The 72,089-nt window shown below is 40.1% G+C and overlaps 2 protein-coding genes across 7 annotated transcripts in view; one reads left to right on the forward strand and one right to left on the reverse strand.

The window, feature by feature from the left end:
- Positions 1-4,599: 4,599 nt before the first annotated feature.
- SH3BGRL2 (SH3 domain binding glutamate rich protein like 2) lies at positions 4,600-41,789 on the reverse strand. 2 transcript variants are annotated; one of them, XM_033055137.1, is made up of 4 exons: positions 41,766-41,789; positions 20,106-20,291; positions 9,966-10,046; positions 4,600-8,868 (listed from the first exon to the last, which is right to left on the reverse strand). In XM_033055137.1, the coding sequence occupies exons 1-4, from the start codon at positions 41,772-41,774 to the stop codon at positions 8,854-8,856; spliced, it is 291 nt and encodes a 96-aa protein (XP_032911028.1). In that variant the 5' UTR covers positions 41,775-41,789; the 3' UTR covers positions 4,600-8,853. The 2 variants fall into 2 exon arrangements, with proteins under 2 accessions (XP_032911028.1, XP_032911027.1); XM_033055136.1 differs by lacking the exon at positions 41,766-41,789 and adding an exon at positions 40,748-40,920.
- Positions 41,790-63,431: 21,642 nt separating this feature from the next.
- LCA5 (lebercilin LCA5) overlaps positions 63,432-72,089 on the forward strand; it is a 17,887-nt gene continuing 9,229 nt past the window's right edge. The window contains exons 1-5 of one of the 5 annotated variants that reach the window (XM_033056219.1): positions 63,432-63,522; positions 63,826-63,900; positions 64,001-64,122; positions 68,242-68,628; positions 70,933-71,462. In XM_033056219.1, the coding sequence (XP_032912110.1) occupies positions 68,430-68,628; positions 70,933-71,462 (729 nt within the window). In that variant the 5' untranslated portion in view covers positions 63,432-63,522; positions 63,826-63,900; positions 64,001-64,122; positions 68,242-68,429. Of the gene's footprint in view, positions 63,523-63,664; positions 63,745-63,825; positions 63,901-64,000; positions 64,123-68,241; positions 68,629-70,932; positions 71,463-72,089 lie in introns of those variants that run through there. The other 4 variants (XM_033056220.1, XM_033056221.1, XM_033056222.1 and 1 more) reach the window with 4 other exon arrangements.

A 72,089-nucleotide genomic window follows, 5' to 3' on the forward strand; every position in this document is an offset into this window, starting at 1 on the left:
GAGGACACAAGGCAGGGAGGCTGATGTGAAGCTGAGGGTGGTGGCAAAGAGAAGACACAATGGCACAGAGACTGCCTGTGAAGGTACAAAAAGGTGTAAAGCAAGAAAACTGGAAATTTCTCTGATAAAAGCGTTGGAAGTCTAGGTAGGATAGTACAACAATGGGTGGGGGATTCAGTTGTAGGACCCTGCTGAGAGATGCAGGAACAAGTTGGAGCAAACACAGGAGTGATTTTGTTGCGACAAACGCAGTGGATTAGGAAATCCAGGCAGCAGCACTGTGCTGGGGGTGTTTGAGAAGGAGCAGCAAGAACTGCCAGAGAAGGGGAAAGGGGGAGAGCCTGAGCCCTGTGCAGAAAGAGCAGGCAGCATTCAGCTGCTGAAAGGAAGGATTGTGTACGTGCTTGGGGAAAAGTGGCCATTGCCCTTGTCTTGCTCCCCACAGCCCACAAACAGAGCCATGACCACAACAGATCTCAGACCCCTCTCATACAGGATCTTCTGCTGAAATTGCTGCTGCCAAGGATAGTCATGTTCCTTGTTCAAACTAGTGAAGAATTAGAATCTGCCTTTATTTATATATATATATATATATGTATGTCTATCTATTAAAATGAAATAAAATTTTAAAAGTTTTAAAAGACAGCTGGCTACCCATGGTCTTTTCCAGATCTGTATTTCACTCCTGTAGCTGCTGTAAGTTCAAGGAGCACATCCCCAGCTATCGATTTTTCTGACACCTTTGAATTAACTGAAGGTTAAAGTCTGTCAAGAGAATGTTTAATTCATGTATTTAGCAAGCACAGTTCTTTCATCTGCCCACACAATATGCCAGGAAATATGCTAAACTGGAGCAATAGCTCAATCAGGGCTAAAATGAGAAACTGTTAAACAGCAACATTTCTGCCAAGACACTGAGAGCAAGTATCAGGATCATCTCTAATTACGAATTCTGCTAGCTGAAGTAATTAAAGAGCTCATTCTGGACTTGCTTCATGAAGCTACTCCATGCTATTGACTAGTGGGAATGTCCTCATCCTGGGGATCTCAATTGGCCCTGGATGTCAGAGGTGCCATCAGGAGAACTGGACTCTGCACTGGCTCATTCTACCTGACACTTCTATCTGACAAAAGTACAGCTAAGGCACAAGAAACCAAATCATATGACAGGTAATTCCTACAAGGAAGACTTATTCAAAGGAAAGAACAACCAGGATGATGAAGACAAGCTGGCCACAAATAAAGTTCAGCTGGAATTTGGAAGAAAGTTTCTTTTTTGCTGCAAGAGAAGCAGAATTTTGAGACAACCTTCCAACTGGCAGAGCAAAGTCAAAAAAGCACAGGAAAAAAATATCAACCCAGAATCAATGTTGTGCTTTTAGCTGGAGTTGTGGAGTTTTATGAAATAGACTCTGTGGCAACAAAAACAGCAGAGGACTTTGTAACCCAAAAATCTCCTCCAGGCTGATTATTTAATGCAGACCATGAAATTTGTTGTGTTGAAATGCTATCCCCTCTGCAGGTTTCAGTAGGTATAAGTGGATTTGATGGATACTCACACTTTGCTCAGAGCAAGAATGTTCCAAAGGACATGAAATGGCCATTTAGGGCTTAAGTATTATAGTCCAGCTGGAGCAGCACTGATGCTACAGCAATTTACCTTAATGACTCAAGAGCATATTTCACAGCAATGCTGTATAGCTCTTCTGACCTAAGAGCCCTTTCACAGCTTAAACTCAAATTTATGCCACTCATGGAATACATCTAAAAGAAAAAAGAAAAAAGGGGGGGAAAAAAAAGCATATCCACCAAAACCAGGAAGAAAAACAGAGGATTTGAAGCAATGAAAACCCAGAGATTAAAATGAAGGAAAATTAAACCAAGAGTGCCAATGATTCTAGAAGTCTCATAGTAGGAAGAGCATTACCTTGGGGGTCAGCAGTGAAAGCCATTAAGCAGACATTAGCCAGGTGCAGTGCGGTAGAGCAGCAGCAGGATGACCAAGCTCTGCAGTACCAGTCAGAGGCAGTGCCTGTGGGACCACAACCATCCCAGCAAGCAGCATTCCTCTCTTTTGGAGATGGCATGTGGGTTGTCACTGCTCCAGGCAGGTGGTATCACCAAAGGACTCTTAAAGGGCTATTCCCAGCAGACAGCCACTAGGCAGTAGCTTAAAGAGGACAATATGGATGTGTGGGCAAGAGAAGCTGAAGCAGAAAAGCTGGAGCCCCGTCCAGATACAGCTTTAATTAGAAAATCCACAATTAAGTGATGAATGATATGTATCTGAACACATTAGTGTGCTGCTCCTATCATGCTCAAGAGTGATTCAGCTTTCTTAATTCTCACACCTGAAAGGCTGACCTCTTCACATCTACATTCTTCCTGACTCCCTCCATTAAGCATACAAAACTGTGAAATCCAGAGAATCCAAAGAAAAAAGAAGGGAAGAGCTGTTAGCCTTAACATCAGGCTCCATGGGATGAATTTTGCAAATGAAGGATGGAATGGTGCTTATGTGCTGCAGATTGGAGCCCCAGAGCAGCATCACCCATGCCATATCCAGCACTGTGTGTGCTCTCCTTACAGCTTTGACCTGTCAAAGAGAACTTGACACACAAACTGGCAGGAAAGAAGGAAAATTGGCTGAGGCTATCTTGGAAATGCATGCAGAAACCATCAAATCTGATAATTACCCTTTTCCTATTTGTAAGGTGTGAACTGGAAGTATTTAATGAAGAGGAGTAATGGGGTAGCAGCAGCTGGAGAAGCAGAATGGGACAAACCTAAGCTGTTATCTGAGCAAACCTCACCCACTATGGCTCCATATTATTTGCCTGGTCTTGCCCCCGGGCTCCTGATCACTTCTACAGGTTTATCTCCATGCCAGCACTGATCTGCTCCTCACTCCTTCAGTCACACATCTGTGAAACAAATCCCTCATACCTAGGTGCAGTGGTGGTCTGGTCCCTTTGGGAGTCAAAAAAGCAGTCACGGCTTTTGCTTGGCATCTGGGGCTAGAAGTCCTCTACACCCTCAACTCTGGCACTTCACAGTGATGTGTTTGCAAACTCTTGCTGATACCAGAAGTGCTTCACCCAAAGAAACAAGGCAAAAAAAGAAGAGCTACTAATTTATCTATTTTTTTGGGTTCCCAGCAGAGTAACTCAATATGCCACGTTTATTTGTGGAAGGTGCTGTAACACAGAGAGATGTTGGCTCAGCTCTTATTTTTCACACCTTGATATTCATTGATTGCAGTGGAATTGATCTTGATCTCCAAAGAGGTACAAAGGAAAGATAAGCACAGGTTGCTGGGTGGTGTGGTTGAAGGGGATAAAAACCCTGGATCTGGAAGTGTGTGCTTTCCCTGGAGGATGAGGTTCCTCTCCGGAACCAGATGTATGTACTGTGGACAGCTAAACTGGATGGGGCAACCAAGTAGCTAGAGACTGGCACACATTTCTCAAGGTCTCTGCTTCTCAACTCCCTGCTTCCAAATCAGAATGTAACAATTTCTTTCTTGTCTTCTGAACACAATTTTTCAAAGCTCCAACTGACCTTTTCTTTAGAGTGGTAATTCCTTAAATCTGTAATTTTCTGTTTCCCAAATTTGCCAGGGCATTGAATCATAAGCAGTGGTCACCTTTGAGGAAATCATATGTCTGCTTGTGCTGCACCATGCAGCCTAAGAAGGTTACTTCAGATGAGACCATCAAGGCACCTTCAGTGACAGCTTGGTTGAAGCCTAGGGAGTGAACTAGGCAGGTCCTTCTGGCACCTAAAAAGCAGATCAAGCAAATGAGAGCTCAGTAGGGCCTTGTCACAGCCCAGACTGGCTGCCCTGGGGCAGGAATGAGATGCAGACAGACTGGCACACACACACTTGCATGTGTACAAACAGTGATGACTTTCAAACATCCTGCCTAAAGCACACAGCACAGAACCTTGCTCCAGGGTGCAGCAAAAGTCACAAATGGAGTTTTCATGGCGGCAACCACAATAGACAGTGGGCAAGTTTTAGACAGGAACGATAAGGTATTAAAAACTATTTACTAGACTGAGAATCAAGGACAGACTGTAATTATGCAACCTGTATCTTTGGTTAGTCACTTAACTGGTAAAATGTATTTAATTACCTTCTATGGATTGGCAAAGTGAATAGGCAAACCAGGAACTCACATTCTTTTCAGATGTAAAAAGCAGTGAAGGTTTTAGCCCTAGGAACAAAACTTCATCTCATGAAAACTTCCTGTCCTGTGTCTAAGCCACCCTAAAGGTAAAAAAGTAAAGTATTCCAAGTAAAAAACATGGAAGACAATACATAATCTTTTTTTTTTCTTTACTACTTTTTACCCAGGAAGATCCCAAACCAGCAAGTATTCTGGACACATTGCAAATCCCAGGCAGCCACCAGGGTTCAAAGCCAATTTACATCTTACAGAATCAGGCTCACCCATCCCAGGTGAAAAGTTCTGCAGTGCTTCTACCTGCAGAGGCTGCCCAAACCAAAGCACAAGGCTGCCACCAGAGCAAGCCACAACAAGAATAAACTCGTATTTTTCATTGTTTCTTTTAGCACTTATAACACAGCACAAATTTCTTTTTTTAATTACAGTTTTTTATTAGATGAACACAGTTTAATACACAACGCGTACATGACCTAGGATGCAACATGCTCCCTCCCCCACTGAGTTACAGAACACTGACACTGTGAAGGGGAACACCAGCTCTGCATTTGTGACCCCACAAGGATGTTACAGATGGCTGGGAGTGGAAGCTTTGCACACAGGTAGGTCTACACAGGACAGGATGACACACATGAGGAAGAAGTAAAGATTAGGAAGAAGGGAGTAAGCTGGATCTGCCCTGGCTGAATGACTGCTCTCAAGAAGATGTTCTGTTTTCCTTCCCGAATTCCTTAGGGAGCAGGAGGGTGGAGCACAGGCCATGATGCAGCTGGAGTCCTGTGGAAAGCAGTGGTGTTAGGTGTCACACATGGCACTGCCAGCCAAGGGTCCCTGCGAGAATCACTGCTCAGGGTGCCAGAGCAAGCTGTGGGTCATTCTGCACTGGGTCTGCACTCGGGCTCTCTGTGATGGGTGAACATATGGGCTCCATCCTCCTCCCACTGTTCACACCAAGGTGTAGTGAAATCAGTGAATAAGTTGCTGAAAACTAATGAGATTTGGCATTTTCCTGGTGATCACTCCACTCTTGCACTCCTATGAAGGGCCACAAGGCAATTTCAGGGTCCTGCTTCTGAGCCATGGTATTGCCTGAATAGCACATTTCCAATACATGGCCTGATGGTGGAAAAGGACAGGGAGGGACAACCGAGAAATCCACTGAGAGCTTGGCAGCTACTCTTCATTTCAGTGATAGCACTTGGGCTGCTCAACATTAGAATCAGACACTATTTTACAGAAAGTGTAAACATGAATTTATGGGCTTTACTCCAGGTTCACTTCCCTTAGAAGGTTTGATTCTAAACAGCCAACAAAAAGGAAAAGAAAATTAAAAATCAAAGTCACCTAGGAAAAATCAAGAATTCAGAAGACTTGTCAAAAACTGTTTGTCTTACAAAGCATGTGCCTTTTGACTCAGGCCTCAAAATAAATTTACTGTATTATTAAAAAAATAGCAATATAGAAACTAAGCCTTTCTCAGTTCAAAGTTTAAGCACATCTAAGAAGACCCCACAGAAACAGTCCTCTTTCTGGCAAGGCACTATCCAGTAGTGTGTGGCACAAACAAAAACACCTCTATCAAAGCCACTGATACAGTGAATGTGCACGTGCATGTCAGCCCACACAGTAACTTTTAGCTAGGTACAAAGATTCAGTTTTCACTCACACTGGTCTCCATTTTAAAAAGTGGGGTAGTTGTAAGTATTAGCTAGAAATTGGGATCATTTGGTTCTTAAGCATAACTTTACATGCCAAAATCTTAAACAGAATTAAGAATTTCCTATTCTTTCAATAAGTGTCTCTAGTTTCCCCAGACCTCTTCAGTTACCTGATAGCTACATTTCATTACTACAAAACTGATTAAAAAAATTCCAGATCATCTTGTGTAAGAAACTAGAAGTCTACTTGCTTTAATTACAAAAATAAGGCTGTTGTACAGCAGACAAAATTCACATCTAAACATATATACTTTTTTTTCTTTTTTTAGCTAGCTATTTATAATTCAAAAGCACACATTCTAAGGGACTTACACTTCCAATCCATGCAAGCAAGCAGGATATCTATGGAGCTAGTGTTGTCCTCCATACAACTGACTATGCCCACATGCATGCTCTGAAATAAGCCAGGTTTACTTAACAGCTGAAACAAGACTAACTCTCCACTAAATGAGAGCCTTCTATTCTACAATTATCAAAATTCAAAAGGAGCTCTGTAAAACTAATTTCATCCCTGGAGAAATCAGTGTGGTTTTTCCTTTCACATCAGTAAGCCTGGGATTTCACCCAGGATTACTCATATGTCTATGCTTACACACTTAGGTAAATTTTTCAAACCTGGGGCTTTAGGCAGTTCTCAAAGTTTACAACGTATCAAGTACATGATAAATCCAGGATGGCTTCTCTGTAATCAACTGCAAAATTAGTTAAATTTATACCTCTATTCATTTACAAAGTTAAATATTTAACTTATTTTTTGGAATAGTTATATTGAATGTGGTGAAGTTAACAATGTAGAGCTCCACCTCATGTCAGATTCCCTTCCTACAATGAGGTTCAAGTCTCATGAGTGTACAGGACTGGTTACAAGAATACAAATAACATAATTCTTTAAAATGCACGCATATACATCAATGCCCATTCAAGATTCCTCTCGAGAAGGTGCTCTGGCAAAGATTTTGACCAGTAAATACAGCCATGGACCTCAAATCTGTGTGTGTTCTTGCTCCATCTAGCTCTTTAGCTCAGCTGAGCAGCCAGATTTGTTCAGTCTGGTAAGAAGGCTAAGAGGTGAGCAAATGGTAGCCTACAACTATCTTGAGGGCCATTAAAAAAAGAATGGTGCCAATCTCTTCTTTTGAGTGCCGCAAAACCACAGCAAAGGTAGCAGCCTCAAATTAAAGCCTAGGAGTCAAAGCTGGACTTTAAAAGATAAAGTTTTCACTAGGAAAGCACTGCAGCAATGTCACAGTTTACCTAGAGAGTTATGAGATCTTCATCTCTGGATATTCTTAATGCTCTGCCAGACAAATCCATATCTGATCCAAGCTAATGTGGTCCTTCAACCTCATTTTGACAGTGCTGGACCAGAAGACCTTCAGTTGTCCCTTCCAGCTGACACCTCTGGTATGCCATGATTACTGATGTCAACAAAACAGGTGATTTGTTTCACAGTGTAGCTTTTGTTGTGATAGTGTTGCTTTCTGACACTTTTTACAAGTCTGGCTTCCTTCAAACCACATAGGCTGAGTGATGCTGTGATTGCAGAGTAGCTTTTCTACATAGTGGTTATCTTTCATTTACCCAAAGACATAAGGATGTCCATCCTGATGGCACTACCTTGCCAGTATGAAATCACTTGAGTAAAAACTAAATTACAGCATATCTGTTATTTCTATAGCCAGACTTCATTCAAAAAGCATGATGCAATTTTACTTCTGTCTGGAATGCATTTTGTAATGGTTATTGGCAAGTCATGGGCCTAAGCTGTGCTATGTGCAACAGTGCAATCCCACTGGAATGATCTCCACTTCGTCTACTTGGCTCCTGTTCCAGCCTGGACTGAGCAACCTCTCTGGCCTCATTTGGCAAAGCACACACTCAGCTTTCTCACTGTCTTAGAGGCACCTCCACATGACCACATTGGGGATATCACCAGGACAACAGCTAGGCAAGTTAGGAAGCTCTTGGACCATGGTGGAGTGTGTAACCCTCATGGGACTGAAACCTGGCTCTCAAAGTGTCCCCCTGACTCTCATGTGGCTTGTGGCAGAGCTGTGTGTTACTGAAGGTAAATTGAAGTTTTGGCAAAATTTCATTTTAAGACAGTCCAACTATAGAGCTCTGACCTTGGGTGTTAAGACTTTCTCAGTAAAGAGAGTACTTCATCTTATCATTAGCTGTGAGACCCTCCTTTAGCTCTTCTGAACTCTCCAGTAATTCCACCAAGTGCTTTACGGAATATTTCACTTGCATTTGGAAACACGTCAAAATATTTCACTTTGGCACCTCCTTCATGATAGGAACTTGTTTTAAACAGTCAGTTGCAGTGTGCATCATTAGACAAATCAATTCTTCATTAGCAAGATTAGCAGCCCATGTCTCTTAAAATAACCATGATTTAGAATAAACATCACAATAAATAAATGTAGAGCAAAAATATGGCAGTTATTGGCTTAGACTGAGATCTCAAGATTGATGCTTTTTACTTTCTGGATCATAGCCAGCACAAACATCATAATAACCACCAGCACTTTAACTATCATGATGAGCTAATTTGAACTACAGTACTGGGAAGAATTAAAAAAGGTAAGGAGCATGACTACATAAGTATACCCATGAATGATACAAGCCCTACACTTCAAGTCCTTATTCTCAAACACATGTGCCTGTTAGAATATCAGGGCCAGCTGAAAAGCAATCCAAAGACAAAAGTGAAACATCAACAGTGAGCATTTTAACAACAGAAGATGAGTAGCCCAGCCTTAACCCTATTTCCTATGCGTGTTATTAGCTCCACATTATTGGAGAGCACCATCTCATGGCAAGCAGACTACTACTAATGACACATGTTTGCTCTGTCACAGTGATCCATTAGGGAAGCTGTTATGTGCTGAAGAATAGTCACTCATTCAGGAATGTGCTTGTTGATACTTCACATGGGCTTTCTAGGGCTCTGACTCCTATTGAAAAGAGAAAAAATAAAGAGTATTGTTAATTATTACTAACATAATATTAATGTTATAAATATGTTCTCATCTCCCATACCTGTGACCTTTGCATAAAAGGTGACCCTAACCCTGGACACTTAGGAGCTGAGGATGCATCCCTCTGAAGAACCACCAGACTGAAGCAGGAAGTTTATAGAGACACAGTTCAAGGCCTCCAAGACCACATTTTGTGGAATAAAGCTGCATAGAAGCTGCTATTTCAGATTGTGCCAGAACATCATCTTTTTCCTAGGACAAGTTCTTCAAGCTACAAAGTGAGGCAGGCTGCCAAAATAACCTGCTTCTGTGGTTCTCTGCTGAGGTTTCTTCCTACTCCTGTCCCTCAAGGGGTCCAAAAACAAATGAATTCCTGGCAGAGAAAGACTCTATAGATACCAAAGAGCTACCACCCTGGCCTGAAAAAGTACAAGTACCAAATACATCTATATCTACAGTGTCCAAGGAAAGAAAAATCTTCCCCTCTGTGTCTTGTCTACTGCCAAAAGGTGCGCCACACAGTCTGTTTGAACAAGTGTCCAGACTTCCATATGGGCAATCAAATTTCCTCTGTTATACTGCCCTCAACAGAAAGATGTTACCTGGCTTTGTTTTAACCTGTAGATATGTGTTTGCTAAAACTGAGTTCAAAAAGTTAATGTAAGTTCTGACTGTTACAGCATTTCAGCATTAAAAAAAAAAATAAATTAATGCCTAATGAATAAACACTGAACCATTATGCCAGGCTTCAGAAAGCCCAGTGATTAGAATCCTAGTTCTGTCTCCTGTTATAATTAAGCCAGTTGCTTACAATTTAGATTGATAAAATGCAATCTTTAAACTTAATTTATCTGCTGTCCCAAATTATATGTATATGCCATGTATATGCTTGTTTTTATTTAAAATGCTTTATTTTTCCTGACAACCATTTTGATTACTTCATTAGCATTAAGGTGATATGAACAAAGTATGGATGCATCCAAACACACAGGTTTCCATCCCACACAGGGGTCAAAGAAAATTCAATCTCAACATCTCAAGAATTCAATGAAAAGTCTGCAATACACACTGACCTTTGATGCCAAAGTAGGTTTCAGTCCAAGAAAGGAGAATACAGTGTTGCTCTCCTTTGATTCAAAAAAGCCATCATAATCCTAAAGAATAAAAAAAAGAAAAGATGAGTCAACATTTGTATTCATGTTCTCCTGGTTGATATTACCACACCTTGTATTAGACTGAAGAGTGACATGTAATAAGGCTCAGAAAAATATTGATACTTACCCCTATTCTCCTACTCAAACCTAAACCCTAAAACTGCAGTGTTATCACAAACTACAATGGCAAGGAAAAAAACATAAATGCTCTAACTTCAACACCTCTCACTATTTTAACAGGCAAGTATAAGCATGTACTTGCATCAAAAGAAACTCTACTGTGGGTATATTTTAAAGTATTTCAGTGCAGAATTTGTCCTAAAACTCTTATGGTGCACTACATGAAGGTGCTTTACCAGCATTTCAGTAATGATAGACTGCTATGTTAGTGAACTGGGATACTTTGCAGTTGCATCATTATTTAAATAGTCTCAGCCTCCCCAAAAACACAACCATAGCTGCACAACAGCAGTTTCTCAGCCTGACCCCCTATACTAAAAGCACCTGTGAAAGACAAGAGGCCAACAGGAGTGTATAATGGTCCTCAGTCCTCAGATATATTAGCTGACATAAGCAGAAAGAGTAAATCTTCTTAAGATGACTTCGTGTTGTTTTCTTCTACAAACATATGCTAACTTAGGAATTAACAAAAATTTACAATTAATTGCCAGAAAGTAAATCCAAGCAAAACAGGCAAACCAACTAAGCCATGATGTAAGCTAAAAGATTACTGAAAGGATTCCCAGCAGTGCCATGGATTAAAAAGGGACAATGTAATCACTGAATATCTAGAGGAGTAATAAATAATACTGAAGCTCTGCAGAAGGATGTTTGATTAAGCCCTTGACTTCTAAGAATGAGACTTCAAAAGCTGCATGGACACTATTAAACCTTCAAAAGCTCTGTCTAACTCTTCTAAAGCAAATGAAAACCCATGAGGGACAGAGACTATATAAGCAACACATTAGAAGACAGCCTGTCATCTACCTAAGAAATAACCTTCACTTGCTCCACAGTGAGTCACACTCTCTGGAGCTGAAGGTAATGCAGCAGTGGATGAGTACAGCCCACAGTGAGAAGAACCCTTTCTTTAACATCAGGGTCTAAATTGCCTGGAGATGCCCATTACAGCCCTATGAACTACAGGCAGGCAGCTTGTGGCAGACTCCTTTTTGGGTCCCTGCCAGGAATACTCTCTCTCCTAAACACCTCGAGCAGTCTTCACTAACCCCCAGACACTTCTTTGTCTGAACAGTTTGTCCAAGGAAGGTTCCGTGTTTGTTTGGGTGAGTCATCATCTCTCAGCACTGTTTCCAAATTCTGGCATTCTCCTGAAGATTCTTAATCCCAGTACTTCATTAGCTCTAGAAGTATCATTAAGACCATGGATTTTTCACCCTTTGTTAATAAATTGTTAAGAAAAGAAAGCAGGGAAGGACAAAGAGACTAAAAACAATGTCATAAGAAGAAAAGGCTGCACTCCTGGCTCTCACAATGACTGACACTCAGCTAATCCACCAACATCCGTGAACATCTGTTTAACCTAACCCCTGTAAAGTAATTTAATACTTAATAATAAAAAGTTGTTTTCAAGTACTAGTTATCATTTTACTTTCATAATTCTCAAGTCCTGACTTAGTATGTTTTTTCCACGTTTTTACTGATTAACAAACCTGGATTTACCTACTGAAAAAACTGTGAAGGTAAAAGGGTGAACTAAACTAAGTCTATGTTTAAAAGAGCACAAAACCCAGTGGATTGATTCATTTTAAAAGGACCTGAATGCTTAAGAACCACAAGAGATTATCCACCAGAAGCAATCTCTCTGATGTTTTGAAATATCTGCATTGCAAAACATGTTTAAATCCTATTGACACTTACTTTCATGGGCAGTGGGGGAGAAAAAGCACCATACTTTTAGATCAAGTAGATTTTAAATAGGAAAAAATTCCTAGTGATGTCTGCAATTACGATCTATGCTCTCAAAATATTCAAATGTGAAACAAAAAAAATGTTACAAAAATGCATAACAGTCCTGTAAAAATTTTTAAAATCATTTTAGCATGGCAGTTTCTTAAGAGCTTATTGAGAAGTGTGATCTCAATGACTCAATGGCTGTGTCATGAGTGGTAGGAGTTCAAAGCGGGCATCCCTGGCTTGCCCTGTAACACAAGTGAGATAAAAGATTCTCCAAAAACACCCTGCCTTTGATCTTACCATTAGAAGGAGAGGAAGTCTGTGCAGAATTGGGTCACATATAAAGACAATAAATCCATGGATGACGACATGAAAATTCTTATCTCAATAAAGAACATCACACTGCTACCAGCAGTAGATGCTGAAGCAGAGGTCGAAGAAGGAAAACAGCACAAGCTCAGTAAAAATGAGAATTTCATACACAAGTAGGAGTCCAACTCACTGGTGACCCAAAGGGTTCCAAAACTCAAGCTGGCTACAGCATTAGCTGTATCCCAGTTGTGATAGCATTAGCTGTATCCCAGTTGTAATGATCACTAGACCTTAAGTGTGATGTATTCCTGGTGCTGGGAAACCAGATCACTGCAGTGATGTGATTACAGACACTGCCATAATTAATTTGGCTCAGGATTTTGTTAAGCAGGTATACTCAGGATTGTTTAAATAAACACTGTCACTGCCGGGAGAAACTATTTATTGCACACCAAAGTTAAAACAGGCAGTACTGCAGATCAGCATAAATTATTATTTATGGCTGTGGAACTATCTATGGAACTATTTATGGGCTTCAAGGAACATAACAGAAGTGTGAACACATTGGGTCAAAGTAAAACATTAACACAAAACAGATTTACAATTAGCAATTTTACCTTCACTACTGCACTGAGATTAGAACATTACATCTAATGAACTTTCAAAGACAGCAACTGTGCATAAAATTCTTTCCAGTAAGTTTCTTTAAACCAGCAAGGTGGTGGTTGCTTTTAGTTGGCAACAAGACTGAGCTCATTAAACATCTCAACAAATCTTTATTGCTTACCACACCAAGAAGCTGAAAAACGACAAACCCACCCAAATGTAGCTTGCATAGCTTTTCCTAAAGATTTTTAAAGTGCAGTGATTACTGGACAACACTTACAGATTACTCCATTAGTATGCTGTTCAAATTTATTTCTCTTTGTCAGTATATTTAATATAAGATTATGATATCTCTGCTCTTATAAAAGGGGCAACATAATTGCTCCTTCAAGTAATAATGAGGAACTCATAATTTAAACACGTTGAATCAGTACTTTGCTACTGACTGAGTTAATACTGTATGCCATTGAGAATGAGCTGTTAACATCCTCCCTGAAAAGGGCAGCTCAGTTCTCCAGAACAGATGACATTCATTTACTGATCTGATTAGGATTACAATGGAAAACTCTTACACAGCACAGCTTTCCTTGGAGAATGTGTGTGCATGTGTGAGTCTCTTCTAATATTATATAAATACACAAATAAAAGAAGATATTGTCTGTACAACACAGGACAAGCTAAACATGACAGTTTTCATTACCTAACCTTCTGATAAGATCTCTGCACAGGATTTTTAAAGAGCTTATAGAACTGACTCTACAAAGCAACTTGTTACTCCTCTACTAAAGGCCAGATGTTTATTTTGGTAATCTGTTTAGTTGTAGCCTTCCAGAAACAAAGGCTTTAATAAAAGGGAGCAGATGTCAGCCACAGCTCTATTGTTTGGATAGTACAGGACAAACTCAGGCTGATGTGATGCTTGCCATTCATGCAGCGATGGTGCCAGGGTACACAGACATCAGCCATCTAAGAACTGATTCCTCCCACCTCTAAGGCAGGCAGTCCAAGTGCAGCAGGACTTCCCTTAGACAAGCACTGAAGACCTCAAACCTAGTACCTAGTGCCCACCTGGGGAAGGGGAATGTTCAGGGGAGTTAGTGGCAGAATCTGCAAGTACTATGGATTGTGAGAGCTGTCACCTCCACCTTTTGTGCACCTTCCAGCTCACTGTGTCATTTTACAAATTGTTTGGATAAGACTACTATCAAATCAGGTCATGGCAGGAATTTGAGAAAGGTAGAGATGGAAATACCAGTGAGTTAACCATGGTAGTCAGCCTGTTACATGAGGTGATGACTAAAAGACACAAAATTACCATGTTGCACAGAAGCTCTGCATGCACATATTTTAACTTGGACACAAGTGGAACAGCAGTGGACTGAATTATTATTTCATCCTGGCTGTTGCCTGACAACAGCCATGGCCTTTTATTTCCAAGATACTGCAACATCTGTATTCTGTGCAATGCTATATGATTTCAAAGTATTACTTCCACTTATTAAGATTTGCTAGCCTTTCCTCATATATAATTTATCCTCTATTTTAAAACTGGTTTTTAAAATAGCCTTTAGCTAAAGTAGACCAACATCTTCAAAAACAAAACCTTTTTTTTTCAAGAAAGCGTGGCACAACAGGAACGTTCCGTTCCATGGAAAGGAGACTAAGGATCCCAACAAAAAATTTAATAATTATGTCATACTTGCTGATAAGTTTTGCAGAATATCAGTGTAATAAATACAAAAATGAAAAAGGAATGTTCAGTATTTTCTACTATATCCTGTAAAGTAACAATTCTAATTTTACACCAGTTCCTTTTAAATGTTGTTAAATACATGAACACCCTACATGAGTATATATAAGAAATAAAAAGTCTGCAAACAGAGTAAGTTATCTCCAGAAATGTCTTTGACACCTATCATCTTTATGTGAAGGGATAGTTTACAAAACACCTGCTACTTCACTTTGAAACAGCTATTAATAAAGTTTATTTAGTCCGAATAAAAACTGTGGTGCTCAACAGGATTGTACTCTCTCCACTACAGGGTAAACAGCAGCGCTATAATACATTACTGAAATGAGTCCTGACTTCTCTGAGGAAGATAAAATTCTGGATTATTTTATTTTTACTTAGGTGCTGAGCTTCTATTTTTTAAGCCTTGACACTGGGCAAGCTGGCTACTCTACACTTTGCTTCTGGTACTACGTTTCCCTTGATAAAGTACACATTACTCATTTACTCATAAAGCTCTTTTCCTCAGAACACAGAAAAGCAATGGAGAAGTGGATGGCAAAAGCATAAGCACAGTCTGAAAGTTATAACTAGCCCTTGTGAATGATCTGAACTGAAGAAGACTCTTGGGCAGGAGTTGCTTTCCAACAGCTCTGCCTTCTATATTCCTTGCTTGAGACAAAGCCTTAATCAGGAAGATAAACAGTGCATGTCACTGGCCTTAAGTCACATTCAACCAAGGGTTTGCGGATGCCTGTGAGTCAAAAACTGCTCCAATATAACTGCAAAAGGTAATTATGAACAATTTCACACACAGAGCTTAAATTTGCCATACAGGAAACTCTACTTCTGATGGCAAAAATAATTAGTCAAGGAAGTTTTAGCATCATTAACAATTGTTACATGATATCTGAGCAATTCACATTAACTTTTATCTAGTGAAATTATCCCTCTTCTAAAAGCAGCCCTGGACCAAAAAAAATGCTAAGTCAACCAGATAAGATATCTCCAAGGGTGCAGAGAATCAAACCTGGATACCAAATTAGCCTCACAACTCCTCTAGCTCCTAAAGTGAACACACTACAGCAGGCATGCTAAGGCGGATTCTGCCACTTTGTTTGAGGATCTAGAGACAGAGACTGAGCTCTCTGTAGTTGAAGGCACAAGAATAATAAACTCCCCAATGACAGGCCAGGGCAGAAAATCTGACATGGCCTCTAGCCAGTTTTGTTAAATTCTTTTCTTTCTTTTATCAGTGAATAGTTACTTATTTGTAATGTGACACCTATAAAAAAGGAAGAAGAAGAAACATGTATGCCTCTTTTCAAAAGCTTAAAAAAACCCCAGAACAGTATGATACATAACAGTGCAAAGAAATCAGGGCTACAATAATTGCCTGTGCACTGAATAGCTTCCCAACACTGCACCTCTTTCAGCAGCCCATTTTATTTCTTTCTTGTCTATATGCCTTTGCTGTTTTGTTGGAGTTGACACCCATATATTACATTTCAGGGAAGGACAATAAATATCACCTATCTCTGTCTCTACTGGTGTCCCCCAGCCCCTAGGCACTCTATCAGGACTTACCATAACACCCTAAACCATATGAACAGCTTCAAAGAAAAAAAAAAAATAGTCAGCCTGCTATGTAAATATTTTCCCTTTATATTTTCCCTTTGGATCAAATTCCCACCCGGAGACAGATTTCCTTTTAATTTTGGTTGGCCTAAACTTCAGGCAATCTCCCTTCAGTGCAGATTCCTGCATATGAAACTGTCACTGTTCAAAGTGCTAACCTGCAGCTTCACAAGAGTGCAGTTTCACTGGGAAGTGGATATTTCCAGTCTTCTGAAAGATCCAGGAATCACTTCTAGTGTGAGAAGAGTTGTGTACTCAGTTGTGGTCAATTCAAGAAGAGGGAGGTGTAAGGCACAGGCCTAATTTCAGAAACTCAGTTTTCCAGCATTTCTGGTAGAAAGCCAGAAAAAAAATAAATTTAAAAAAATATTTTTAAATAAGTAAATAAATAAATAAAATATTTTAAAACAAACAAACAAATAAATAAATTAAAAATAAATGAATAAATAATTTAAATAAATAAATTTAAAATAAATAAATAAAATTTAAAATAAATACATAGATAAATAAAATAAAATAAAATAAATAAATAAATATAAATATATAAAATAAAGTAAGATAAATAAATAAATAGATAAATAAATAAATAAATGGTGGAGAACCCTGTAAAGGGCCGTCATGTAGACAGATACTCACATACCCGAGAGCAGAGCCATGTCACTGAAGAACATGGAAACAAGGAACACGCAGACCAGGCTGGCAGAACTGAAATGGCTGCAGTGGATCTGGATTGGGAATGTAAGGGTAAGCTGACCATAGCTCAGTGGGGCTGTGACACATCAGGACACCCAGGAGGAGGTGCAAGGTAGAGATAGGCTCGTGATCAAGGGGTGGACCTGACCACTGAAGTCACCGAACAGGTCATCCATGAATGTGAAAAACACACCATGGTCAAGCAAGCCAGATGGGTAAAGCCCCTCTGATGTGGAGAACAGTGACTGGGAAAGACAGTATGGGATTATTTTCTTGGGAGAACATAATCCACAATTTGAGTTGCATCTCATAGCTGTAGGTCAAAGTAGTATAGCAGGAGCCACTAATACTAACTGAAGATGAGCTCTCTAAGGAACTGGGCAAGACAAAACTGATTCCAGTGCCCAACAAAACCCACCAGATCCTATTAAGGCTCTACTCCAATTAATCCCACTTAGCTATTCTTTATGCAAAGTGCATGAGTTTTCTCCAGAAACGTACACTAGACACTAACATCTCACTGTTACACAGCACTAACTAGAGTAAGATAACCAGACTAATTTCAAATCTACACTACTGCAACTTTGAAAAGCAGGATCACATGTCTCATTTGTCTGAAAGGTAGATTCTGTTCTCACATACAATTTTATAGCAATGTCACTAAGATGAAACAATAGACTGTAAAATTATGAAAATATGCAAATTATCATACTGTTGGTGCTGTAACACAGCACTTGATTATCAGTAAAATTATTTTTGTTCTCATGTGCTTGCGGCTCTTATCTTGTTCACAGAAAATAAAAATTGTTCTTGCCAAGTACTTTATTTCAAAATCTCTTAGCATAACTTGTTCCTGAAAAATGGGGAGTGCATCTCGGAAGACTGAAAAAAGGAGAAGATAGATTAATGACTGATTGTATCTGCAATTGCTTCAACTCAGAAAAACCACAAGGCCTTGCTCACACTTCAAAACCTGGGGATTGTCTCTTGGTGCCAGAATGCCTCCTTCTGTGGTACGAGACACACCAGTAAACATTGATCACCTTTTTGTACCTTTCTCCCCTCCTACACGAGCTGCCAGATGTTCAAATGGTTGGCACAAACTCATTCTGGATACTTACTGAAACCATTAAAGACAAACTTCCTCTAGCCTGCAGTTACATCCTGAAAAGTCATTATTTCAAATGGTGATATCCTAGCCAGGAAAATCTAGTTTAGATAAACCCCTTGTGCATATTGTTGAGGCTTTTTACTAAGGAGAAGATAGTGAGAAAAAAATATCCCAAAAATATTAATCCTAATACGAACACAGAAGAACCAGTATAGCTACAAACATAACATTGAGTCATGGAACCATATGCTTGTGAACTTCTATTGAAATAACATGACCAAAATAAAAAGTGTGCCTATTTATTTTGCTTTGCACTGTCTAGGCCTCACACCTTTAGAGGAACAGCAATGGATCTGACCAGTTTGTATCACAAGGAAGTGTGAATTGTCAGCAACAATGTGTAAGCCAGAATAAGTACATGGAAAATCTCCTGATTCTGTAGAATGCAGAAAACCAGAGTTTTTTAACGGAGAAAACTGAATTACAAATTGCCTGGACACAAATCAGAAATAATAAGCTATAAATTTCACTAACTTAACTAACAGAAAACTCAATATTTTTTCAGTTTAAGTTACTTACTAGAGATTATGCTATAATTATTTATGTCAAGATAAACACATGAAAACATTCACTGTAGAAATGACAAAGAGAAACAAGATATGCAAGGTTTGTTGACTTTTATCTAATTGCCATATTTTACCCCCCTTTCCAGCACTGACCTCCTTTGCCTTCTGAGTAATGTTTTGCCTCCACTCTATTACCTAAGAATTTTATCAACTAATGCAGCAGGTCAACTCATGAATGTTGGAGATCCTGCACACACTTTCTGCTTCATCCCAGCAAATATGGTTTCTTTCACAGTATGTTCGCTCTTTAAAGATGTTCATGCAGACAGTGAAGTCTAGTAATAGGATTAAGTCTGCTCAACCAAAATGGCTATCAGATCAGCACACAGATTAATGAGATCATCTCACATGTTGCATGACATCTTCTGCCTTGCTAATTCCAAATAGCAACTTCTAAAACTAGGTTAAAACACTCTATAAAGGCAATCTGAAAGCATAAGAAACAACAACTTAAAATTTTGTATTTCCCATGCAAACTAGATTCACACAGAACAATGTAAGGGTTGTTATTTGTGAGGGGCTGATCCATAAGCAAGGGTAATAATCCCTTCCACGTCCCAGATACATTTCTTTGATTGACTTACCTTACCTGGAAATAAGAAGATAAGAGTTATACTGCTGAGGTAAACAAGTAAGGCCAATACAAAACACATGGGAAGGATGTTAAATACTTTGCTTTAAGAAACCAGTTAGCTGCTGCATCATATCCAATCTCTTTGTTGCAGAGGATCCTAAATCCCTTTTTATATGCTTCCTGCATTAAGCTAACAACTGCATTGCAGTCAACAGGGCTCTCATCAGATCTGAGCAGCACAGCTGAATCTGGCAGGGACTAAGTCAGAACCACTTTGAAGGTACAAATGAAAGGCTACTTCTTCAGCTTGCACTGGTGGATGGAGAAGCTTACACCGAAAAAAAAGCCCACCCATCAAACTGTTGTCAGATTTACAGCAAATAGTGTTCATTTATCCTAAACACCCTGATTGCATAAAGACACTCTGAGCATAAATGAAATGTACACCATGACAGCAGCAGAGAAGGAGCTTAATTACAATAACAATAAAACTCAATCTAGACAGTGTTCTCATTTACTGTGCCAAAGACAGGCTTCCTACTGAATTTTTGTGCTTGGACTAGACCCAAGCAGCAAGAATACAACAAATTCCCAGCTCACAGTGGTTTCACCAGGCACTTTACCATCAACTGGTTGTACACGAAGCTTGTGACATTTCTGATTTTTACATCCCTGGAGGGAATCCCCTAGACAGCCCTAGGATTTACAGAACGACCTGAATTTTCCCTCTATGATCATTACCTGATCCTATTGCCCCATTAATTCAGACTCTACTAGAGAGAGCTCAACACAAGTCCCATGTTTAAATGGCCAGCTGAGAAATTGCCCACCGACAACCATAACAGCCACTTACCCCACAGTACCGATCATCACTGAAAATCTGTGGTGGCAGTGGATTGCCTTGTGCAGGCTGCCTGTCCTCAGGAATATTTTTATACATCCATTGTCTCTTCTCCTCTGACATGGTGATATCCACTTCTTCAAACTCTATGCGATTGGCTTCTAGAAATCTCACTACATCCTGTTGCCTCTTCTTTATCTAGATGGAAGAAAGAAAATTAAAAAACCTAGAGTCAGAGCAACTCCTCCATAACACAGACATGCTTACAGATCTGAGAATATTCCTCCTCTCCTATCCCACTTTCATAGGATGGGAAGTCACAAGTTCAAAAAGACAATGGAGAAAACTTTTTTCAGTTTTAAATTCATAAAAGTTAAGCACTGCTGTCTCTTTACATGTTGGCAAAGGTTATACTTCTTCACCTCACTTGTATAAGGTTGTCTGTTTAATTCAGTTTTGTAATTTGAGCCCTTACCCCCTAAAGATATTTTTAAAAAGCAAACTAAGGATCTCTTCAGAAGTGAAAAGAAGCAGTCAGTTTTGAAAGACATTAGGGGCTACAATTTTAAAGTATACAGATACCTAAAAATGCAAGGTAAATAACCTGGCAAATCCCAAAAGAATCATTCCTAAAACTGTTCAATGAGATGAACATGTCAGTACATCTGAAAAAAACCCACCCCAGCTACACACATTTTTGTTTTTCTAGACACCTACACATTTTTTTAAACAGTTTCCTGAGCAAGGCTTGTTGAATATTTAGGTAAGAGTGTCTGTCAGCATAATATACATGCCCGAAAGTAAGCATGATGTCATCTCTTGAAAATGAATTTTTTGGGAAAAAAAAAAAGAAAGCATGAGGTTTGTATTAAATATATGGGGTTTCTGCCCCTCAAAGAGATTGTCACCTTTATACAAAGAGGCAGAACACTGGCAGTTTTTATCTCACTGCAAAAATTGGTTGGACTCAAAGATCTTAGAGATCTTTTCCAACCTTAACAATTCTATGATACTAAGATGAGCCCTTAAGAGGTAGCTGGGCTTCAAGAAGATAAACTCAGGTAAAGATAACCTCTGCCTCAAACAGGACTTTTTATCAAGACAGTAACCTTTGAAATGAAAGCCTGTGTATTTTTCGCATCAACCTAATGAAATTAATACTTTCAGAAAGGAACTATGAATTATGTGCCATATTTTTTACAGCTATCATCACAGTGTTATTTGAAAAAAAATTCAGCTTTAATAATTTTACAGTCTTCCTGGAGTGTCATATCCATGCAGTTGCTGGCTGGCATAAAGCCCAGGTGGATGCTTGTGGATATCATATGACCTAGATACTATTTGGAAATCAGAGGATTTTCAAAATGCATGTGCTAGTTTCTCCTGTCACACAACCAAGTCTATCTATCTAAATGCATCACAAAAATATATAATTTTGGAAACAATACTGATGGAATTCTTATTTCCTTGAAATAAGGCAGCCATCCCAAGAAACTACAAATACAAAGCTTTGAAACAATTCCTGTCTTTCTTAAGAAGTGGACTACACAGAAAATTTGCCACAGTGTCTTATTCTTTTTCCTTTATTTGTACACACTGGGGCAGTTTTTTAAGCAGATGTGAAAAAAATCACTTTTTCATAGAGAAGGTAACCCCTAAACTTGCATGCAAGCAACACATTACCAACAACAGCAAAATTACTGCATCATCATCACTAGTGGTACCAAAGTCAACATGCCTTTAACTACACCCCTAAAAATTCAAAGTTTAGAAGTGAAAGACAAAAACATTTTCCTCTGTCTTTCAACAAGAAACTGCAAAAGAACACAAAAGAGACAGAGAGATTCTTAACACAAATATTAAATAGAAAAGAGATGTCTAAAAGTATATGTGGGAGAGGTCTTTTCCTTATAGTGAAGCGCTACCGAAACTCACATGAAATCCCTCCTGCACTGGTCAGAGCAATCAGCAAACTCCTGAGTGGCTGGGTCAGCCCTCTGGCCCCCAAGGCCAATTGGCATCCTCTGGCCAAAGCTATTACACCTGCAGCCTCTCAAAGCTGCTGCTTGCAAACTGCACACTGGGAATGATCCCTGGCATGCTGCAACATCTAAATCATGGCCAAGGGCTGCTTTTGAGACTCTAAGTTAGCCCTGGCCAAAGCAGACTCTGCCAACAACCATTCTTCAAACAGTTCAGAGTACCAGAGTGCTCCATTCTCAGGGCCAGAACATGCACCAGTACAGGGGTATCCAGGTGGACCCATTTTCACCTGGTGTTTCCCAGCAGCCTGTAAACTGATCAACTTAGATTTAGTCAAATCCCTACTATTTCACAGTTCATGCCATTAGAATTCACAAGCACAAATTTCTTAATGCCTCATTTTATTTTTATAAAACTAATTAAGATGTTGAATTGAATTAAATTGGGGTTTTCGGGTTTTTTTAGCCATAAGCCTTACAATTCTCCACACAACATCTGCATGAGTTATCAGCTGTGGATGTACCAGCTGCATAAACCTAAACAAAATAGCCTGAAAATTTCAAACCAAAAAACTAGCATTTTCTTCTCCCCAATTTATTTGATTCAGGCCTATAAACTGAAACAAGAGCATTAGTTGTATTTAAAATCCTATTAAATTACGCCTTGTTGTTTAAGATGGATGCTCAGAGCATCTGTCACAACAGAAGCCAGCTGATTATTCCCCAAGAACACCACAGGACCTTTGTCTGTGTCTACAACTGGATCTGTGCCGCAGAAGTGCGTCAGCCTCACAATCCTGCCTGCAGCTCTCATCTGTGCTTACCCAGAGCCCCAAAAGCTCCCAATGTTTGGCCACAGGAAACATGGAGCAAAGGCAACATGGCACAAAGAGCAGTGTCAGTCCTCTCTTCCTCACTAGCCTGTCCTGTCAAGAGACCAGTGGAGAAAAATGCATTCTCACTTGACAAACTACAGAGGTGGATAATATTCTTGCTGCCACCAAGGTTTCTCAAGTCTGGTGCAATTGAAAGGAACCTGAAAAAAATAATCCCATTGTCAGAGGTACCATGTTTAGAAAAACTTGGTTTGTGGCTATGCATACACCACTTTGGGAAAGTGTTTGTAGTCTTACATGACAGACTGCTTCAGCACCAAAATATTTGGGGTTTAATACCTTTCAGCACACCAGAAGACACTGTAAAATGCACCTTCAAAACATATACCCACTGCAAAGTTTCAGAGAAAATCTTTATGTAATATGATCCTAATCTATCTTTAAATGCAGTGAGAAAATTCTGATGGAGTTTATGGTCTGCTATTATAGTCCATTTGCCTCCCCTATTTTTAGCATGGTAATTCTTTTCTGAAGATCATTTATCTGGGTTTGGTTTTATTGTTAATCTATATTTCTATTCACAAAACTAAAAGAGGAAAAAATCCCCAGAGACAACTCAATTTTATCCTTGTATTCAGAGCTGGTATCTTTATCAGGTTTCAAAAAGCAGCAAAAATGGGATGTCCATTGTGATACACAAATCTGCTAAAATGAGCTAATCACTTAATCAGTAACCAATTTATTGTAGCTAAAGTATTCTGTCTTTCTGTCCTAGTTTTCATTTCTTTATACTGATTTGCAACAGGTAACAGGAGGATATTTTTCCAAAGCAGTCTGAAAACATATCTCAAAGACATACTCAGGCCAGTCCAGGTGGGATCACTGGGATTATCTGTTCTGACATTCAGCATCTCTGAATTAATTCCTCTTAGGAGTAAAAGGTTTCTTTAGACTTATTTTCCCCTCTAAGCTCCTCTCCTGAACTAATATAGATGGTCTTTGCAAATTGTTCCCACAATTAACTGACTGCCTTTACTTGAAATATTTGCTTGCTTTTGTTCAGAATCCACCTCACTGAAGCCACCTCACTTTTCATATCTTTGCCCAGACTAAAAACTATTTTGTTCTAAGATTTTTGTTTCCCACACAACTAATATCAAATCTCCCAGCCAAGCTGAACAGTGATCTCTGGTAGCAAGAGAAATCATATAGCTCATTTAGTAGCAGAATGAGAAAATGAGGATGTTACCATCATAAATTATGTCCAGGTTGGAGCAGAAGTTTAGAAAAATCAGATCACATCCTCACATCTTCTATCCAAAGTTCCCTGGAAGCTTCTCATCACTTCCAACAAGTGACAGTTTCCATTTTTCTTGCCTTGTCTATGCTTCTTGAACCTGTTTTCAGAAATTCTCCTGTATTAGAAAGGCTTCCCTACTGACAGCTGCTGAACCAGCATGTGGTCTCTTCATTACTAAAAGTCAGCTGCATTTCATCAGTCTACACTATTTTAACCAAGATATTCAATACCTTGCAAAAATCTTTGTAGTCCAGGATTTATCTAACTCCGTATGAATTAATATTACTTCTACTCTGCAATATGCAAGATTACTCAAGTCACAATATTAACAGGAACTGTGCCATCGTTAAAGAGAACTTCTCTGCCTTTTTTCATTAGCCCATTAATTTAAATGGGACAAAAGAAGACACATTCTCAGTTTCAAATTTCTTCAGTGTCAACAGCAGGAATGTTGTTGACTGGTGCTCACGAAGTGGATGTGGATGTTTTACAGTCTCACCCTCTTGGAACTGAAGGAACTGAAAGCCTAGCCTGAGCTGTCCACTCATTCCAGACAGATCCCAAGAACAAACAGCCATCTTTCTAACATAAAACCACACCCCAAAAAATATTCAGACCACACATGGTGAGTGAGAACAAAGCCTTAAGTTATCTTCTAAGCTGGCTTATCAAGCCACAAGTACATTTTAGAAGCCTGATTAAAAAAAAAAAAAAAAGAAATTGAATGCATGTCTAAGTTCACCTCAAATACTTATTTCACAGCCTGGCACACCTGTGCCTCTAAAGACGGAGATGGTCCTGCTAATTTTCTTCCTTTTTTCAATTTAGTTACTCTTTCCACACACCTGCCCTCAGTCCAGAACTGCATCAACCACATTATCCATCGACTGACTCAGCCAAAAACTGAATGTACTGCATTTGGCAGGGGCACCTTTATGGTGCAGTTTGATGATACAACTCAGCAGATCTCACTGCTGGCTGTCACTGAGATGACACAATGTTCCTACCTCCTGCCAAGTAGCTCCTGCAGCTTTCCTCTCACAAGCATAACGCAGGAACCAGGGGAAGCAGGGAAGAAGCATCAATAATGTCAGCACCACAGTCTCACTAGCTTATATCAGAAACAAAATTGCATCCTAAGAAAATGGCTCAGCAGTAGCTAAAGCATGACCAGCTACAGGTATTTGAAATATGAACTGCATAAGCAGCATTTGTGTTACATAAACACAAGCTCAGTTCACTCCCACGACTGAAAATATTATATGTGAGCCTCTGCCTTCACAAGTCATGCAAACATAACCAAAAGGACAGTTGCAGTGTAAAATGCAGAAGCAGTATAGCTACTGCAGAGGATTACTTATCTTCACTTCTCACATAGATGTGGCTTAACATATACTCCCAAATAATAAGGAATAATGCTCTAACATACAGATAGAAGCCCTAAACACAAAAAAGGTACATAATTCTAAGCTGTGTTAACACATTCTCTTATGTTTCCACTATGTTTCTGCTCTCAGAAAGCAATAAAAAACTATCTCATGCATTCACAAGCTAGAAATACAAATCCTCATGGTCCTGTTACATTTGAGACGTGTAGTGACAGAGATTTTCGGCCAAATTTCTCTTTTCTTTGCCTGACTTAGGAAAGGAGAGAATAACTGACCCCTGGCAATTTTTATTGCAGTGAAATGGCAGCACTGTGACAGAACTTTACAAAGGTTCGTATGATTAATTCATTGTTCTTGGCACAGGAAAATACAACTCAGCTATGTACATATGAAAAAAGGATGAGAAGCTGTGATGAAGAGAAGGTTAATAGAGAAGAAAAATTTAAAATAAAAATAAACAAAAATCAGCATTGCATAACTATTTATGAAAGTAAAGTGAGTGACTCTCCGTTGCAGCAAATACCACATTGCATCTAGAGAAGGAAAATGCTGTCTTCTCATAACTGACCACCAAATAGCTAAAAGCACCTGCATGCTTCATCCTCAAAAAAAAAAAAAACCAACAAACTTTCAATATCCTAAAAACTAACCACAGAACTTTTCAACCTGAAGAGAAACAGAACAGTGTGTGAACAGAGGCCACATGCAGCCAGCACTGTCCTGGTCTCCTGCTAGCAGCAACCTTCTGCTTTGTACACAGAGACATAATTAAGGATACACAATATGAAACATTATTAAACTCGAAGGGCGAACTGTTCAGCTTTATGCAAAATCACTCTGCTGGTCTCTGGGAGCTGCTGAGATACTGCTTTTAGCCAAGGACTCTGCACACCTTCGCCTCTCTGCAACGTTTGTATGGTAACTTGGGAAATAAACCAGTATTTTAGAAATGCTATTACAATTTGAGGCAGGTTTGGTTTTTAAGAGATTCTTAATCACAAGCAGACAACAAAAGAAAACATTTTCTATAAAGCTGCAAAGACAGTTAAACTGCTCCATGCCCAATGCCTGCTAGCCTCATATTTTCCCAGCCAGATGTTGCATTCTGATAAATGCATTTAAATCCGTTTCTGTGTGTGCACATACATCTATCACAAGGTGAGGGGAAAAGTTTATTATTTAAGGCAGTTTGTCTGACATCATTGCTCTCTATGCAAGTAACAGAGTAACATTCTGAAACACAAAGGAGTCTTTTAGCAAATATAAATACAAGTATCACTGCTAAAAACAAGAGATGATGGGAGTTTGCTCACAGGTTTACTAGGTATTGTTTCAATAAGCTAAGGGAAAAGGAGAGACAAAAATGGAAGAAACAGAAAAAGGGGAAAGACCAAGAAAGGAAAAAGTCCACATCCTATAGAAAAATCACCTAGAGACAGTGCCACACAGGGGTGCCTTTGAGATGTGTACAGCTGAAAAAGCCTCTGAAGTCATACTTGAGTCTACATCTTTTGAATTATTCTGTATTTTGGGAAACAAGATCTGCCACTGATGTACACAAATAAAGTAAGTGATTCTACAATTTTCTTCTTGCAGTAGGAACAATGTGTTCTTACAGTGCTGAAAATCCATTTACACAGGAGACTCTGACGGACTGTAGGAAAACAGATGCTATAAACCCCAAATTTCAGCTCACTGCTTCCTCACGAAAAGAATAAGAATGCCATTGATGCTGGATCTACCTTCCAATTAAAGATATGAATTCAATGCAAAACTAAAAAATACAGCATTGCTGTATTGGCTAAAACAAAGTTAAACTTGAAGACTGCACAGCAGGATTTGTACCAGAACCTGGAAGTCTCACTGAGGGTACAGGCAGCTCCAAATTAGTGAGACAGACTAAGAGCCAAAGGACTCCATGCAGACTGAGTAAAGAGCCAGAAGATTCTCTGTCCAGCCTGGTAAGCAGCAGGTGACTGCCAGATTAAAGGTCACAATGCAAATCTGGTTGTTCTACCAGGGGAGCTTGCATAGCCTGCTGCCAGTTTAGATTATAATCTACAGGAAGAATCTGTGGAATTGCTCTATCCTGAAAACATTTCTATTTGACAAAATTCATGCTTGAAATGGTATTTTTGCTACAGATACAGGATCTTTCCTAGTCATAGGTATTTTCTTGTGAGGACACTCAGAAAGTGTGTTGGTTCCTCAATGGTTCTTCACCTCTGAGTAAAATGGGGCAAATTATCACAGCTTGCCCATAAATTCATCTGATTCTAAAAATATCTCAGTCAAAATTATTAGAATTATGTGTTAGAACCTTTTTTTTTCCTTTTAAACAAAATTGAGGATCTTAGTGGCTAGCACAAGAGACAGGAGAAACTGTGACCAGTTTGGAAGATCTCAGGGATTTGTAAAACATATCCTCAGCTATCAAGAACTTCTCCAGATGGAACCATCCTGCAGGGCTAGACTATTGATTCAAAATGCTAACAATTCAAATCTTAGCTGGCAGCTAACTTCTTTCAATAGATAGATGGTTTTGTTTGCAATTTACCATATGTTTCAGTAGTTCAAGAGAGTGGTTAAAAATAAAGTGCTATTTTCACGCATTTTTCCAGCAGAAACCTTTCAAAGATGCCAGAGAATAATTTAAATCTCCTGTTTGGTATTCTGCATTTAACTCCTCCTCATACTACTCCCTTTTGTCAAAGTGGCATATTTATAGCAAGCATTTTGCATCACGAAAGAAACCCTTCCAACAAGCAATATCTATCTTCCTTTTCAAAACACATACACATAAATACAAGTATGATAACTGCAAATCTTATTATTTCAACTACTTTTCAGTACCTACTAACTAAATGCAAGTTGTTCTCTGATCTCCATGCTCTATTACATTAATTCATATTTCTTTCTTCTGATTTCTCCAAGTCATTTGATTCTGAGGAATATCCTTTGATTCTCCGCAAAGTTCCAGTTCAGCAAGGTAGATGAGAACTGTCAAGTCTAAACCATTGGAAACTCAGTCCTGCATAGATGAACAGAAAGTTGATCTTTCAGTCTCACAGTTGTACACAGTAAGCAGAGTGGAGGATAGTTTGCCATGGGTGTCCAAAACTGCTACAGCTAAAAGTCTGCAGAGATTTAGAGATGCTGCTTTGTTGTGTGCACCAGCTTGCTTGGTAGAATTATGAATTTGGGAAGCAATGATTAATCAATTTTATTTCTTTATTTTTGAAAAGCATTAAATATTTGGTAATTTATTAAAGTTCACTAAAATAGCACCAGATAGCAGCTTTATAAGCAGGTTTTGGAAAGTGAGCAAACGCTCTAATGCTCAGCAGTGTGCTGTGGCAGCCAGGAGGGCAACCCACACCCTTGGGTTCACCAAGCACAGCATCACCAGGCAATCCAGAGGGGTGATTATCCCACTGCATTCAGCCTTGGTGCTGCCTCACCTCGAGTACCCTGAGCAGCTCTGGGCTTCTACGAAGAATGTGAAGGTTCTTGAATGCATCCAGAGGAAGGTGACAAAGCTGGTGGTGGGGTTGGAAGGAACGTCCAGGAGCACCTGAGAGCCCTGGGCTTGTCAGGTCTGGAGAAAGGGAGGCTGAGGGGTGACTTCGCGACTCTTTACAGTTTGCTGGGGAGGGGAAGGGGAATGGAAGGTGCTGATCTTTTCTCCCTGGTATCCAGCAATGGGATGTGTAATACCTTTGTCAGGAGAGGTTCAGACTTGTCATAAGGAAGCCTTTCTTCACAGGCAAACACTGGAACAAGCTGCCTAGTTTGTCATTGTTTAAGACACATTTAGACAGTGCCATTAATAACATGCTTTAGTTAACTTTTGGTGAGCCCTGATGTGGTCAAGCAGTTGGATTAGAGGATTGTTGTAAGTTGCTTCCAACTGAAATATTCCATTCTACTCTAAATTCTGTGAAGAAAAATAAAAGTTTTTTAAAAAAAGAATCTCCCTAACAAGATTCACACACATTTCCTATTATGTAACATGTTTACCACCTGAACTTTTAAGATAAAAACACAGAATTTACTTTTTTTGTGATGAGGTGAGTCAGCAGAACACAAAGTGTTTGAACTAGTTCTCTGTATTTATCAGTCACATTGTTTTGTCACAATGAATAAAGCATTCCCAGCTGTATTTTCTGTATTCATTGTAAATGAGATATAAAAGAAAATTTTCAGCACTAAAAAAAGTAGGTCATGTTTCTTCCTTCTCATTAGCTTCTAGCAGCAAAACCGGGTGGCACAGGAATATTTATCTATCAGAATGGAAAAAAAACACCTAGCAGGCCAGGAGATGCAACAAGCAATTAGCCTTGTTTCATCTGGGTGGGGTCTTAATTCTGTCAGCACAAGATACAAGTTCTTACGGCCATCTCCTGCCATAACCATGAGCTGCACCCTCTCTATTCTGTCACTCAGGGCCCATAGCCCAACACCCAGGTACACCCAACTACTTCTGAAACAAGAGCCAGTGGATGCAGAATGTGCATCCCTAAGATGCCAAGTGCAAGAGTCTCCTGACAGCGAGGCAGAGGGTTTAAGGCTCATTAAGGCAAGCTTGAGGACTGCAGTACTGTCTAGCCCAGCAGTGGCATGTTGGGTTTAATGCAGAATCCTGTTCCTACATAAACACAAGGCCACAGCATTATTACTGCACAGGTACTAACCCTCCTTCATTAATTTGGGGGAATAAGTCCCCTTGACTACTTGGAAAAAACATCTAGCCTTTCCTTAAGAAGGTCTATGCTTGCATTTACTAGCTCTCTCACCTTACAAAGGAGCAGAGATGCTACGATTCCAACATGCTCCCAAGAATTTCAAACACAAATTTGTGAAATAAAGTTGTCAATGCTATTTTCTCCTGACAGTTACTATCCACACAGCACAGGTGTGTCATTCTGCCAGCTGCAGATATACACACCCCTGACAATGCACTTTAAAGTAACAGTAGTAACAGCAGTGCAAGTCATCCAGAATTTGTTGTGCTAAGTTTTTGCAGATATTTACAGGTTTTCTCAGCACTATAGGAAACTGCAACAGAAAAATGTACTTATGGCTCGAGACAAATGTCATATTTCAGCTAAAATTGGACTACATTACTGCAACATTTTCTCGTGTTTTTGTAAGGCTAGGAGGATGGATTTTCTAAACCAGGGCTGAGCGCCACTGCTATTATTCAGAACAGTAACAAAATTATCTTTGACTCAACTGAGCAGAACAAGGTTTCTAACCTTATTAATAAATGTCAACATTATTTCTCTTTCAACCAATACAACTGTATCTGTGTAGCTTGTGTGTTTTTGCAGCTCTGTAAATTCTCTGTAAATCTGCAAATTCTCTTTTATACTTCTGCAGACCCATCTCTTAGTGACAAGGTGCATCCCCAAACACAGCAGCATCTCATTATTATCCCATAAACTGCAGATACATCTCCTGTAAGGTCAACAGGAGTCACCTCCACATAGCCAAAGGTGTTGCTGAATACCAAGCTGCATAAACCCACTGACTTTTGACTTCCCTGGGGCCTGATGCTGGGAACCTTGCTGCAAGCAAGCCAGTCTGACTGAGCGGGAAGGGACTGCTTGCACATCAGGGCCTTCATAGCATCTGTCTTCTTTGATCAAAGACTAGTTTTGTATCTCTTTTCTAACTAATTTTAGCCTCTTGGCTGGCTCCTACTGAAGAATGTGATGCTATCTACAGCCTTCAAATGCCACTCCTGTCTCTGTTTCTACATAAACGTATCAGATCACTCAATTAGAGATGTTTCAGAAAGACTATTTGACCTTAGGAGATGCAGATCCAGATCAAAGGTTTAATGCATACTTGAACTGCATTTCTTTAGATTGGACAGGGATGATAATTTCACTAACCCTGCAGCAATTTAATGACAGCTGCTGATGCTCTATTGTTCATCAGATCAAAGGAAGCTTCCTTTCAAATGAAGGGACACAAAAATTCACTTGATTTTCTCTGAAAAAGACAGATTAAGAAACCAGTCTTTAATTGATTTGTAATGTTATTATTCAATTGCTCCAAATAAACTCAAAGGTTTAAATAGCACTAACAATACCCAATATCATCCTCTGCAGCCTATGAAAATGCCAGAAAACAAAACAAACTTGTGAAAGTTTTAATAGAATTTCCACTGTTAAATTCTGATTTTTTCTGAGCCACTTTCTCTTGCTCAAGTGGGACCTATCCAGTGAACTCAGAGGACTCTGCTACATGGACTGGTAATAAGAATCACAAGAGGCTGTATCTCCCAACATATGGAGGTAAGCAATATTCTGCCCCTTTGTAACAGCATACAAATCCAAAATCCAATGGGAAAGCACGTTAGCATGTGTGAATGGAACACACCCAATCATGTTTTGATTTGCATTTAATATGAAGTACAAGTTCATGGTTTCAGGCCTTTTCTCACAAACAAAAGCTCTGAGAGTAACCCTGCTAGCAGAGTTTGCAACAGAACAATCCCATGAAATGAGACATTCAGAGAGATAGAAACTGGCTGTTCAGGGCTTTGCTGTAAGTTATCACTACCCCTGTGACAGGGCACAACTAGATGGCTGGTGCTGCAGATGCTCAGTGCCATGGGCCAACGTATCATTTGCCCACCTCGGCACTCACAGAGGTAAATGCTCACAGCTGTGATGGAGGAGACCAGAACACAGCCAGGTGTTCAGTCCTGGAGCTCTGAAATAGCCAGAAGAGCAACTTTGAAGTTATCAGCACTAAGGTGTTCAAATACCCCTGCCATCCCTGTCAGAGCTGTCCGATAAAAATCTCTGGAATATTGTTTACACCGATGTTTCCTTTTTCCTAAGTAGGAAGGGAACTGTTTTATTCCATTGTATGTCCCCATTAGCCAGCACAATCATATTGGTGGGTATCTTATGCTGGTATTCTGATATTCTGCAAACAGCTCATCAGCTGAAGGTACATAAATAAAGCTTTTAAGCACAGTCCAGGCACATGGAACAACATAGAATAATAGAGAGCACCACAATTTCAGCACTCTAGCTTACATTTAAAATAGACATCCACAGCTGCAATAAAGAAGCAGGCATTTTTGACACGGCCCCAACAGGTGCTGATATATCTTGAGCATCCTAAAGGCACCAGGACTTTATTTCGCTTCTGGGAATGCTAAAATCAGTGGCTTAATTTTACTGAGGGATAATTAGCATCTATTGGTGATTCAAAGGTCCAAGTATGTATACATAAACATATATATATCTGTATCCACATATATATGGAATTTGCATCTCTCCATATAAATGTATGTATTCAAAAGTACATATATACATATGCATATTCAAATAAAATGCAAGTTGATACATATGCAAACATCACTCCCAGGCATTAACTTCTGCAAGTTTATTCCTTGCAGTAAAATTACAAACACCTTGTATTTTCCTATTTTGTCTTTGCAGGAATAGTTATCCAGGGATAGAACAGCAAAACCAACAGTAACAAACCCTGGAACTCTTAACTGTGAAGACAAGGTCTGTCCTACCCAAGGCAGATGGGCAGCAACAGAAAGGCATACTGTCACTGATGATTCACTTGACTCCCTGAACAACCTGCATCTCCTAAGAACTTCTCTTCAGAAATCAGCTAGCTAGACAGTTATCCTCTTTTCTTTCTACCAAATCAAATTACAGTGAAGTACCATGTTAAATTTAGACTAAATAAGCTTGTTTACCGATGCAAATCAAATTGATTTCCCCTTCCCCCACTAATAAAATAGCAATAACTTGGTTTTATATAATATAAAAAAATCACTAGGTTCCTCATCACTGTAGCTCTTATGACCACAAAAGGAGGATACTCACATGCTCTAGACTCAGCCCCTTCAGAATGCTGATAAATATCTTGCAGTATAGTAGCACACCTGAGTGGAAGGACTGTCACAGCTTCGAACCGAAGAATTACAAGATTTCACCCCAAATATTTCACAGATGGAGGTCTACATCCCACAGAAGACAAGAAAGGAAGTATTGTGTCTGTGCTATCTTGCAATAAGTTAATTTCACGATTATAAGCCACACCATTTTGACTAAAATTTTGGTCTGAACCCAGAAGTGCGGCTTATAATCAGGTGCAGACGAAGTTCAGAAATTTGCCAACCCGGAAGTGCAAGCCCGCAGCAGCCCCGAGCCGATCCGGAGCCCACCCGGCCCTGGCAGCGGGGCAGTGGTGAGCTGAGCCCGCATGGCCCCGAGTCGAGCCAGTAAATCCCACGATTCTGTTACTAATTGACAGCTTTGTGAAAGTTGCATGTGGATCCTCACTGCGAACAAAAGTGTGGCTTATAATCCGGTGCAGCTTATTTATGGACAAAGAACGAAATGTTGCCAACACCCAGAGATGTGGCTTATAGTCAGGTGCGGCTTGTAATCGTGAAATTACTGTAATTGCCTGTACAACGTTTGTATCTCAGTCACTGCTTCTGCTCAGTTACCAATAATTTTGAGTCATTTCTTGAAAGATCAGGTCACTCTTTGCTCATCTACGTGAGACACACTGAAATCTGAAGTTTTCAGAAATGACAGGCAACAGTGACTTAGGTCTTTGAATTGAGTCCATCTGTCCATCCAACCCGTGCCAACTAAACAGCATACCAACCCCAGGAAAGAAGATTATGGAATCAATCTCTTGGCTACTGAGGAATTCAGAAGCTCTTCTGAGCTTTGGCAGTTATCTGTAGACCGTTTTCACTGACAGTCACAGGTAAGAAACAACATCACTGCTTCTACATTTACCCTCACCTCAACAAGGAAGACATTTACCAACCAGGGACTTGCAAAATGTTAACTATCTTCTAAACTATTAAACCATCTTCTAAAACTTACTAAAAATTAAGCTGTTAAAAAACACTGACATACAAGAATACATCCATGTTTCTTTGGATACAGTAGATTTCGACTAGGAATAGATTCCATAGAGTAGTGTGTTTCTGTGTTCATTACTCTTCTTAGCAAGCTTCCACACTGTAAGGAAAACAAAGATTGCAGCATTTCCTTTTGGACACACTCCCTAAAGGGGCCAACACTTGAGGCTGCAGATGAGGAAGCTGTTGCCCTTAGAGTATTTTCAAGTAAAGAGATACATTCTGGGTTACCAGCTCAGTGACAATTTTCTATCTTCAAGTTGCACTCAGATTGGTAAACATAAAAATGATACTGATAGTATATAATGAAGAACTTCCTTAAATGCTATTTTTCCACAATTCCCAATTTCTGAACATTCCTACAAAATTTGTACTGATAAATTGCATGCAATTTAGCTTTTACTTCAATAATTCTTTTTCATTTATTATAATCAAATTCAGTTATGTGCAACATCCAGCAATCACTGGATGACTGCTGAATCACTATGACCAGAGTTAGGAAAAAGAATTTCTAGACTTTAACAATATGGGTGGAAGATTAAGGAGAACAGGTCACCATCAGTGAAAAATGTCCATCTGGGGACTTGTATGTTGATACTGCTGTGCTCTATAGAAAAACAAAGAGGGAAAGTCTTCATAACCTGTCAGAACAATACCTCCCTTGAAGTTTTATCACAGCTAATTGTAATCAAAGGTCAGTAACCAATCTTCTGCACATGACACTGCGTAGTCCAAAGCATGTTCTTTAAAGTAGCATTATTTCTGACATGATCTATCTGCCAAGAAGAAATGTAAATATTTGAAAAGCACCAGTGCATACAAGAATGGTGCAACAGTTAGGTACTAAATACCACACACAAATTCAACCTGCACTCTTGTGACTAGGGTTCACATTCAGCTCCTGAACACACTCCTAAAGCAATCTGAACTGCTGTTCACAGGTTCACAGTTATCTCCATCACAAGGCAGGAGAATGTAACTAGAGCTTAGATCTATTTGGAATAAAGACCTTGAACCTGGATGCACAGACAGTGAGTCCTTAAGGTGAAAACCAGCTAAAGCCTTCAACATTGACCTCCCTGCCTCACAGAATTCACAGCCATGAGCGAGGCTCTCAGGCTCTCTGTCAAATCCTGCAAAATAGGTCTGACAGGAGCCAGCAAAGATGAATGAGTCACCTGACCTGATAATAAAAAACTTGAGGAAGAATGAAGGAACTAATTTTGTTCGTCAAAGGACTAGATCCAGAAAGTCTCCAGATCTCTCCTATGCACCTAATATAATTGCTAATGTCCAAGATGTGGATACACATGATGTGTCCAGTGACTGAGCAAGGATCCAGCTTTTTTCTTCCAGTATCCCTGCTGTGATTACAGCAGTGCTCTGTAGGTGCACAAAAGCACCACCATCTTGAACAGGTGAAGTGACACAGCATGATGTTCATGTGGAATTTATAAATCTCCAATCCAATAGCACCCTGACAGATGTAGACAGCACTTAAAATACTGCCACTTCCCATGTAAATATTGCAGGATCACTTCCTACTGTAAAGATTATTGTCTCATTCCTGAAAAGCTAGCTTACCTGCTCTTCTGATCTGATTTTACAAAATTCAAATATTTTAAAAAATTATAATATTTACAATTTACAAAGCTTATTATTTATTTTTTTAGTTTAACTTGCATAAATCACATACAACAAGTTGTAAATCCCTCCGAATGACCACCATAACTAATGTTTTCTTAAAAGGCACTTGTATCACCCAACCAAATCACTTTCAGTTTTGACTGTTGTGTTTCTGGGGTGCAGAGAGCCAAAAAAAAAAAAAAAGTTAAGATGGTGGATATTCTAGAAGTGAAATATTCCAAGTTAACTTATTCCACAACTCCAAAAAGGAGCACAATCTCTTTGAGAAGTGCTATGAAAAATGTTGAGTTACAATGACTTTTTACAAACAAGGGTGGAGTTGAAATTCATCATCCATCGGAAACCAGCTTAGCCTTAAGAATGTTAGCACTGTATTTGTCTCCATTACATTACCAAACAACAAGTGAACCAAACAAACATGACTACAATTATTCTGACATTCCAATGTTTTATAATGTGATTTAAAGTCATTTCAGGAAACAAAAAATCCAACTCATTTGACCTCCATAATACGCTTAACCAAAAGGAGAGCTTTAGTCTCATAAAACCAATATTTGCTATAGAAACAATTTAACTATAACTGCACCTATCTTATCAAGCTTCCTAGTAAAATATCCATAATCCTCTTCAGTTGCAAGAGTCAAAGTCCAAGTTTTGGTCGTTTAAAAAAGTCTATTCTTTTCAGGCTGTTGCTGTTTCTCCCCAAACTCTCCTGTCCTCCCAAACATGTTCTCCTGAAAAATGTGGCTGAGTAGTATTTATCTTGGTGCACTAAAAGGAATTAATTTCAGTGACCTGTTTTTCTCATCTTGTGAACATTCAAAAATTTCAATGGCAAAATTTTCCACATATCTCATGAGTCAGAGTAGATTATACCTGATATATCATTATTTTCCTAAGTCCCCTACTATTATCTGTTCAGCTCAACAGATGAAGCTTCAATAAATTAATACCACAAAGAAGAAAGTACAAGAGGTAGCTGTTTGAAGGTTCTCCATTATTTAACAGCTCTTCAATTATATTCCCCTTACCTGATCTTCAGCCTTCTAGCTGCAAGACTGAAGTCTTCTTTGGTTTGGCATTTCCAGATAATTTCCAGCAGGAATTCCAAACTTACTTAGCTCATACTACCTGCTTCCTGACAAAGGTAAAGCTGCTTTAAAACACTGAAAACCATTTAACTATGAGCCTGTACACAGTACAATAGCACAAGTATAAATTTTTATTGATAGTCTGGAGAAAGTGAAACAGATAAAAATACAGTCACTTTGGTGACTTGGTGATTTGGTGAAACACAGGGGCATAAACTATTTCCTGAAAACAGTAAGCATTGCTGAGGGAGCAAAGTAAAGGCTACTTTTAAAGTAACTTTTCTCTTAGGCACAAAAGAACATTGATTGTCCTTATCAGGGAGGAGCAGCAAAGCCTGCCTCCCAAACCCCACAAAGAAGTGCTTGGAATTTGAGACACAGCTTACCAACACAAGTAGAAATTCAGGTCAGAAAGAGCAGGAGACAGTAAGGCTTGTAGAAACATGCCTGTCTGCCTATTCAGAGGCTTCGCATTGCAATTCAACTGAATCTGCCTAATGCATGCTTCAAACAACACGAGGTGATTTAGAAATGTACCCACATGCACAATGCCACCCTCCTCCCTTCCCACAAGGTCTCAGAAACTTCTCTAGAGCGTCCCCACAGGTTAAACCCACTGTCCACCTTCCCTAAACAGTGAAAATCAGTGTTTCCACTCAAGCAACAACTACAGTTTGGGATCTGTGAGCTATTTTAAGCTCATGAAGTGTTTATAATCCCAAGTTCTGTTAAACAAACAAGAAGCAGTTACAATAATTAACCTCTCAGGGGTCTAAGAACTTTCAGATGTTTGGAAGATGCTGCAGGGAGAACTCCAAAACCAAATGAAGGGAAAATTCACATTATTCTTGGCTCCTTCTCATTTACTTCAATTACTTCCTTTTCTCATTCGTTGGAATGACCCCCAAAATATTTTATGCACTGGAATCTTAGCATTATGTGCGACAATTATATATTTTTATCTTCTTTAGCACAAAACAAATTACACCAAGTATGACATCAATAAATACTTTCGTAGTTTCCAGATAAAGATATATTTATGCAAACTAAAGCCTTTTCTGACTATACAATCAGTGTATTTCTCAGGAATGTTTCAGCCAAATGCCTATCATTTGACCTGGGTATTCTGAAGACTTCAAAAGGAGCCACACAGAAAGAGTTTAGCTCATTATATTTGCCACAACAAAAGCTTACTCTAGAGACTACATGGACTTTCTATTTTAAAATAAAGAGTAACTTTAAAAAGTATGTCTAGAGAGACTGGAAAAAGAATTATGTCACGATGACACTGCTCTTTTTTTGTCCGTCAGTATTACAGATAGAAGTTTCTGGTCAATTACAGCAGGTCACATACTAATCTGAGAAACATCCACTCTTACAAGCAGCTAGCCTACAATTTGACTCAAGTTGACTTACAGGTAGAAATTAAACCATGGATTCTGACACCATTTTTAGCGGAAGACGAAGTAGAATCTATGTGGGGTACTCATTTCTCTTGATGGGGAAATAATTCTGTCTTGTGAATTGCACAGGATCACAAAAAATTGCTTATGTAGTGCTGAAGGCTGGAGGAGATGACAACTGCATGACTCAAACACTTCTTTCCTTTCACTAATGCTTCGTTCTAGAAGGATGATAAGTTTAAAACTTCCCTTAAAACTGTTTAGAGACATGAAATACAGTAACCACCTTCTTCTCCAGATGCAGATTCCCACATAACTAGCTAATAATAGTGTTCTCTTCATCATTTTCCTCCATCCTTAGCCTGGATCTAAGGACAACCCCTGCAAAGCCTACAGAAACAAGAAAAGCCTCCGTGATGTAACACTGAGAACAGCAGGAACCTAGCCCATAATTAAAGTTCCTAAATGCTGTGATAACACAGATTTTAAAAAACTGACAGAAGAAACAATGTCACAGCTCTGGCCCTTTATAACAGTACCTTCAATCACTGAATCATCTGTTCTGCTCTGGTTAGGCTGCACTCAAATATACTGCTACCAAAAAGTTGAAAGTTGACTATCACCAGCATGCAAACTGGTACCCATATTCTGTCATCTTCTTCTTGTCCAACTCAGAAGAAAAGTCACCAAGAGAACTGATGTGCAATTTAAATAGCTTGTCAATCTCAGATTTGGTTTGCTGGGTTAATAGGTAAGTTATGAGGATATGCTAACTGCACGTGTATCTTGCAGGCAGCCAGGATAAGGAGAGAGCAGAATCAAAAACTCCTATCAGTAACCTCTTTGCAGACTGGAGATGGAGGTGAGTGAATTATGTGGCCCTTTCTACCCCTCCAACAAAAATAAAATACAAAACTATGTTGTTCGACCCATGGGGGATAAAACAGAAACTAAAACTAGCAATGCTACACTACCACAGTGTGAACCAACTGCCCATGCAGGGAAGATGATGTTTCTCTTATGGATGCTTGATGGACATGGATTACAGAGCTCTGAAGATGATGTGTTGACTCCGTTGGCTACTGAAGTGGATAATTAGTTTTTATTAGCTGTAATGCAGCCACTAAGCATTTTGAACACTTCATGCCAAAACAGAACACATACCTGTCATCATGTTACTGAACTGAAAATTAGATCAACACAGTAAAAGGCTGAAGGAACTAAATCACAATAAACCTTCAGACAGGAATGTGCTACGTCCTTCTGGAACACAAAAAGTGCTGCTGCCCTCACTGCTGAAGCACAAAGAATATCCATTATATCTAAATCCTTTTAATATTTCTTATTAAAGAATTAATTCAGTAGGACGTTTACGCCCAGATTTCCTTCGCAGAAAGCTGGCACTTTATATGAAAATATGGAAATTCATTGGTCACACGCATAATTCATTTAACAAGAGAATGATGTACAAGCTTAAATTAAACAGAGAATGCAGTGATGCCCTTCAAAAGCGAGTTTGAGAAGAGCTGTACCTATTCCAGAGTATTTCTGGAGGCAGAGAGGTGCTGGTGGCCTGAAGCCCGTCCCCAGGCTCTCCTGGTGTTTATGTGCGCACCGTGCCGCCGGTGGAGGCACCGCACCTGCCCGGGCTCCGCTCCCTCGGCACGGTCTGCGCTGCCCCGCGGCGCTCATCGCCTCCCAACAGGGGAAGTTTACCCCACCGAACGACCTCGGAGACCCTTTAAACACACCCAAGGTTTGTCCCCTGCAAAGGATTCGGGTTGCCTGGTTTGCCTAAGGCAATTTATGAACTAGTTAAGCTTCGGCAGCCCTGCGGAGGAGAGTTGTCTTTTCCGCCCCCATCGCTCACGCAACCGCGGCAAATTCAGCTCCGCGTCGCAGGGCAGCCCACGGACGGAGGGCGGACGGACGGACTGGGGGCCAAGGCTCGGAGCCGAGGGCAGGCTGGGCAGCGCGGCAGGACGAGCTGCCAGCCCCGGCAATCGCCGGCCCCGCCGGCTGAGCCCTGCCCGCGGCGGCCGCGCTGCTCTCCCCGCTCCCCGCCGCTCGCCCCCACTCACCGCCACCGAGCCCGAGGAGGAGGCGACGAACACGCGGATCACCATCTTCACCTCATGAGCCGCGGCGACACGAGCGCTCGGGACGGGGCAGCGAGGCTGCGAGGAGCCGCTCCCCCGCACGGGACGGGGCCGGGCCGCCCAGCTCCAGCTCCAGCTCCAGCCCCACCCCGCCGCCGAGCGTGGCCGCCGCCCGCAGCACCCCCTGCCCTGCCCTGCCCGGCGAGCGCAGCCCCCGTCGGGCGAGCCGGGTCCGGGGCGGGCTGGCAGAGCGGCGGCGGCGAGGGGCGGGGGTGTGTGGGCGGCGCGCAGGGCCCGACGGGCGCTGTAGTCCTGCCCGGGCGGGGACAGCGCTAGCGCGGAGCCGGGAGGGACCTGTCCGCCCCTGGCTGCCGGGAAAACGGGGGCGTGCGGCAGTCCTGCCCGCCCCAGCTGCCGTGCCCCAGCGCTTCCCGCTGCCCCAGTGCCCCTGGGAGAGGCCGAGAGGGGCTTGTGCCGCCCTCCAGGTGCGCTGCCCGCAGGTCGAGGTGAACAACGCCAGAATTGGCTCCCCCCGCCCCCAGGGCTGCTCCTCGCTCCGGCTCCGGCTGCTCCTGGTCCTCCTACCCCGTGCGGAGCTGCCAGATGTGATCCGCTGGGTCCGGGGCTGGCCCCTTGGTCGCGGCTTGCTGCGGCAAAGGGTGGGAAATGAGCTGTTCTGGACAGGTATTCCTGCCAAGGCAAGCAACAGCCACAACAGGAGAGGCAGGACACTGGGTGAGAGGGCTCGCTACGCCATATATCCCAAAGGAGTTAAACAGCGCTGCACATTTTCAGTCCCTGGTATGGATGTACCGTTCCCAATGTCGTCAGCTGTGGAACAGATGTTATTAATCATCAGGATAAGCAGATAACCCCAAATAACCCTTCACCAATCAGCTCATCTGCAAGTGACCGAAGGGAACTCGGTCCTCATCAGCTTTTGGGTCTGTGAGGATGCAACCTGCCTTTGAATAAAGTCAAGAACCGCACAGCTGGCTACCTTAGACATGCTACTAGAGTCGTAACTCTCATCCTCTTCCTTCCCTGCGTGGAGCCAGGTGGTTGCTCATTCCCTCTGAGTAGATTTCCCCTTCACACCCTTTCACCCCAATGATGAAGTGTGCTGTGTCATCATCCTTCACACCTTTGCATTGCCACTGCCCTCTGTGAATTTCCACTGCTCAGACTAAGCACAGACCTCGACTTGCTGCTAAACATATCCTTAAAGCTTTGATTGATTATTTATTTTGAAATCCTGAATTTCTTGAGGAAGGTACCTAGCAAGAGCCATAAAACTCTCAGTTCTCTCTTAGAGTTTGATTTATCTTGTGGGAGTCATTGGAAAGCTTTCTCCTGATTTCACTGTCCTCTGGACTGGAGCTTAATATCAGCAATATAAAATTCGAAAATGGGAATTCAAGTACCACTCCTGCAGAGATGTATGCATTACTTTTCTTTCGTGAGAGTGCTTGTTGAAAGAAAAAAAGAGTAAACTTTATTGCAGTGCACTTAGGTACAAAGGTTAAGATTTTCTGGCTTCAGTGCTCCTGTCTTCACTTGAGCATAACTTTTACTATGGGAACCACAAACTGGTGACCGACAAGTGTTTATTGTTTAATTGCTGCTGAATGACCTGGGAAAGCAGCAAAGGGGACAAACGTTTTTATGTTGGTTTGTAAGGCAACAAGAAGCAACTTGTTAAAATTCTGTGATAGGTGAGTAATTATAGGAATTTGCTGGAAAATTCCTATTACCTTACTCAGTGAATTTCCTTCACGCTGCAGGTTTATTTCTGAAAACAAATTTTCCTGTATTTCTCAACGTTTTCTTTAAAGATGGAGGTGCTTACTCCCTACTTATTTCTCTGTTTACTCAGTACTAGAAAATATTTGGTTTAATATTCTGTTTTGGCCATACTCTCATTTTATGAAACAAATAAAATCAGGGCAACTCACTGCAGTTGGTTGTACATGATTCACTCACACCACTAATACATAGCTTTAAACTATAATATTAATACTTCTGCTTGCTAATATATTTCATAAATACTGCAAAGCAGATAAAAAGATAGCAAGACTGATTCTGAAGGATACTGGACATCTTTATCTCTCACTAAATAGGAGTATGCTCCTACATCTCAGAGACAGCCTTGACACATAACCAATAACCCAGAGAAAGCATGTGGCAATGGCATTATATGGAAAAAGCATGAGCTGCAAATAAGAAAACTAAGAATTCTAATAGGTCTGTAAAAATTGTAACTAATTGTATTTTTAAAGATTGTTTCCTCTTCCTGTAGGAATCCTCTATTTTGTTAGCTCCAAAAGCCACAGACACAGTCTCCTTTCCCATGTGGAAAACAGACAACTTTCATTTCAGTTCATTTGAAAGTGTTTATAAGCTGCATAAATTCTCAAAAGCAATGGGGGGAAAATGACAGACAAGATACTGCACATTTTTCTTTTCCATTGTTTTTGAGTCTCCCTTTTGTTCCTGCAGCCCTTGGGTTGGTAAGTTCCTACAGTCTGACCTTCAAAACAGTCTTTAGCAGCTAAACTCATGGCCAGAGTTGATAGACTCAAATTGAGCTAAAGTACCAGAGCTCATGAAGATTTTCCCTCTATCACACTTGGCACAGCTTTAGCCAAAGCTTCAGCATCTTTATTCCACACATATTTAGAGAAACCATCGGAGTAGGGAGCTCACTGCCCACATTCAACTTGATAATGAATGCAACAGCTTAATTAAATCATCCTTTCAAACACTCTTTGGAACTGATTTTGAAAAAATCTCAGCCTGTATTTCAATGAATTTTCTTGTAATTCTCAAATTTTAAAGTATATTTATAATATTTTGGACTAAAAATGTTGCACCTAGGACTTTTTGCTATCTTTGATGCAACATGGGAATTGAAAATCCAGACAGCTTTCTCATATCTCTCTTTTGCCAGTCTTTCCATACACATAATGAAGCTAGTTCATTGTGGAAGTAATCCAGAAAATTAGGAAAAATAAATATTACACTGAGAAACAAGATTTTAAAGCTTGTAGAGCAGCATCTCACTTTATGTACCTTCTAAACAGAGAAGTGTTCCTCTGCAAAGTGTAAAACCTATTAGACATCACCCTGTGATGTTTTGCTTTTTCAGGCGGTATACAGGTTAAGACTGGACATCACCCTTTGTCTTGTGGATGCTGCTGGTAAATGTCCTGAGGCCACATCTTTCCATTTCTATTGTACAGTTCTGGATCCTTAAGACAAAATGGTACAAACTTTTAGTTAAGTAGGAGAAATGTAATAAATTAAAAACATTGCTAAAATGATTTATGAGCAGTTTCCCTTGTTTACAGGAGGTACGGAAAGACTGGAGTAGACAATGTGAATTTATGGGGGGCAGGGGTAGGTTCTAAAGATTTTGTGGTAAGAATGATTCATTGTTATGCCAGATCTTCATGGAAGATTAAACAGAACTTTACTGCTGCTAAGGTAACAAAGTACACATAAACCCAAGGTTCATGAGTATGTGGAAACAGAAGTATAAAAGTACAACTTTGAACAATGAACATTCTAGTTATGATAAAAGATGATTGTATAGTAAGATACAACAGGCATAGGATAAAAATATGGGAGAAACAGAATATTATGTTCAGGACTGAAAAAAATTGTTAAGGTGGCTTTATTTCCTTCTGAAACAAGCAGTTTGTCTGAGGCATTTTAAAAGTTTTCTGGTCTGTGGGTTGTTGGTACCAATCAATTATTTCCCTTGGTTCTGTGAAACATTTCTAAGAAACAGTGAAGTGTCATAGACTCTGCAACAGTCCACATACTTTAAATTTCTAAAGAGGTCTTTATCACTTTTTTAAAATTCCAAGCATCAAAACATGTTGAAAATTATAGATTGAGAATGCCATTAAAAGCTCTGGCAGTTGAGATCAATCTTTTCTGGTAGAAATGTGACTGCCATGGTAGGGAGCAGAAAATAAAGGGTGGAGAAGACACAGTGCTCCAGCTCCAATAGGGCTACACAGTGTCATTAGCAGCTCTTGCACAAAACACCAGAGAAAGATAACTTAAAGGCTCCAAACCATACAAAATGGCCAAGATAATGTAATGTAAGAACAGGACTGTTTCACTTGTTGAGTAATGGTACTCAGTGTGGTGGCTGATAGAAGACACAGCTTGAAAGCACATGAGATGCTGCTTGGAGCCCAACACTCTGCATACATCCTAGAAGCCACTGTATTTTTAAGGTATCATTTTATTCACAGAAGGATCCTCCAGGGCACATTTTCTCTGTTGTGCTTAAAAGCCTGCAGCTGTGGGCTGTGCATACTCTTAGGAATCCTCCTCTGCATGCACAACAGGTCAAGCAGCTCCTAATCAAGATCACTCTATCCTTTGAAAAAAAAATTTTGGATGTTTTATTAATCATTGATGTTTCTCAATAACAGACTCAGATTCATCCAAGACTCTGTTCTTTCCAGAACCTCCAGTGTGGCCAGAGGTTTACGTTCAGAGCATTTTTCAATTTTCCCCACAGTTAGGTGTTAGAGATAACATCCCAAGATAGAGCTCTTTCTCTTTTGACTTTAATTACTCTGAAGCTACAACAACGCCCATGTGTTAAGCAGGCTTTTGGGAAGAGACAGAGCTGAAATAATTTTGAGAAAGCTTTTGATTCTTGCATTTACAATTTTGTGGCATGTCGAGTAGAGCAGAGAGATACAGCTATTCTTCATTTCAGAATTATTTCTGTACCATCTCTTTAAAACTGACAGAAGAAAATAAACACAAGCAAAAAAAAAAAATTAAAAAAATTCCAGAGATCTTAAGTGAAACTTCCTTCATGCCATTTAAATCTAAATGTATTTAGATAAATTCAGAGCTGTATTAGTCCATTCTTCTGAGTGGCTGCTCTTCAATTGCAGTCACAATCTGCTGCTCCTTAGTTAAAACATGACTAGTTTTAGTGTCTGTGGCTGCTTTGATTTCCTCCATGAATTCCTAACACTAAGGGTCTTTGAAAAGAAAAACATTTTCCTGTGAAATTCCACACCTGATATAGGACAGTCATCTGACTTGCTCATTCAACTGAATCTGGAGATTAAAACATTTTTCATGTTCTGTATAAATCAGTCATCATTCCTTAAACTTCCAGCTACATGGTGTAAGAAGTTCTAGAGTTTGTTTTCTGCTTGTGTCTTTAACAATCCACTGTTACTGAAGGTGCTGGCTCTGACTGAGGAGCAGGAATTCAGGCAGGTCTCAGTCAGTGTCAAGCCTTCTAATCTGTTTACATTTTCAGCACAAGATACTGCAAGCAAATCAGGCCCAACATCAGTACAGTAGGTTTGCATCCGTATTTCTGCTGATTTGAACAACCTTTAGTGATCTACATTACTGCAGAGAGATGAGGGATGAAAGCCCCCACAAATCTCATTTCCCCATCTGCACTTCCAATGAAACCTCAATTAGCAAGCACTCAAGATGTGAAGTGCACTCAAAGAGCAGCCATGGAGCCTGACATTCCTGCCAGCCCTTTCCAGGAGGAGCCTTCTGCCAAGCCCTTGGAAAAACAATCTACCACCACATTCATTTTGGCTTTTTCTCAGCTGTTTTCCCGTATCTGTTCAGTTCCACTCTGACAAGGCACTTTAGAAGACTAATTTCTTGCAGGATGCAGAAGTGGGTCAGCAATAATATTCACATATGCAAGGACAAAAAAAAGTAATCTTGCAGAGAATAAGGAGTAGTTGGATTTTGGCAACTTTCCTAAAGTGTATGCACTAAATGAACTAAGAATAGTTATTATTTTTATAGTATTTAGGAGTTTTTTAGATGTTTTAGTTAACAGAGATGTGGGGAAACATCTCAAATGTGGAAAGCTGATGTAAATTTGAGGATAAGGATTATGTATGCTCTGCATTGCAAGCATAGTTTCAAGCCCACAAATGGAGGCCACTCTCCCACTGAGGGGACACAAGACTGTACTCGGCCACAAATTTGAGATTATCTTGAGGAACCATCAGAACAAAATCTTTGGCCCACCTTTAATCCTCATCTCAGAGGCCAAAGGTGTCCCTACTTGCAGTGTGGATGGCTCAGTAGCAGTCTGCTGGCCCCTACCCTGTCTCAGATGTAGCCCACCTCTCTGCAGAAGATGACACAGCTGACAGAGCCCTTCCCCACAGACAGGAGGCACGAGCAGCATGAATTTAACTCCATAGAGGCAGTGCAGACAACTGCAGCCAACCTGCTGGCATTCTTCTGGACCAGGGGAGCGATGCCCTGACATTGGGCATTGTTGGCTTCTTGGGTGGGGGGGCCAAGGAGAATGAGAGTGGGGAAATCACGTGGGTCGTGTTTCCCAGTCTGGAGAGGGGAATAGCAAGTGGAATCTGAAGCTGGTAGAGAGAGAAGGCAGAAAAGGAAAGAGTGGCAGCAGTAATTAGGCCTGTGCTGCAGACAGGCTGTATTGACCTAAATGGGAAGAGATTGCAATGTCATGGGCTGTTTGAACCAAGATGACCTTTTACTGCCTGGACAGAAGCTGAAGAGATGTGGATTCAGAGCAGGAGCACACAGAATGGAAACAAAGTGCCTGGCCTGGCACCATCAAGTTAGCATAGATACAACCTGTGCAACCAATACACTGAACAAGGGAACATGTGGGAGGCAATGTAAGCCAAACAAAAAGTCAGCCAAATAAATGAGAAACCATGGAGTGTGTCAGGTAATGGGTAGAGAAATCATTCATGTCCTTCTATGCATCATCTTACAAGTCTCAACCCAAACTGTTTTGAACTAAACATGGACCTGCCTGTCAAAGTAGATATGCATTTTGTACTCTTTGGTAGTGTAACTCTGCAAGATTTGCTAATATTTGTTTATTCCTTTTAGAATTCTAGAATAAAATTTGTTACATTTTGCATTTCCATTTCCTGTGTTCTGTACAATATTTTCCCTGATCAGATCTTTGGTGCAGCTGCTACTCAGAGCTTCCTGAGATTTTCTCCTGCTATAAAGGTACTGGGGAAGTAGCAGTTAGAAGGTGTTATTTTCCATAGAGGGCTAATTAACCTGCAATTCTTGTTCAGTTGTAAAATGTAAAGTGGTTAAAATGCTAAGAGGAATTTTTAGCACTTCCCAAAAGTCAGCTACAAAACTCAGTACTGTTACCCCGGCCACATTTGATCTTACTATCTCTTCTTTGCAGAAAAGGAATTACATTCTTCACATCTGAGTTTTTCCACTGGGAGAACTGCTGGTTGACACAGTAAGTATGTATGACTTTTGTCAATGAAGGCTTGGCTTAGGCCAGCAGACTAGTCAGAGCATGAATTGGATGGTAAGAACAAAACGCTAATACAGCCCCATTTGTTTGGGTTTTTTTAATTAACTAGGAAAGATCACAACTGGTCTTCAAAGAAAATCTGTGAAACAAGCCTGGGTCAATCAAAATGAGAAGCTATGTGAGATTAGCAAAATTATTCTTGCTGCAAGAAATATTATTTTTTCAATTAATCAAAACTATCTTCTCAAGATACATACTTTCTATTTCACTAAGCAGCAGACATCATGCAGCCAGCAGGGTCAAGTCTGCTGCTCTGCTAATGGCAGGGGTAAGCATGTCAAAGCTGCCATTGATTTTTCTAAATGCAGCTAGACTGAACTAAAATTGCTTTCAGAATAGCAGATATAAAATAACTAATGAAGGTATGGCCAAGCAACGATGCTCCTAAACCTATTTTGACAGGATACCTGCCTCAGTCATAACCTATTTTAATCATTCCCAGAATAGGCTGCTCTTAGACAACGCCTGAAAAAGAAGCTACAGTATTTTAAAAACCTTACTTGTCTATATTTCCTTATTTGTATACAGGAAGTTGTCTTTTGACCACAATTTGTCTGCAAATGGACAAATATGATGTAAAGGTCTACCAGACCCTAAGTGGGTGAATATTTGTGATGTCTACTTTCAACATGTAAGCTCCCTCCACCCACCAAACAGTCCTATTTAAAACAACAGGAGATAAATTTGACTCAATACTAACCTTTTAATGATGATAACTAAAGTTTAGGAAAGTCTGAGGAATATTAAACTCAACAAAGTAGTGTCATAATTGCATGCAATATTTTTCAATGGAATCTAGATAATAGGACATACAACAGACCCATTCCCAGAGTTTTTGGACAACATAACAAGCTGCACTGGAGGCCAGTGTGAGGGGTTCCATCTCACATCATCAGTTCTTCAAAGACTAGCAAGGCTTCAGCAAAGTCCTTATGGGAGACTTGACAGAAGGGAAAAATATTGTTTCATATACCCACAGAGCCAGTTCAAATCTTTCATTTCAAATCCCCATTGAATCACTAAAGCCTGCAGCTGTAGTCCTTATTCCCCTTGAGCAGACCTCACTCAGACACGTAGCATTCAGAGAATTGTCCCATAAATGGGACTATCTGTGTGAAAGACAGATACTCCACAAGATAGGTGGCAGATTCAGGCTGGGAGACAACTGTGAATCATCATGAAAGCAAGAGAAGAATTCTTTTTAGAATATAACTGGCAAGGGCCCTACAAATCTTCTATTGCATGACCCAGTGGTGAGACACGGGCCTAGAGAAATCTGGCTTGGTTCTGATTTTAGCAGCCAACCTAACTGCTGCAGGCAGAAAATCAGAGAATCATATGCATCTTGCATATCTTCTTGAAACCAACTTCTGAGAGACAGTCTCTCTTGCAATATTTATTTTAGGATCTTTCCATTTTGTCACTTTCTGCGATGTAGCCATTAAGCGTGACAAGTAGTAAATAAATGTTAAACATTGTCTCCATACCTACAGACACCTACAGACATCTCCATCTTATTTAGATTCAGCTTTATCTGTAATATCTTACACTGTCTCCATGTTGCTGCCATTTCCAAAGCTGGGCTACATCGCTTCTTAGTGTGGAATTGCATCTGGTTCAATACAGATGTTGAACCAATGAGAATGATTTTTATGGGACTAGGATATAACGAAGATCATGGCTGAAGATACAGTTTCTCTCACAGGCTGGAATTCATGTATTAAGAATAAACCCTTTTACTACTCAGAGAAAATTTCTCATGAGACTGATCAAAAACAGTGCTGTGAGCTTCCCCAGGAACTAAGGGCTATTTATATTTCTTGGTACAAGTTACACTAACAAATAAAACCAAGTAAACTGGGTTGTAATATTTCTCCTATGTCTGGAACTTGCTGAATTCCAACAGAGATAGGAACTTTGGTCAGTGAAGCAAATATTTTTTTTGTCTGTCATATGGAAATTCATGTCTTGCTTTAATATGGGAAATGAAAGACTGTTCCTAAATAGGTTTAGTGCCATAGACCTGGTTGTTTCACAGAAGCATCTCTCTTATCTACAGAGTATTAGTATGGACTTACTAAATTCAAGTTACCTCTGCCTAGATAAGATATTTTATGATATTTATATTCTTCAGGAATTCAGGACTCCAGAGGAGTAAAAAACAACCACAAAAAAGCAACCCTGCATACATTCTTAATCTCAGCTCCCCACTCTCTGTTTCCTTCTGTGACCTTGGAGTTTTTTGTGGTATTGATTTGTAGCATTTCCTAAAATATTAGCTCTTTTCTAAAGGTTTTGCTGTCCTTTTGCTATTTTTTTGAAAGAGAAAAAAAAGTTTGTGTTAGTAACAATGAATGATTCATAGCTCCTGCAGATCATTCAGGGACACCATTCATAATTAATGATTAAAATGCAGTAATAAAACATGAAATGTTTGAAAGCCAACAGTGATGTCTCAAAAGGTAGATCTTTGACAGAAATTGCTGACAGCATCAGAAAATCTCCCTTTATAAATATATATCCAAACATAATAATTTTGCTCTTTTTTTTCTCCTTTTGCCTTCTCTTCCTTGCAGGCATCTTTTGTATATGCAGTTTCACTTCACTATTCTAGCAAGATGGTAGTTTGTCCATAATTAAATTTAGTATTTTTCTCTCTTCATTTAAATTTTTACTCATTTTTAGCCTGCAGTGATTATTTGCATGGAAAGAAATTGTCTTCAAAGTCTATATTTAGCCTGATATATCGGATTAGAAATGTAAGCCAATCATCCAATGAGGTTAATTTTAAATCCTGTGGAAATTGTACCACTCTCTTCAGTTTTCTCAGCACTGGAACCCATCTTGTGTGAGGTCATATGACCTTTAACTCCAATGTCAAATGTAATTTCCCACCAAAAGGAGTACATGCAATACCCTTAAGACAGTAGTTTTAGAATTTATAAGGAGGAGAAGAAACCTGAGCAGCAGCCCTTCTTTTTAAGCTGATGAACTGAGGGCTGTGATTGTGTTTTAAAATATGCAAAGAATGAACAGAAATATCAAGATTAAAAAGCAGAAACTTTTACTTATTCTACTCTTTCTACCACAAGCAGTATTCACCAATTCTTAGTTCAGGGTCACCCACCAATATTTGCAGACCTACATTTTAGCCAGTGCTGTACTTATTATATTTAGTCAACATTAATATCAGTTAATACTATTTTTAAGTTCTATATCTGCCTTAACTGCTGCTTTCCAGCTCAGTTTGTCTCCATTCTGCCCCTCAAAAAAACCCAAACATTTTGGATGTTTTGGGTTTTTTTAATAATACTGCAGTTTTCTTGGCAGCGATTGTCTAGGGATGACTATCACATTCATCATCTCCATCAAATCTATTTATATCTATTGGTTAAAATCCAGCTTGTGATCACTGAGCTGCAGATGGAGCTCCGTGAACAGCCAAGGAGTCCATGCATCCGTGCCAGGAACACTTGGAGTCACTGTGGAGAAGGGGCTGAGAGGATCTGTCATTACAGTCTTTATCTCATCAGCCTCAGAGAGGTGGCAAAAAAAAGGCAAAGACTGCTATGTTACCTGTGTATTAGTGTCAGGACTTTCAGCAGGCTTCAGGGTTTTTTTCAAGGTGGCATGAATTTTACAAGTAATTAAGATATGATGTGAAACTTCCAATAACTATTAAAAAAAGTATTAAGTAGATATACTTTTAAAGTATGGAAAATGCAGGCTAAGAGTTCTTTTCCAAACATATTTTTCCAGTAGAACTTGCTAAATGAGATCGAGGCAGTTCTAACCTATAAACTTCTGGATGATCTGCGACATGGATATTTTTGTTTTCTAGGGCATGGGCTTGCTTGAATATTTCATTCCTCAAAGTGCATGAACAGGAACTGCAGAAAGGGTTTTAGAAAAGAAGGAAGACAGTCAGAATATTCTTCAAGGCCATGAGCCATGGAGGAGGGTCCCATCCCTGTGCAGAGCTGCACTGGTTTCAAAAGGGCTCCGCTCCAGGTGGATATCAGGGTGTCTCCTCATGGAGCGCTGCAGAATTAGGCTAAACCAAACATATTTAATATGATCTCAGAGAGTTAAGCTGCTTATCGCTGTGTGACAGATAATACATTATACAGCTGAGTGGCTAATAGATTAAACAGAGAAAGGCTGATGGCAGGGCATTTTCACTTCCTTTGGCTTACGTTCTGCCCCCAGGAACAACACTGTGAACTTGGAAGGTGCAGGAAAGATTCTCGGCTTCCTTAGTTTCTCCAGAAAACCTGCTTTAAAATATGTGTAAAATATGTGTAAAGTAAATACTGTGGAAAACTGAGCAATCCTTAAGTCTCCAGTCATCATGTTTTATAAATCTTGATATGAATGGATCTTACAAGGAATAAGGAATGACTAATTTAGCTAAATGTGTTATTACAAATGTTAAGAACTCTTCAGTTCTGAAATTTCAGTTTCAAAAAGAGATTTCAATCTACAAAAGTACAAAGGAAATATCTCTGCTCATGAAAAGATATCTGTATTTAGTTGTACTGGTGTGTACAAGCCACTGATGATTCCTTTTCCAGAACACAGCCTGAGAAGGATTTCACATTTGTAACTATTGTCATAAATCAGATGAACAGAATGAATAAGCTAACAGCACTTGCATGAAAATAAAGAGGTGCTTTTATTTTCTGTATTTATATTTTAGGAAACTGTGTTTATTAACTCAAACTATTTCAGAACTGTATCTCTGTCTCCTTCCCCATGTAAATGTGACCACAGCCAGTGCCATGGCATTCATGGTTCAGCTAGCACTCTCCACAATGATCCTTGTGCATGCTTTGGAGGCAGCACAGGCCAGGGCACACTCCTGGCTTGGAAACAGCAATACAATTTCAGAATTACTGCATTACGGACTAACATGGTTTGAAGGGACTTCTGGAGGCCATCGACAGACAAGCAGCTCAAAGTAGGGGTAACTACGTTGAGTTGCCGGGGGCTGCATCCAGTTAAGGTCTTAATATCTCCAAAGCTGAAGACTCCAAAACTTTTCTGGGCATCCTTCTTCAGTGTTTGACCACTCTCGTGGTGAACAATTTTTTCCTACCATCTGGTCAGAATTCCCCATGTTGCATTGTGCATTCAGCTGCCTCTCATCCTTTCATCCTTCTACTGGGCACCTCGGGAAGCATGTGGATAAATCTTCCCCACACCCTCCCAGCAGGTACAGCAAACAGCACTAAGTTCTCTCTGAAGCATCTCTTCTGCAGGCTGAGCAAACCCAGCAGCCTCAGCCTCCCCTTGAATATCCTGTGTTCCAGCTTCTCAACGGCTTGGTGGTCCTTTACAGGATTCAATCCAGGCTTAAAATGTACTGGAGATCCCAAGGCACATTGCTGAGTCATGTTCACCACTAGGATCCCAGGGCTTTTTCTGGAGAACTGCATCCTGGCCCATACTTGCGGCATGGGTCACCCTGTCCCCAAGAGTGGCAGTGGGGACCACAGAGTCCCACTGGCTGAAACCAGCGCTGCAGCGCCTGCAGAGCCAGCAGGGCCGGGCTGGGGCGGTCACCAGGCTTTTCCACAGCCACGGTGCTGCCTGTGCATGAGCTGGGGTCCCCTCTGCAGGGCAGTGCCCTTGGCACAAGACACGCAGCTGAAAGCAGCTACCGATGGCAAGGGCCGGCCCCGGCTGCAAGCTCTCCACAGCACTTTGGAGAGCTCCCCCGGGCCCCGGAGGCATTCCTGCCTGCACAGACACGGAACGAGCCCCCAGCCCAAGAGCCAAACCTCAGGAGTGGGAATATTTCCACAAAGCACCAACAAACTCCATTCCTTGGCCAGCTCAATAATAAAGACATTAAACAATACTGGTTCCACCTTCCATCCTTGAGGGATGCCTCTAGCTACTAGCAAGCCCTTGTGAAAAAAGGCAATTGGATGGAAGGAAAGAGGACGAATTTAAAGGCGGGACGACGCTTTTTCCAACCCCCTCATCGCCTTTCAGGGCCGGTTTTATTCTCTGCCTCTGCCGGTGCTGAAGCCCCATCTAGAGCATCGCCGCGCTATTGCGCTCGCCGCCCGCCGGGACCGGCACCCGCAGCTCCGGCGCGGGGAGCCACAGAAACCTTCCGTCGCCTGGGAGGATGTGCAGAAGGGTTAAGAAACCCAGGACAAAACGGCCTGCCCGGCAATCCTGTGCTTCTGTTGTCAGGGCCCTTGGCAATGGCACCGCGGTAATTTGAATTTCAGACCTTGTATAGAGGAAGTTGATGTTGAACCAGCGTTTTCAGGCAAAAAAAATATAATCACTTGGGTAACTACAGGCAGCTTTAGCTAGCACGTGTCATCAAGCACACGAACAGAAATGCTGATAAGGGATACTAATGAAGGAATTAACGGATTACGGGTTTATTAACGTCAGTCGACACAATTTCCCAGGAACCCAGACTGTCAAACAAATTTGATACTGTTTTAATGAGATTAAGCATTAGACTGATAATGAAGATTGTGACTGAAATAGTGTCTTTGCCAAATATTTGACATAATCTTGCATTAAAAAACAACTATACACAAAATCAATGTAGCATATTACATGTTAATTTTTAAAACTGGTTAGCAACTAGGTCATAAAAATACACTATAGCTGAATTGTTTTCATTTCAAGGGATCACATATTTTTCAAACTTATGGAAGAATCTTTTGGGTACAAATTTTTTAATACATTTATCAATGACCTTGATGAGAACTGCATCACTGTACATACAATTTTCAAAATGACACAGAAATTGCTGCTAATGTGAAAAAACAACAAAGGTAACAATTCCATTATACAGACTGACTGATCATGTGTTGAGATAAAAAAATTGTCCAGTTTTGTTAATTCAGATGTGATCACAAGTGCAAGCTCAAGCACCTAAAAACCAAAACTAGAACTAAATATCTAGATCTAGGACTGAGTCCTAAAATGCAATAGCACATGCCAAAAGAAGCTCATAAGGAGTAAAGGGGTTAATCAACAGCAGCTGACTGTTGATGCCACACTAAAAGTCCTAATAAAGACATACATATATGAGATATGCAAATATGAGAATTTAAATGACACAGTATCTTAGTGGGACCAGTGTCATCAGCTCCAGCATTCCTTGTCCATAACAGGTATTCCAGCATTGCAGAAGCACAGAATGTCTGAGATCCCAGGGACCTCTCAATATTGTCTGAGCCAATACCCACCTGCTCAAGCACGGCCAGCTAGGGTAAGTTGTTCAGGACCATGTCCAATCACATTTTGGAGAATCTCCAAGGATGGATAATCCTTAACCTTCCTGGGCAAACTTCTTGCCTTTGATCATCTGCACAGTAATAAGTCTTTTCTTATGTTTAAATGGAATTTCCTGTATTTCAAAGTGTGTCCATTGCTTCTTGTTCTGCCACTGGGCATCACTGAGAAGCACCTGATTCCTTTGTCCTTACCCCCCTCATCAAGTATTTACTCACAATTATTTCACCAAGTGACAGGTAGTCAGTGTCAACCAGGTTGTACTTCCAGAGTATTGCGGACACAACCCACCAGCTCTGGCAAACATTGATAAGGTAATTTATCATTATAAAATTCCCACTTCCCTGAAGGGCAGCTACAGTCATGAGTGAAGATGAGTTTGACTCAAAAAACAGATTTACCCCAGAACACCTGAGATACAGCCACTCACCTCCTTCTGTAGGCTCTCATAAGAGCAGGCAGCTGGGGCCTTAAAACTCAAACATAAAATAACTTAAAACTTCCACATCTCTTCTATTCAATTCATCTGGGCAGAAGCATTTCTTTTCAATACTAAAAAATGATCATTTTCTTGCTTGGAACTAGCTCCAGCTTCTCACCACCAAGGTTTTATACCTTTTTACCTCTACACTAGAAGTCCTCTACCAAGAGGAACAATAGAGCTCACAATCAAACAATCTCTCAAACTTTATTGGTATTGAATCTTCTCTTGGGTGTCTCTCCCTGTAACACTGAGTTTTATGGACCCCTGGTGATTCCTGAAATGTGTTTGTGAAGCCTTTTTAGTTTTTCAACACCTTTCTCCAGGTGTGGACTCCACAACTGCCTACCTTATTCCAGCTGACAGGTTTCACTTGAGGCATAGAGAGACATGATGCCACTTTTCTCTCCAAACTGTTATCTCCTGGCAGTATCCAGGGAATGAACTGGACTAAATCTCCAATGATCAATACTTCTTATTGGTTTTTATTACTTTAACCATATGGTGACCAGAAAATGATAAGGCAAGTGAGAATAAAGCCCATTTCACTCACTTTGTTTGGATGGACATATCTCTTTTTTCATTGATGATATGAGCTGTCAGAGGACTAGGCCCTCAAATTCAGCATTAGCTTTTGTAAACATCCCTAGTGCAGTTCTTCAATCTATCTGAGCAGACCCAGGATTCTTCTTTAAAGATATGAAAATCCCTTCCCTTCAATCTGGGTTAGTTCAGTCACTGTCCTTGCTTTTCTGACAACTATAGTGACTGATCCCATTAGTTACAAGAAGAGGATTGACAGTTTTGGTTATAAAACAGAAGGGGGAAAAAACATCCAGAAAGAAGTCTTCATCAATCTAAGCACCCTTGAAGCACAGTATGGAACAGTATGGAGGCACAACATGAACAGTATCATTCACATTCTAGCATTTGGGAAGGGGGAGTGGGGGGCAATTAAACTACTTCAAATCCTGAGAAGACAAAAAGGATGTTCACGGAATCATAGAATACTCTGACATTGGAAGGGACCCACAAGGATGACTGAAGTCAGTGTTATTTAATACTAATAAGGAGTTGATTAATACATTGCAAGAGTTTATGCACTACAAGCTGTAAAGGTACAAATGCACTCTACACAGGATTTTAACAAATCAAGGATATGAAGTCAAAAATGCTGTCACCAATCTGCTGTCCTACTCAGTGGTGCCCAAAGTGCCCAAGGCACATGTTTGGCTCAGAGGTATCTATGCTTTCACAGCAATGGGCAGCTCTGGATATATATCATGGATAATTTCAGTTTGTCTACACAAACAAGTTTGTCTTGGGGCACATCCAAAAATCCAAGGATCCAAGTTTCAATTCTCTCCTATGAATGGGTTCAAATCCCTGCCTCCTACTTGCCCAAAATCTGTGATACACAAGACTGTGGGCTGAGATGCTGGCAATTCTTCCTCATGGGAAGCATTCCTTTTTGCATTAAAAAAAAAACCAAACAAAATTTGATGACATGATTAGGTGTCTAGAAGTGGTGAGAGTTGTTCAGATCTCTTTACGGTCTGGGTTAAGCACTACTAATCAAGATGTGTCAATGTTCTGACTAAAGTTGTTTGGTTTTTTTTAAAAGGGACAATTTTTCTGTGTAACTGAAGCAATAAAACTGTTTTCAAAGCAGTTCAAATTGAACATTGAGCCAAATTTATTTTGATATAATATCCATTCATTTTGCTGGTATCAAAGATGTATTTGACCTCATTCCTCTACAACATAATGTATATGACAAAACTGTACAGAGACAGAAGAAAATTCATTTTCTATCCGAGCAATAAAAATTAATTTTAAAGCCAAAAGAGATGGATATTCAGAAACAACATACATTGCTTATGATTAAAGAATTTATCTAAATTATTTGGTCACTGCTTTTTTTTTTTTTTTTTTTTTGGTCAAAGACTAATATACGTATTGTGAATATGAAATTTCAGATTATTAAAAAAGCAGCAGAAACAAGTCTACAGATGTCATGTTTGTCCTTCAAAAAGTGGTTTTCTGGAAAAATATTACTAAAACATTCCAAGAACAAATGCAGCATTTCAGATAAAACTGCCAGGTGCTGAATAATATGTGGGAAATTTTCCTCCCAGTAGCACAGTAGCACTTTCTTCCAGAGAAAGATGTCCTTAACTGAAATGTCTCTTCCAAATATTTTTTTTTTTTAATCAAACATTCAGTACTTGTTTGCTCAGCATCTTCACCACCTTCCAAAGCTTTACTGGGCTTTTTTGTAATTTGAATTGCTTATAAAACACTTGTTGCTAGACCATTAGCAATCATTACCTTATTTTAATTTGTGTCCCTGCTAAAACACACCTATATTCACAACAAAGCTCACATTATAGTAATGGAGCACCTTATTTTATTATGTGGAAGTGTTAACATTGTCATCACATTGTAAACTGTATTCCTGTGATTCACCAGCAATCACTTTTTGTTATTCATTTGGTATTTCTCCACAAGACAGCTGTGAGCTCAAAATCCAAACAGGTATACTGACACAAAGAATTCTGATAAATTTATAAAGCCCCTGAAATCAACTAGTGCTGTGAAGTATCCATAAATATTTCTTTCAATGCACTATATCTGCCCTTTAATATTTCAATATTTCACAGCTTTGGAAGTTTGTATTGTTAAAAACAAATCCCCACGAACAATGCCCAACGTGCTTCTTTTATACGTCCTCAAGTTCAGCTGAGTTCACAGAAGCCCTTTCTCCGGTGCCTGTCAGTGGTACAAAAGGGGTGTCAGGAGTGCCGAAGCAGCTCCAAAACCACCATGGTCAGACAATGCTCAAGAAAATCCTCTTGAGGGAGTTGAAAACAGACACAGTAAAAGAAGTGACACCAAAAGACATTCTTTCAAAGAGTTATAACACCAAGTTGTCAAAGGTGAGCTGTTGCTTCTCAGCCGATGACTCAGGAGCACTGGTGAAAAGAAACAGTGCAGAGGTTTTGGGTCACTTCAGAGCTCAGGACATGGGAGGCAAGCTCTGAAAGTGATCTTGGGCTTTTGATTTCTCAAGGTAAGTGAGCATGCAGTAAGAAAAACAGTAAGAAAAAAAGTACAAGACCATGAATATTTATAATGTGAAAACAGACTGACATTTATTTGCATTACAATTTGAAATATTTTGATTATATGATTGCAGCTAGCTGAGAGCAAAGGGAAGTATGTGCTCATACACAATGTATGCTGTATTCAGGACAATATTCCAATATATATTAAGGAAAAAACCTTCAGCTGGACCCTACCTATGTCCATATTCATGCTCTAATACAGAGATCTTAGTCACTTCATAGGCTACCTTTACAGCAGTTGACAGAGGAAATAAATTATGGTGGACTTACTGATCTTAAAGGTTTTTTCCAAGCTAAATGATTCTCTGATTCTATTCCATAAGTATCTCTCTTGCTACTGGACAGTAAACAAGCACTCCTGGCTATCCAGATCTGCTTTGAGCCAAAACCTCTATAGTACAAACCCCCCAGTTCTGAACAAAGATGTTTTTGCCAGTTTATATGTATGGTACTAACTTTGGTGTATATGCAAGAAGATGTATATAAAGGTTTATGCATGTACAAGGCAGTACCATATGGCCTGTTCTGAGGGAAAACATCAGAAAATGTGAAGGCCGAAAGAGCCAAAAGGGCTCTTCTTTGGTACTTCACACTTTGTCTGATATTTTAGCCAGCCTTTGATCTTGTGCAGAAACTGAATGTCTAAGTCTGAATCTCATGGTGAGTTTTCACATCATGTACTCTGGTTAAAGCAAGCAGCACATCACTTAGGCTCCTTCATCTGTATGACCATGCATTCTTTAAGTCCCCACTTCTTATAGAAATTGTGGTATTAAAAGCAATACTGAAAAGATATTCCCTTTTCAAATTTGAATGTCATCTTTGTTCTGTCAATTCAGGGAATCTGTTTTATCCATCACATTAGGTGCAGTTATTGTAACAGTCCCCACTCTGTTTGCCACAGCTATTTCTATGGTGCAGTGAAAATCAATAGCATTTCTCCTATGCATCAGGGATTTTCCATCAATATTTATGTACAACATAATTAAATGAGCACAGGTTGCACTCATCTGAATAAGCCTGGTCACTTTACCCCTTCTGGAACCTCTGGAAGTAGCAAACTGTGACCTGATTTAGTTTTTTAAGGTTTCCATCCCCCCTTTCTAGAGCATCCCTCCCCTCAGTTAAGCTCCAAGGCTAGGGCTGTTCCTTCTGAGCCTTCTACAGTTCTTGAATTAAACACTCTTTAAACAACCTTCCCAACCAAGCAAGCAGTTAAGACATCAGACTTGCTTTACACAGACTCAAGAAAACTGCAAAACTTTATTTCTCGCTTAGGTGATTCATCTATTTGTCCTGTCCAAGTGAATGTGAAAATCAGCACCACTGTTATATTGTTAAGACAATATCTAAAATACATTATTTGTGGGTTTTAGACTAACAAATTTCTATCAATTAATCCCTGTGCCAACATTTCATAGTATCTGAATTTATTCCAGCTCAGCAGATAATTCAAGTCTGTTGGCATTATTCTGGATGGAGCATTTGATGGAGAAATCTGATGATATTTGCTGTGAACAAGAGGACTATTTTCATTATGACTCAATACCTGTATTCAATACCTGGATTACACATACACACTGCCTAAATTCAATACCTGTGCTACCCATATTCAATAACTAATGATCAGTTAGTCATTAACCAGGCCTCAAATGGTTAGCCATGGCAATTAGTCCATGAAGTATCAACACAAAAAAAAGGACCCTCCCATGTATTTTAATACTTTCTCATGTTTGTTTCTTAATTGCTTTTTCTGCTTACAGTTTGCCTAGCTACGGTGGGCATGGAGATGGATTATGAATCCCTTTCATCCTATTTACAGCAGCAACAGCATCTCAGATTCTAGTCTGGCTTGCTGCCAGATACAAGCAATACATTTCCTCCAGTTGCAAGCAATAAAATTATTCCGTCTTTGTCATTCCCTGCATCTTTTTGAAGGACATCAATGATTCTCTGCCAGTGTTGCTGTGATGAATTATATGCTTCCACTGTTTAGCACAAGGGTGAGCTACACAAAGCCATAGAGGACGAATTTTAAAAAGATCCACATGAGTTTTTATTGTTTATTGAAACCAATTTCGTAATAGCAATGAAAGTACAGCAAAAATATTAAATGCAATTAGGGAGACAATCAAAATTAGAAAATTCACAGTCTGGTTGTTTGCGTTTTTTGCATGCTTCATGCCTGTTTTCTTGGGTATTAGGATCAAAAAATGAAAAGTTCCATTCATTTTGGGAGACTTCATGTCAGGTGCTGCATAGCTGCTTCTGTGCTTCTGAAATAGCAGTATACATCTCCTCTCCTTTTACAGGAGTTTATGCTGATGTGTTTCTGATTGCATTCTAGCCTACTCACTAAATTACATTTTCCAGTAATTTAATTAAACATATTCAGAGTTCTTGTGCACAATACACATAATTTTTGAGAATCTCTCAAGTCTTTCATAATCATGTTTAGGTTTGTTTTTTTTCTTTTTCCTCCTAAAATGTGTAGACAGGAGGAGGGGATGGTAATATTTTAATTTCAAGTGCATTAAAACTGTATTTTCCTCACATATTTCCTTATATTTATTGTGAAGTGACAGGTTGTGCCCAAAAATATTCCCTTAGTAAACGAAACCAAAACTTTGTCCTGTTTACTCAATTTTTATTATTTTCATTTAATAGTCACTGAGCATTCATTTTGAACATTCAGAATTGTGGAGACACAGTTCTGCCAAGGATAAATATATCTCCCTCTCACAAATGTCCCATTTATGCTTTCCCATACAGGCAGGTTATAATCTTCATCTGAAATGTTCTACTTCATCCTGCTCCACCCAAATTCTTGTGTCACTTTCATCACTGTGCTATCATAACATACTCCATCAGCAAGTGAAGCAAGCAACATCTCCTGTTTCCTTTTCCCTTCCTCTCTCCAGAAAGAAATGTGCTTAACTACATTTTTAATAAAGATTAGCATTAGGGGGAAAAAAATAGCGGTTACTTGGAGTAATAAAAGCCAAGGTTTAGAAACCCTCTTGTTTCTTTGTGGAATAAACCACAACAGCCTCATTACATTAGGCCTACCTTTGAATTCAAGCCTTTTTGCCAGCTTTAGGCAATACTTTCATCCTTTTGTCAGTAAAATCTACTATTCCTGCTCTCCCCTTCTGCTCTCATCCCTGACCCATCATTATCCCCAGGTGCCACCCTGGCCCAAAGCCTTGTGTTCAAGCTGGCAATGCCAGAACATGCCCAAGGCTCCTTGGTCCCACTGCCCGGAGAGGCTGTGAGCGGACACGATGGATCCCAGCACTGTGGTGGGCTGCTCTGCTATCCTTGTGCTCCCAAGCAGCTCTCTGAACAGAATCACAGAAAGAATTAGGTTGGAAAAGACCTCTGAGATCATCGAGTCTCACCTATGACTAAACACCACCGTGTCAATTAGGCTGTGGCACTGAGTGCCCCATCCAGTCCTTCCTTAAACACTCCTCGGATGGTGACTCCACCACCTCCCTGGGCAGTCCATTCCAATGTCGAATATCCCTTTCTGTGAAGGAACACCTCCTAATGTCCAACCTAAACTCCCCTGGAGCAGCTTGAAGGAAGCTATGTCCTCTTGTCCTGTCATTAGCTACCTTGAAGAAAAGGCTGACCCCTACCTGGCTAGAACCTCCTTTCAGGGACTTGGAGACAGCCAAATAGCCTCCCCTGAGACACCTTTTCTCCAGGCTAAACACTTTTTGCTCCCTCAGCTGCTCCTCACAGCACTTGTGCTACAGTCCCTTCACCAGCTCCATTTTCTGGACTCGCTCCAGTACCTCGATGTCTTCCTTGCAGTGAGGAGCTCAGAACTGGACACAGGATTCGAGATGTGGCCTCTCCAGTGCTGAGCACCGGGGCACAATCACTACCCTGCTCCGGCTGGCCACACTATTGCTGATACAGCCCAGGATGCCATTGGCCTTCTCGGCCACCCGGGCGCTTGCTGGCTCATGTTTACCCGGCTGTCAACCACCACCCTCAGTGTTTTTCCATGGGCTGCTTTCCTTCGACGTCACACACGCGCCAAACAGCGCCAGGCTGGTGAGAGCAGGGCAGCGTAAGGCGGGCAAGCACAGGGCAGGGCAGGGCAGGGCAGGGCTGGGTTCCGGAGCCTGCCGGTCTCGGGGCACAGCCCCGGGCCCACCGTGTCTGCCCTCGGACCATAGCTCGTCCGCAGCTCGCGGAGCTCCCCGGCCCGCAGCGCCCCCTGCAGACACGCCGCGGCGCGGAAAGGTAGCGCCGCAGGGTTCAGCCCCTCCACATCCCCGCTCTAGCAGCGCCGCAGCCAATCAGCAGCCGGAGCTCAGCGTCCCGCCAATGGGAAGAGCGGCTGTCGCCGAGCTGGCAGGGCGGGCAGCCAATGGCTGACGAGGAGAGCCCGCCCCCGCCCCGCCGCCCGTTGCCGGGCAGCCGCTGTCAATGGCCGCCGCGCGGCCCCTTTAAGCGTAACGCGGCAACCGCCGGCGCGTCCTCCGGGCGGGCCGAGGGCCGGCAGGTACCGCCGGGACGGGCCGGGGGCGCCGGGGACATCGGGGACATCGGGGACATCGCGGGGTGCAGGGAGCGGCGCTGCGCGGGGTGGGGCAGGACCGCTGCGGGGCCGTGTTTTCTTGGGGGCTGTAGAGGCTGGGAACGGGCCCAGGCCTAGGCCTGGGGTTGGCCTCCGAAAGGTCTGGGGCCGCTGGTGTTCAGTTCCTTTGCTCCGAAGTCATTAAGCGTATGTAGGTTTCGGTGATTGCATTTAAAATGTGCCATGGCGAAGTGCTGCTGGAAAATAACACTGGATTTGTTCTTTAAGAAGGTCTCCGCCGAGCGCAGCAGAGCTGCCGGGTTGCGCTGCGGGAGGCTCTCGGGGGTGGCCGAGCTGAACCAGGTAAGTCCGCACGCACCGGGTGTGGGTGGCGACATGGGCGACAGCGCGGCCTCCGTGGTGCTGTCTGATTTAGAAACGTAATCTCTTCTCCCGGTTGTAGGACTGGCCTGCATGTGCTCTGTTTGAAGTGCCATTTCCTCCTTTCTGGCCTGGTACTTAGAGCAGATTCTTCGTTTTGAAATCTGACACAAGTAACCTTGTAGTTTGCTGGAACAGAATCAGGTAAATGTAACATTGGCTTTTAAAACCATACAGCGTTTTAATTCACCCAAATGCAAGGCAAAGCAACAGTCTTAAGCTGTCCCAGGGGAGATTTATGTTGGACAATAGGAGCAATTTCTTCACAGAAAGGGTGACTAAACATAGGAATGGGCTGCTCAGAGTGATGGAGTCATCATCCCTGGAGGTGTTTAAGGAAAGATTGGACATGGCACTTTGTGCTGTTGTTTTACTGATGTGCTGATGTCCAGTCATAGGTTGGACTTGATGATCTCAGAGGTCTTTTCCAACCTAATTGATCCTGTGATTTTGTAAAAAGCTAGTGAACCTAGAAAAACTGAACACAGTTAAGTCAGTGGCTGCAATACCTAATGAAGTTATACTTAGTCCTCACTAATGCTCGTCATTCAGTATGTTTTGATGTCATAAAAATAAATGTTTCTGCTGTCTTCTGGAAAATCTACAATATTTGGACTTGAAAAAGATGGAGGGAAAGGAGGGAGACTGAATTTCTTTTGAAATTATTCTTTACACTTCAATAACTTGGAGTGATGCTCTTGTACTTGTCTGAAGCTGGCTCTCTAGCTGTCCCTGTCTCAGAATAGGTGGAAGAACAGAGCGGGCCGTTAGAGGTCAGTGTTTGTACGGGGGAAGTGCCATTTGGTGACCAGCAAAAGCACTGAGCTTCCCCTGCTCTGGGAAGGGTGTTCATACTGAAAAGGACATTGAAAGTTTTATGAGTCTTGCACTACATAACTAAGCTCTGGGTGCACTGCATGAGAGAATTGCTAAGTAATTTTCCTTTCTGTCTATTGCATAATACCTGTAATCCCACAGTTCAATTTCTGTTTGTGTGATTTACTTAGGAGTAATGGGGAATCTCCTGTCACCGTTGCAGCTGTTCTGTGGTCTCTGTTTTGTCTGTCATGTCCTTTGTGGTGGCCTGGTGCTTGATTGCTTTTTGTAATGATGAACGTGTTTTTGATACAAAATATGTAAATAATAGCAATAGATAGAAGTAGCAGAAGTGAAGTATGAAATCCTGGAAACAAAACTCTTTCTAAAGTTTATGCAAGTCACAGATTTCCTTCAGCCACTCTGTATTGATGTGATCTCAATTCATTAGGCTTCTAAAAGCATACTTTGAGCTTCTGAGGTGAGAGGATTGGGATTGTGATGGTGGAGCTTAGTAGACCCACTGCTTATCCACAACATTTCACTCCTTACAACGTATTAAACATATAGGGGAAAATAGATATCTTTGTGGATCTTATTCACATGAGTTAAACTTACTTTATAATCAACTCAAACTAGGTCGTAACAATTGGAAAGTCAGGGAACCAAAACATTTCTTAATTAAACAGTTCTTAGGCTCACTGAAGTAAGACTCAAGTATCCTAGTTATTTTTTTGTTCTCAAGATAAATTCTTTTGTTAATCAAATTGTAGTATAAACTGTTGGAAAAATTAATTTGGCAAGACTTGACGGATTAAGGTTTTTTTGTTTTGTATGGAAAACATGATAATATTACCAGTTTATAAAACTGAAAGCCATTTGATGATCCTAAAGATTTTTGGGGGATTCCTCAAGGGAGCTTTCTTTGTTTACCTTTTCCAATTTGTTTTCATTTCATTGCTTTTCAAATACTTCCAGAATGCATTGAAAATTCTTGTTCATTTATGTCGCTGTATGTCAAATGATAGTGAGCAAAATATTCTCAGGAGTGGGGAATATCCAGTACAGGAGTGGTGGATAATTCTAATCTTCCAGTTCTTACAATTTGTTTGTTTTACATACACTGAGTTATGAAAAACATTCTTCAAAATATTATTGCCTCTTTGGTGAACTCTTGTGAGGCTATGAAAAAACTGATCAGTTTTGTCAGTACATGAAAGTGAATGCTCTTGTTTTATATATATAATTAGATGTGAACTGTGGGCATTTGTGTTTCCCCTACATGTAAGAATATGAGGTCTCTGCCTCCAGAGTACTATTTTTCTATCTCATATTATTTTAGTACATGTATTTGTTTCTATTTTTTTGCATTCCCTGAAATTCTGTCCTGTGGAGACAGACCTGATGCAGTCTTGCCTGTGCGTCCTCTAGAGAACAGATTATCCCAAAAATGCTGCCTGTTCGGGCTTGTTTTGCTCTTCAAGGAGCAAAATAACATCCATTCTGCACAGGTGTTTGTGGGGCCAGGAGTTAGGAAAGGAAGTGTTTGGGAATAGGAAAGCATCCAGATATGTTCTAATATTCTTTCATAATCTTAGTTACAGTTATGATTGGGTACATAGTTTGAAATAATTTTAATAACTCCATTATCTTGTAAGGAAAAAGAACATTCATTCCTGATTATTTGAATGTTCACAATAATGGCACCTTCTAGAATGTGTTTAGCAATCTCTAGGACAGGTGATTTCAAGCATAGCTTATCTAACTTTCTAGGCTTTGCAGTGAAATTTTAGTTTTCTCAGAATCTTTTGCCATAAGTTTTCTGCATCTAATTTTTTTTGATTACTTTGAAAATCTTTAGATGTTAAAAAACATTATTTTGGAAAGCTACTTCCTAAGTAACAATAAATACTATTTTCCAGGTAATTCAGTATTAATTTCCAAGTATCTTCCCAGTTAAGAAACCTGATGGGATATTTATTCCTCTAATTCTTTCTGTATAGATTATGAGGCCAAATGGATTCCAGCCACTGGAGACAGAGTTGTGCTAACAGTGAACTGAGCCAGAAAGCTTGAATTTGTAATGAAAACAGTCTTGGCAGCTGACATTTCTGTTCTGCTTGGCTCTGCAATAATGCATGTATAGGCAGTGAAGGCTGAGAAGCAAGCCAAGTTTATTTTATTGGGAAATAATATAGTGAAAAATTTACAGCTCATTTACAGGTATGTTGAATGTCCTGCAGCGTAGAGCAGTTTTGACTGAAAGCAGCTCAATTTTTTGGTGTGTAATTTGCTTTGCCATTTGGAAATCAGCTAGGAGGTTATGTCATTCAACAGGTGGAACGGATGGGCTCTGATGCAGGTCCTATTTATTCACCCACTAGAGGCTTCATATCTCAAAGTTAGATTGAAAAGAAAGAGATGGTGAAATTAAGCTTGAAAGCTGCCAAGAATGGTCAGAGAGGCAAAAGACAAGGGAAGCTGAGTGTAGTCAGTAAAACACTTCCTAAACTGTTGAGAAAATTCTTTTGACTGAGAAGGTGAAGAAAATTTTGAATATTCCATTACATTCTCAGGAAGTGTCTCCAAATTCAAAATGGGATGATTTCACCTTGAGATTATGGGATTTTTTCAGTTTGCATCAGGCTGCAGGAGTGGCCCTTTTTATTTTATACCTGCTGCAGGTGTAGTGTTTATCATGTACTGGTGTTGTGGTTTCCTTTATCAGATATAGAAATACAGGTATAGATATATGAATACACATGACACAAATGTGTGCGCACTGGCCAGTCCCTGAAGGCATGAAGCACCAGATGTTGTAGGGCATGGGAGTACTTTTCAGGGTGAAGATTGGGATAGATGGCTACAGTCTCATTAAGGGTTAGGGACTGGATGTTTTCCCCACAAATGAGACAATTGGTTTTCAAGCCCATTATTTAACATTGTTAGAATGTCAAAAATTGAGAAATGGAATATTCAGTCAAATTCTACAAATATCTCAATTCTAGGCACAGAAATAACTCGTTAATTCATTTGGTTAAAAAGTTTTAAACATGTCTAAATTAGTTTCCTGAATACCAACAAATTTTCACTTGTGTTCAGTTTTGTTTTCTAAATTCTTCTTTTCCCTTTTCTAACTTGGGAGTAGTTTCTTACTCTAGATTCAGCCATGTTCATGTTTTGATTTCTCATTTAGGATTGAAATACCTCAGACTATTGAATGTAATAGTAGTAGCATTCCTACAGTGATGCCTGTCGCATTTAATATAAATAATTAATACAACTATAATTACTAATGTAAACAAGGTATAGGTAGCACAGTGTGTGGCATAAGGTTATAAGAATAATTAATAATTTTACAGCTTTTTTTACTTTTCTTTCTTAAATAACATTCTTTCTTAGCAAAACCATTCTCACTGTTTTTTCTCACTCTCTAAATTGTTACAGAAATATGCATTCTGAATGATAACTACTGCTTGCTGTACTGAACAGAACTGCAGAGATCTCGTGCTTGGAGATGAAGAAGATAAACCGGAGGAAATAATCCAACTGCTGCCATTGTGACAGCTAAAAGATCCTTTGTGCCAAAATGAGCAGTCTTTGAGAAAAAAGTGGAAAGCCTTTAAATCTGAAAAATGGGAGAAAGAGTAAGGAGCCCAGATTCTGAACAGGAGAGGAAATCAGATGAGGATAAAAATAGTGACTCCTATTTTTCAGATGAAGGTAATGCATCTCGTTCATCCAGCCAGTCACCAGCACTAAGTTCTCCATCTACAAGCCAAGAAAAAAGACATCACAAAACACAGACTTCAAACAGCCTATTGCACTACCAAGGTAGGTAGGTAGCAGCAATTGCTGCTTTGTAACTGCTCCAGAGAGTAAATTATCTTTGAAAACTCAAAAAAGAGAAACTAGTATTATGAGCATCCACAAATATAGTTCATGTGAGTTGTGCTACAGGTGGCAGGTAGCCATTGAGAACTGAAATTAACCTATTCCTGCATGCGGAAGAGTTTTAGTGATTTTCAGACCTCTTCATAGTTTTCTTAATAAGTGAATATGGCTTTTATACTAGCCTTCTGTTGCTTTCTTTTTGTCATTGACAAAAAGCTCACGGCCAAAACCCAAGGCAAATTCTTGCTATGCAGTCTGTAAAAAGGAGACAATTGTTAAGATTTCCATGACCAAATAACCTGCAGATAACCTGTCTTGTGGAAGTCTAGTTGACTAAGCTTTACAGGATATTTTTCTTGCTTCTTTTCTGAGGGTAAAATATTTCCAATTTGAGATGACACAATTCCGCTTTGAGCTCCCTCACAGACATAGGCTGCTTTTTTGATAGAGCTTGTAGGGAGCTGAACATCCTGCAAAGAAAAGTGGAATGGTTATGCAGACCCTCAGCTGAAGTAGGGCTGTGAAGGATTTCTGCCACACCTTGACAGCTTGTTCTAGGTAATTGTATACATTTTTTGGTGAAGTCATAGCATGCCGTGCCTTTTTTGGGGAGATGCTTTTGTTCATTGATAAATGCTTGATACTGGATGATTCATTTGGTCTGTGTTGCAATCTAGTCTGTGCCAGAAGGTCTGACATTAAGTGTTTAATTTGCTCAGGGAATGCATCTCTTCAGATCCTTGACAGTGTGGGTATCCTGGTGCAACTGGTGTTTTGCTAAGCTTCTCTGTTCAGAAGTGGCATCTGGGTTATCTGTCTGGAAACCAAACACTGCAGTTCCACCATGCTATTTAATTTGGAGAGGCAAATGTGTGACCAGTTCTTTGCTTACATAGCCAGAATTGAATATATTATTACATGAAGATATTGTGAATGTCCTATTACACTGTCTTGAAATACACTATTCCCCAATGTAACTATATGATCAAAAGTACAATATTGGTAGTAGAATTTTATGTATGCCCTAAATAAGGAGAAATTCTTACAGGGGCTGCAAGTCTAGGGTTAATGGGAACTCGGTGATAGGAGTGGCATCATTCCTGCAGTGCATGTATTAGATAATCTTTTCACACCTGAATGTGACATAAGTGTTCTTTGTAAAGGAAAAAAACACACCTCCTTTTGTTTGCCCATGCAAACAAAAAAATGCGCACCAAGCAGAAAGCGAATGAGTGTTTTTACAAAATGTCTAGAGAAAATTACAAGAAGGTATTTTTAAGCTGTTATATTTGCTGTTAAGTATTCTCAGTAGAATAGAAACATGGTGAGTGGCAAAGGGGAGGAAGAATTTGCTGTCGTACACACTGCCTGTGTGCACGTAACTGGACTATTGCTGTATCTCAGCTTTCGAGCAAGAATTAGAAACCGCAGCTCAGTGTACTTCTTTTGAACACTGATGTACCTTAAGGAATTATGCACTCTATTCATTCACTTGTTTTAAGAGATATTTTTAGTGGATTATATGATTCATTCTTTGAGCTTGGCATGAGAGGCACATAACATAGAAACAAAACATTCAGCGTTTATGTGTGGGGATGACAATAATAATAATAGTAAGAAATAGGAATGCAAGCAGTGCACACAAGTAATCAAATGAGAATACTGTGTGGAAAATAACTTGTGATACACGAGTAAATTATTTAGGGAGAACTGAATTTTCATGGGATTTATAATTTTGCTTTGGAGGCTTTTTGCATTGAACCGTTGAAATCTGCTGTTTTGTCTGTAATCATGGCAGCTGGATTTGAAAATACTGCTGCATTTGTCTGGGAGAATTACATATTGCATAATACGTAACTAGCTAATGTTTAGCTAATTGTTGCCATTTTAAAAGCATATGATAATTTTGTATGCATTTAGAGTATAGTATTTCCAAACCATTTTAATAAACAGTATCAAATATTAACAAAATATGGCTCTTATTTCTTATATGGTTTGCAGATGATTACTTTACCAGGGTTCTGTATTAATGGCTGCAGATATTACCTCCTACAGTAGATCACAGACATAAATCTCCATTTTTCAGCTATCAAAAGGAGCATAACTCTACCTTTTATTGTCTGGTTTGAAAGCTGCCATCTCTGCTATATTGTATGATTGTTTTAGAGCTTGGTTCCAAGGATGTCTGAATAGACAAACTGCATTGTCTAATGGTAAACATGCTTTTTATTTTTCCTCTCTCAGCCACAAAGAAATTGGATTCCAAATATGCACCAAGCAAAAGAGGGACACGGTGGGGTTTCCGTTCTCAGAGCCTCACTAGGGATTCTCCTGCAAAAGATATAGATCTTGTTACAAAAAGAGTTCTTTCTGCTAGGCTGCTGAAAATCAATGAGCTCCGAAATGAACTGACTGAACTCCACATCAAACTGGATGAGCTGCAGAAGGAAAACAGGGCACTGAAGAGGCTTCAGCACAGGCAGGAGAAAGCCTTGAATAAGTTTGAAGATACAGAAAACGAAATCTCTCAGCTCCTTGCTCGGCACAACAATGAGATTAGAATATTAAGGGAGCGCCTACGAAAATCTCAGGAGAGAGAACGTGCAACTGAGAGACGGCTGAAAGATACAGAAGATGAACTGTACAGGAAAAAAAATGTCTTGCAGAAACTGAAAAAACTGTCTGCAGATAAGCACCTTGCTGAAAGAGATGACCTGGCAAAGAAACTAGCCTTAGCAGAGAGCAAGCTGGAGGACAGGGAAAAAAGAATTAAGGTGGGATGACTTTCTTTTTGTAAGAAATTCTGGTACAGATATTTACAGATATTTCTTTCCACAGTGACTTGTAATTTTACACAGCTGTGGAGCAAATAGAAAACCAGTATTTTTTTGTTTTACCCATAAATAGAATGAAGTAAATTATTTCTAAGGTGATTATATAGTTACATATGAAGTAGTTGTGTTTTTTTACAAATTAAGCATATTTTGTCAGACTATATCCTGTGGATTTGTGCTTTTAAATGTTTTTATACTTAGCAATAACATTTCAGATGTGCAGGAAGATGTAATGCAACTTTATGCAATCTAGTTTCTCCTTTTGGAGGAAAACAGTCTGTAAAATGTTCTGAGTGTTTAAGGAACTTTACACTAAAATTCCAAACAAAAAAAATGTATAATAATTTTTCTTCAGTTTTTGAAGAGCATTCTTGAATATTGAATAGAATTGATTGTCCACTATTCTGCACATGTAAGAGCTCAGCTGGATAAAATTACATCATGTTTTTAAAATACTGAAATAATCTTCAGACTTTTTTGTGGGTATTCATTATAAGTAATTTGCCCAATATATTTTAATTCCATCCAGCAAAATTGTTGATGTTTTTGTAAACATGTCTAAGCATG

Source organism: Catharus ustulatus, chromosome 3 (assembly GCF_009819885.2).
Source record: "Catharus ustulatus isolate bCatUst1 chromosome 3, bCatUst1.pri.v2, whole genome shotgun sequence".
Taxonomy (NCBI): domain Eukaryota; kingdom Metazoa; phylum Chordata; class Aves; order Passeriformes; family Turdidae; genus Catharus; species Catharus ustulatus.

Excerpts from the sequence above, each read along its gene's own strand:
- SH3BGRL2 (XM_033055136.1), bottom strand. The coding sequence starts at position 40,792 with ATGGTGATCCGCGTGTTCGTCGCCTCCTCCTCGGGCTCGGTGGCG. Across the intron at positions 20,292-40,747 it reads CCTCCTCGGGCTCGGTGGCG|ATAAAGAAGAGGCAACAGGA; the intron begins GTGAGTGGGGGC and ends TCTTCCATCTAG. Across the intron at positions 10,047-20,105 it reads GTGATGATCGGTACTGTGGG|GATTATGATGGCTTTTTTGA; the intron begins GTAAGTGGCTGT and ends TTTATTCTTTAG.